The 72,089-nt window shown below is 37.0% G+C and overlaps 1 protein-coding gene across 1 annotated transcript; it reads left to right on the top strand.

Annotated features, from left to right (window-relative positions):
* The first annotated feature begins 34,846 nt into the window (after positions 1-34,846).
* LOC149823413 (putative pectate lyase 4) lies at positions 34,847-61,408 on the top strand. The gene is made up of 5 exons (XM_090020041.1): positions 34,847-35,258; positions 36,169-36,520; positions 57,759-57,969; positions 58,087-58,155; positions 60,972-61,408. Exons 1-5 carry the CDS (start codon positions 34,958-34,960, stop codon positions 61,200-61,202), a joined length of 1,164 nt encoding a protein of 387 aa, XP_089876167.1. The 5' UTR covers positions 34,847-34,957; the 3' UTR covers positions 61,203-61,408.
* The last annotated feature ends 10,681 nt before the right edge of the window (positions 61,409-72,089 follow it).

Here is a 72,089-nt window from a genome sequence, read left to right as displayed (position 1 = left end):
TCGTCAATCCGATATATATGGAGGTTATGTAAAGTACCAAAATATAATGAACATTGAGAATGAAAAAGACATAAACAAATGGTTTAATATTTATTATACGGAGCCTGATCCATCAGATATTGAAGATGAAAAGCAAACAAAGAAAGATGAGGAAGAACTAAAGACGAAGAAGAAGAAGGATGACGAAGAGAAGAAAAAGCAAAGGAAGGAGGACGAGAATGAAAACTACGCGCACTTATGAGGCAAAAAGATTTTTTTTCCTACCGACCATGCAAAATTAAATCTACATGCACATCATTCTTCATGTTATCTGTCATGATCGTCAGTTGCATCGCACTATACTATGCATCGAGTTATTGTTTACCATGCCAATAAAAAAATGACTTATCGTACATGTGTGTTGACGATAGCGATTCACGTGACAACAATTTAATGACAGCTACGATGCTACGAAGTGATTTCAATTTTAATCGCTAAATGAACAATGATTTGATTATGCAAATCGTCATCGTAATCGCGTAACAATGTAAATGTTATACGCACATGTTTCAATATCATAATACAAATATCATATAAATCGATACTAGCAAACACATAATATGTTACAAATCGATATACATATTGCATAATATATTACAAATCAATACATAAATTCAGCATAATAGCTTACAAATCGATATTAACAAACAAAACAATATCTTGCAAATTGATAGTATGTTACTACAACCGCGATTTGCATTATATTGTTATATTATTTTCTATATAAAAGCAAATCGTTGTGCCTTACATAGACGTCATTGCGTAAATCACATACAACACAACCGAAACCCAGGTCTCACAAAGCATTGTGTAACTTCGTAACTACAAACCCACATGATTTAAAATTGTATTCATATACAAAAAATATTAGTATTTAGTTACAATACATCATGACCAATGGTTTGGCTTAGATACAATACATGACCATCATCAAGAAAGAAAACAGATTTCATCACCAGTATGAAACCCACATCCAAAATAGTGATGTGCTTCTAATGCAATCCAAGTGCAAAAATGTGGAAAGTTATTTATGAGAGGACATTTTCATCAAACACATATCTATCTTTTAGAGACTCTCATTTTTACAGAAGAGATCACCAAAACATTTGTATCGTTCATCGTCGAGTTCATTTCCTGCTGCAAAGTGATTCTATGTACTGCTGCAGATACATCCTCTCCAAGCAAACGAGCTCATTAGTAATGACAGGTCTCTGCACCATTTCTCTTGGGCTGAGGCTGATAGAGACTCTAGCAATGGTGCACCTTGAGAATATGTTTCACAAACTTCAGCTCAGACACTGTCCCCTTGAAGAGCCGATGGAATACATCATAAATAGCTTTTACGTATTTATCATAAAGTATACCTTTAAGCGATTTACAGAATGACATCTTTGTCGACCACAAATCGATACAAAAATTCTTGTTGATAGCTTATAAATTGATATACAGAATCAGGATAGAAATCGATATTAAGAATCAAAACAATATCTTAAATCGATATCAAGAATCAACATAAAAATCGATATTAAGATTTAGAACAATATCTTAAATCGATTTGAAAATTCTTATTGATATCTTAAACATCGATATTTAAAATCTTAAATCGATATTAACAATCAAAACATTATCTTAAATCGATACGGAAAATCCTATTGATATCTTAAAAATTGTTATAATGTTTAATCGATTTGTCTTTGTTACGAAAATATTGTCATAGTATCACGCAAATCGATGATCAAATATCATACAAATAGATATGAAAATTATTGTTGACAGCTTATAAATCGATATATAGAATCAACGTATAAATTGAGGGTTTAGGTTTAGGGTTTAGGGTTAAGGTTTAGGGTTAGGGTATAGGGTATAGGGTTTAGGGTTAAAGGGTTTAGGGTTTAGGGTTAAAGGGTTTAGGGTTAGGGTTTTAGGTTTTAGGATTTAGGGTTTAGGGTTTAGTAATATATTAAGGGTTTAGGTTTTAGGGTTTAGTAATATATTAAGGGTTTAGGGTTTAGGATTTAAGGTTTAGGGTTTAGTAATATATTAAGGGTTTAGGGTTTAGGGTTTAGTAATATATAATGAGTTTACGATTAGGGTTTAGTAAGATATTAAGGGTTTAGGGTATAGGCCTATTTAGGATTAGGGTTTAGTAAGATATTAAGGGTATAGGGTTTGGGTTTAGGCATTAGGGTTTACAATTAACATTGTAGCGACATCAGGTGGCCATTTGCGTGTTTCAATCGTTGCTTATTTAGTGATTTCTATGAAAATCGCTTCAAAGCTTCATACCTGTAATTAAATAGTTGTTACGTGAATCGCTGTCATCAACAAGTATAAATCACTATTTCATCAAACGTGTAAATTGTTCCTGCTTTAAACATACAAATTGATGTAGAAATCATATCCTTCATAAGTACATATCGTTGTAACGTTTGAGCTGCAACAGTAAACATCGTTATACGATTTAGCAAACTTGAGTACAAATCTTGGTAACTTCATAAATCATAAATCTCTACTGCATTAAATCTACAAATTGTTATTGCTTTAAATGTATAAATAATAAATTATAATCTCAATGTTCATTATATTTTGGTACTTTACATGACCCTCATATATATTGGATTGGCGGATGATTGGCGACGAGTGAGGTGGGAGAAAGAGAATCTTTGGGCATAGGATGAGGGATGGGAGGCACAACATCGACAATAATGGATGGTGGTTATTGGAGGTTGAGGAGTTCAGAGGCACAGGAGGCGCCCTTGCTTCTCAGAGCACCCGCAGGCGACTTGTGCGGTGGCGTTGCGGTTGTCCTCTCCATTTTAGACATCATTATCGCCAGAAAGAGAGAGAGAGAGGGAGGTTGGAGAGCGATAAGAGAAAATGTGTCTAAAAAAGCCAGTGCGATATAGCTGTTATAAACAGAAAATAAAATATTGTGGATTTTCTCCCCTGCCAGTTTAAAATTTTAAATCGGAGTCATGTTCTCAACGGACAACACATAAATTTAACCACATCATTATATGTTACAATCGCCTACCCAAGTACAAATCGTAGTACGATTTAGCAAACTTAAGTACAAACCATGGTAACTTCATAAATCTTTACAATTTTGATACCTTAGGTAAATCACCGTTGCTCAAGGCATATACAATTAGTCAAAATCGTTCATTCACTTAGTATATGCAATGTATCGCAAATCACAATTGTAGTAACATATTACCGATTTGTGAGATATTGTTTTGTTTGTTAATATCGATTTGTAAGCTATTATGCTGAATTTTCGTATCGATTTGTGATATGTATAACGATTTATCAGATATTATGTGTTTTGTAGTGTCAATTTGTAAGCTATTATGAAGAATTATCGTATTGATTTTTAATATATTATGCAATATGTATATCAATTTGTAAAATATTATGTGTTTTCTAGTATCGATTTGTAAGATGTTATACAATGTATTATCCTATCGCGATCTACACAATGACGTCTATGTCAGTCACAATTGGATGAAAATCACAAATTTGCATAAGTACAAATCGCGATAAAAATGCATGAACAAATTGTTGTCTCATCTAGCCTTCAAATATACACATCGTTATATACATTGTTTAGGGTTTAGGTTTAATGTTTAGGGTTTAAGGTTTAGGGTTAGAGTTTAGTAACATATTAAGGGTTTAGGGTTTAGAGTATTCAGTTAGGTATAGTAATATATTATGTGATATGTTTACCGATTTGTATAAGATATGACACAATTTGTAATATATTTTGCCAGATGTACATTGATTTATAAGATTTTATGTGTTTTGTAGAATCAATTTATAAGCTATTAGGTTAAATTGTCGTATCAATTTGTAATATATATATATATATATCGAATCGTAAGATATGTGTTGTCTAGTATCGATTTCGTTCGCAAAGAAAGAGTTTTTGGATGAATCCATTTTCATGAATCGTGAGCGACAAAAATAGAATTGTTAATATTTTTTTGGATCACCATTCATTAAAATGGTTTAATCCAAAAAGCTATGGAACACAAAAATGGCATGTGAATCATGTTTAATAATGTATCATTTACATGTATAAATCATTGTAATATGTATCATTCACGTGTATAAATCATTGTCTCATCTACCCTACGGAGCTACAATTTTGATATCGTAGGTAAATCGCCTTTGCTCAGTGCATATACAATTAGTGAAAATCGTTGTCTCATCTAGACGTCACACATACAAATCGCTATACATAAATTGTAGTTGAATCGTTGCTTAAAAACCATACTTCGTAGTTGAAAAAATATCTGCCTAATCTTTGATATACTTCATGACAAATATGTTACAGTCGGTTAATTATCTAGTTAATTATCAGGACGTCTAATTGTATTTATGAAGTAACTGAGACAACAATATATCTTTGTTTGTCTATGTAAACGATATCCATATGTAATATCGCGATTTACTTATAATGGTTTGCAACTATCGCTTAAATCAATTTGTACTTTACTAAGTCTAAACATCGTGTCGATTTGTGTACACGTGCATAAAATCCTGCAAAATATAAAACCCTAATATAGATATATATAAAACCTGACCCGACCCGACCCGTTGTCTAGGTGTAAAACCCTAGTCTATTTAACATCTCTTCCTCTTTTCTGCGGCAATGCAGCTTCTTCTTCTTTTTCTTTTTTCTCCTTCACCTTTGTCTTCTTCTTCTTCTCCTTCTTCGACATTTTCGTCAAACGCATATCTATCTTTTAGAGACTCCCATTTTTATAGAAGAGGTACTCGAAACATCCATATCGTTCATCGTCGAGTTCATTTCATGCTGCAAAACGATTCTATGTGCAGCTGTGGATACATCCTCTCCAAGAAAATGAGCTCATTAGTAATGATAACTCACTGTACCATTTTCCTCGGGCTGAGGCTGATAGAGAAGAAGTACTCAAAGAGCTCATTACAAATCGATATTAACAAACAAAACAATATCTCACAAATCAACACTGGAAAATACATAGCATTTTATAAATCGATATACAACAATCCAGCATAATAATATTATAAATCAAGATTAACAAACAAAACAATATCTCTCAAATCGACACTAGAAAACACATAATATCTTACAAATCAATATACGGTAATTCATCATAATATATAATAAATCGATATTAACAAACAAAATAATATCTCACAAATCGACATTGGAAAACACATAACATCTTACAAATCGACATACGACAATTTAGCATAATATATTACAAATCAATATTAATAAACAAAATAATATCTCACAAATTGATACTGGAAAATACATAACATCTTACAAATCGATATACGAAAGTTCAACATAATATATTACAAATCAAGATTTTCAACCGAAACAATATCTCATAAATCGAATCTAAAAAATACATAATATCTTACAAATTGATATACGACAATTCAACACAATATATTACAAATCAATATTATCAAGCAAAACAATAACTTGCAAATCGATACTAGAAAACACATCATATCTTCCAAATCGATATACGACAATTCAACATAATATATTACAAAACGATATTAACAATCAAAATAATATCTCACAAATTGGTAGTATGTTACTCCAACCACGATTTGTGTTACATTGCATATACTGAGTGAATGAATGATACCAGATGGGGTAGAGGCCCTTGCTCGCATCTGTAACAAAGCATTCTTGTCAATAGGTCCCAGCGTCTTACAAATATCTTCAAGTTTCCGACCGTCGAAACGATAAAATCTACCTTTAATAACAAAACAATGCCTTAATGACACTCAAGACGACATACGTTCTTCAGTAATAGCATGATGACATGGAAAGGTACTCACCACGCTTAATGGCACTTGTTGGAATGTTTGTGCGTCATTGCTTTTTTCCATACTGTTTAACAAAAACGAAGAAGAGAAGAAGACTGTAAAAAAAGATGGTCGAAAAATCCCTCTATGACGCCCACCAATGATCGAACCAGCCGTTCGATTTATAGTTATCTCCACGAGATAGGAACGAACCCGAAAAAGTTTTCTATCTAACACAAGGCAGAAACGAGAAGGCAGCCATGTGTTGTAACACAAGCTAAAAACAAAGGTGAAACATGCAAATCTATTTACGGAGAGCAAAAGGACATTTTCATCCAACACATATCTATCTTACGGAAGGACATTTCAATCAAAAGCATATCTACCTTTTTTATATATTATTTTACTATAAAGTCATAGTGGGCAACATTGGCATATGAATTATCGTGGGGTCTCAAGATATTCCTCCATACACACTGAAACACGCGAATTTATGTTCCAAATAGAACACACAACACCCTCCCAAAAAGGATGGTCACCACTTAGATGGGTCCCACAAAAATTTTCAATGCAACTCACTTTTTAGATGGACGACATCAGTGGTTGAGGAATGGATGGCTGAGATTCATTCAAAACAAGAAGCTTTTGAAGGTTCTTGGATGCCGCTCATTTTGATGATGTATGGCATTCAGAGTACCTTGTACCCTTGACCTGATCTGCTTACGATCAAAATCGTTGTTTGTGAACAAAATATATATACCCTAACGACAACTGTCACCAAAAATAGAAAAAGGGAAAGAGGGGCTGCACCGGAAGATCGGCATGTCGGAGAGGTTGAACCCCTCGACAAAATCGTTATCCATCCAAGAGATGCTCAAAAGGCGCATCGCCGGAGGATGGCAAGTGGTCGCCGGTTTCTGTCAAATCATCAATGACGTGTAGACCCCTGTTCAGTGAAAATCACCAGAAAAGGTGAACGAAAGATAGTGAGACCACTGCTTTTCCTGTGGTCCCTATACAAACAAAAAAAAAAAAGAGGGTTCAGATGCCCTCTTCTCTCTTTTCTTTTTCGGCTGAAGAAGGAAGAAGCATCCACCCAAAACACTCCTGCCGGAGATCTCCTGCAACGACGAAGGGGCGGGGGCTAGGTTGTTGAGAGAGAAAAAAAACAAAGAGGAGAGAAAGGGACCTCCTCGAATTGATCACTGTTGGTGACCATTGGTGACATAGTCGTTAGTGACGTCGATGGTGATTGGGCACTGATGGTGGCCTGATCCAAGCATTTTCTTTATAGAAAAGCTTGGCCGACACTAAGATCGAACACGCCTTAACCGGATAAGTGGGCTCCTCCACTCCATCGGGTCGACGCCAAAAAATCTGCAGTGGCAGAGAATCGTCGGGCTATTACCAAAAAATCCGCAGTGGCTGAGGTCCGTCGGGCTGTTACTAGAAAATCTGTAGTGGCGAAGGACCGTCGAGTTGTTACCGAAAAAATCGCAGTGGCGGAGGTCCGTCAGGTTGTCGCCAAAAAAATCCACAGTGGCAGAGGTGGGAGGAGGTCAGCGCCAAAAGATTGTTTTAGGGCTATGTTTCTCAAGTGAGAAGAAGGGTCGGGACCCTTCTTCATTCATTTAAAAGAATATATATATACTTTTCCTAAGAGCTTCACCCCACAAGGTCAAAAAATGGTTTGAGTGATTCAACATCGCTCAAACCATTCCCTTAAGCGTATGGTTTCTTCTTTCAGCTACACAATTCTGGTAAGCACTACCAGGCATGGTATACTAAGGTACAATGTCTTTCTCCTTTATAAACCACGCTAATGGTCCTTCCTTTTGTCCCATCTCAGTGAAACGATCATAATATTTGCCACCTCTATCAGACCTGACAACCTTAATAACTTTATCGGTTTATTTCTCTACTTCTTTCTTGAAGTCCTTAAAAACTTAAATGACTTATGATTTTTCAAATAATAAGTAGAGATATATATACCATGAGTAATCGTCTATAAAGGTGATAAAATATTTTTCACCCGTATAACACAGTGAAAAAGGCCTGCAAACATCTGTATGCACTATCTCCAACTTTTCATTGTTGTGTTTGGCATCTTTCTTATACGTGTTAGACTGCTTAGCATTTATGCAATCAACACATGGCTCTATATTCGTGAAATCAAGGGATCCAAGGATTTTCTCTTTCGAGATATGTCATAACCTTTGATGCCAAAGCAGATAAGATTGATCATCCTTTAAATCACGTTTATTGTCAATCATTGTATTCTCAATAGAGTGAGATTTCTGAATTTGGAATTTGGTTCTTAATCGATACAAACCATCACTTATATGCAAAACCTATATTCATTGAATTTTTCATAATAATAAGCTTGGAATTTTCAAATTTAAATACAAAGCCAAACTTATCAAGTTTTGAAATTGAAATCAGGTTCCAACTATAGGATAAAACATAGAATGTATCGACCAAATCTAATATGAATCCTGACTCCAACACAATTCTGCAAGTCCCAATGTTCTTGATATGTAAACACATCCTATTTTCAGAAAAGATGCTTCTTTCATGCTCTATTGGTTCCCTCTTATTCAGAAATGCCTGCAAAGAGTTGACAATATGTATCGTGGTACCAGAATCAATCCACTAACTATGCAATGAAACTTGAATTAAATTGCACTCATGAAAAACAAATAACTCATTACCTTTATTTTTGAGTCACCTTCTTATACTTCAAACAGTCCACCTTCTTATGCCCCTTCTTCTTGCAGAAGAAACACTTTATAAAAGAGTCTCCTGACTAAGATTTAGGTTTCGCCTGAGAGTTTGAACTCTCTCCAATGGCTTTCTTATGATTCTTCTTCTTGAAGGAATTTTTCTTTGGCTTTGACCTTTGTTTATTCTTATAAGAGGCCATATGTGCACTTAGCACCCTCTCACCCTTCAATCTCTCATCTTCTTCAACACACTTGGCTAAGAGGTTATTAAAAGATCACTCATCATTATGTGTGTTGTAGGAGATTTTAAAGAGTCCATACTCAGTAGGTAACAGAGTTAAGATCAGATGGACCAAGAAAGAGTTAGAGATGGCGAACTTCATGTCATTCAGTTGAGATGCAATATTCCTCATTTCTAAAATGTGCTTTCGGATGTGACTATCGCCAGAATATTTCATAGACATTAATGTGGACATGAGCAAACTGGCCCTTGCCTTATTAGAAGTGACGAATTAAGCCTCAATGGCTCTCAAAAATTCCTTCACTGTCCTGCAGTGAGGAATGATGCCTCAAATATTCTTAGTTGCTCGATATTGTAAAAGCAATAGGCTAAGTCTGTTCGAGTGCTTCCACTTTTCAATGGCAACCTTCTGATCGACTATACTCTGCTTTATAAGAGTAGGAGGTTCGTCAATTCTAAGGGCCAGATCTAGATCCATATAGCCCAAAGTGAATAATATGATTTCTTTTCAATAAAAAAATTTGATCAATCTAAAATGAAGATATTGCTAAAATCGTCGATAAGGAAGAAACCTGATACAATAATGAACGAAAACAAAAAGACATTACTATTATTGCTCAGACTCGTGATGAAAAGGTAAAAGTGAGACCCTTTATTTTCACTTTTTTTTAGACAAGCATAGTTGAGTCATTATTGCTTCACTTTGGTGGAAACAACAATACTCATAGTTGCTCTGTCTCTTCAATTCTTAAAGAATTGACTTCAGTTGGTAAAACTAGCGGATCATATAACCAGAGGCAATTCAACACTGTACATTTGGGTACAAACATACTTCATGGGCTGGAATACACATCTACTATAACACCCTATGTGAATTTGGAACACAACGACCTACCTTTGGGTAGAATTAATGTTTCATAAACTCACACACAATCATAATAACGAATCTTAATACAGTCTAAAAAATCTTTAATCAATACAACTCAGATCACTTTGGTGATTACACTAAAAGAAAAATGTGTATTAGCGACGAACATTATATGTCGCTAAACACATTAGCAACAGATTTTATGATGGAATAGCAATGGATAGCGTCTGTCGCATAACCCTAGTCGCTAAACTGCGATAGAAATGATCTGTCGCTAATCTATCACTAAATAGTGACTGATTTGGTTATGCGATGGAATTTAATCCATCACTATTCTTTAACGAGGGATACATATCCATCGCTAATGTTCGTCACTAAATTGGCGATGACCATTAGCGACAATTTAAATTCCGTCGCAAACCAATGACTGCTTTAAATTGGCAACGGAGTAGCGACAGATCATATCCATCGCTAATTTAAAATATATATATATATATATATATATATATATATATATTATTTTTTAAATATTTTGAAACTCGAGAAAAAATTCTCGTTATACAATTCATATAACCTGCTTATTAAAAACAAAGTACACATAAAAAATATATATACAGGTGAAACAAATTTAACACAAGTTCTAAGTTAAACAAACTTTAACAACCAAATACAGTCCTTGCCAAGTTATAATTAGTTACAAGTAAGTCAAACAAATTAAACAGATAAATCTAATCCTCGCCAAGATTTTGGGCATCATCCTCTTTATTTTCTCAATCTACCCCTCCCTCCATGCCTCAATCAGCTCCTTTACGCTGATCATCTCCAGCATCCTACAAGAGAACCAAAATGTTAGTATTTATAAACAAAATATAATGAAATAAATTATATGCAATGCACCTAATCTAATGCAACAAAGTAAATGACTGAATGACACATAGACTAACAATAAACTGAAGGATATTAACAAAATTCAGATATGTGTTCTAAGGCATGGAAAAAAAATTATAGTGATTCAATCATGCAGATATGTGTGATTCATGCATGCATATATGGTTTATAAGGCTATCAAATAAATATGTTATGTATCACAATCATGCATATATGTGTTACAAGGCAGTCAAAAAACTTTCATAGTGATGAAATCATGCTTATATGTGTTCTAATCTTATAAAAAAACTTTCATAGTGATTTAATTATGCTCATATGTGTTCTAAAGCAGTCAAAAAACTTTCATATTGATTCAATCATGCATAAATGTGTTTAAAGAAAAATTTTATAGTAATTCAATCATGCATAAGTGTGTTCTAAGAAAAATTTTATAGTAATTCAATCATGCATAAGTGTGTTCTAAAGCAGTAAAAAAAACTTATAGTGATGAAAGCTTGTATGTGTTCTAAGGTTGCCAAAAAACTTTCATAGTGATTCAATCATGCATATATGTGTTCTAAGGTTGTAAAAAAACTTTCATATTGATTCAATCATGCATATATGTGTTCTAAGTTTGTCAAACAACTTTGATATTGATTCAATCATGCGTATATGTGTAACAAAACTTTCATATATGCTAATATCATGCTCATATATGTTGTAAGGCAGTCAAAAAACTTTCATAGTGATTCAATCATGCTCATATGTGTTCTAAGGCAGTAAAAAAACTTTATATGTGATTCAATCATGCGTATCATGTTCTAAAGCAGTCAAAAGAAATTATAGTGATTCAATCATGCATATATGTGTTATAAGGTATTAAAAAACTTTCATATATGCTAATATCAGGCTCATATGTGTTCTAAGGTTGTCATAGTGATGAAAGCATACTTGTATGTGTTCTAAGGTTGTCAAAAAACTTTCATAGTGATTCAATCATGCATATATTGTTATAAGGCACTAAGTAAATTTTATAGTGATGGAATCATGCATATATGTGTTTTAAGGTTGTAAAAAAACTTTCATAGTAATTCAATCATGCATATATGTGTTATAAGGGTGTCATAAAAATTGTATAGTGAATCAATCATGCATATATGTGTTATAAGGTGTCAAAAAATTTCATAGTGAGGCAATCATGCATATATGTATTCAATCATGCATATATTAGCTTGAAATCTAATGACGTGAAACAAATTACATGAATCTTTATACCTGACAGGCACCGAAGCTCATGTTGAATGCAGACGGAGTTTCTCTGTCCTGAAAAAAGTTGCACAACTCATTACATACAATGTTGAGAATGACTTCATTTAAAAAGTACGATATTTTGTCCTCAAGACGCTAACAGACACCATCCCAAGACATAGCAGGGTCAATCAGACGTTGGGAGTTGATGATGGTGGGAGAACTCTGAGAGTCATGGCTGCAAGAGGCAACGACTGTTGTGGTGTTCATGTTACTCCCAAACTCGAACACACGACCCTTTTTGGGTTCACCGATTGCAGTCACTCATGCTGCAGGATCAAAAGGCGGATGCTGAGTGGAGTCATTGCCATATCGTTGTACCATTTGTTGCTTATATGATTCTTACAAAGTAATGATTAAAATATGAATTAATAATTAAGAATTACAATATTTATGATAACGTAATTCATAGTAACTTGTATATTATAATATTTATTAATACAATAAATATATACTGATGTCGCTCTCGCCTTTTCTGATACAAAATCTCTCATGCTCTTACGTTTATGTGTTTCAACAAACACATCCTTGTAAGGCACAATGTCTCTTTTTTCTGCTTTCTGCAATGTTAAATGATAAAAAAATTGATTAATAAGTATGCAAAAATACTTACAAATTTGACAATATATATATATATATATATATTGATGAGTTACCATTTTCTTCTAGTAACTCCCAAAAGTTCTAGATTCACCTGTGTGTAGATGGGCATTGGACATCTTCTCTCAGTTTTGTGCAGCCTTTGTTGAGCGGTTTCAAAATTCATTGCTCGCCCACTTGTCGCACATGCCCTCCCAATAATCTCTTCTGATAGTAGAAGGCCCATGGCCCTTCCACTGCAGTGGATCATCTATCCCACCAGCTACTTTTTTTGATGCAGTCTTGATATTGTGCAGCATGTCGGCAAATCGGTTGGCAACCACCTTCTGCCACACTACCCTCATATCTTTCTCCTCGTTCGCAGTCGCGAAGCGATGGGAAGCCTACAAATACTTTCAGAAAGTTAGCACACATGAGCATAACAAAAAAATAAATATGAAACACATTAGTTATGATAAACGATTGCATACCATGAATCAGGACATTAATCTGTCCAACACCTCCGTCGGGTACTCTTTTCATTGAGCAACCGGTCCTGGAAGATGCTACAGTAGTTACTTCCTAATGTCTTGTATTACTTCTTGCTGCTCAAACCTCACACTGCACATGAATTGATACACATTAACAATCGACTGTCGATATACACTATTTATAAGATAAGTATTAGACAAGTGACAATGAAATACTTACGATCAACTATTGATATACACTATTTGAATGAGTTGTCGTGTGTCACACTGAGAAGACCCTACATCTGGCGTTGTCTCGTAATATGTATGAGTAGCTAGTGTTGGTGGGTCATGTGTAGGCAAAACATCACCTACAGAACAATGAATTAGAAATTCACATAATGCACATTTAAACTAATCCAGTATACAATTATTTAAATGATATACCTATCGAAGCAGCTCGTGAAGATGAAGGCTGAGACTGGCTACCACTGGGTGTTTGATGACTATGACCTCCACGAACTATATTCTAATAAATAAAAAATGTCATGCAATACATTCAAACATTGTAATACCTTCAAATCATTGCAATACATTCAAATCATTCACATCAAATATTATAATATATTAAAACATAAGATATGACATCACTTGCTAATCATGAATAACTTATCCTTAACTTGCAATAAAATTGGATCAGTTACACAACTCTATATCTTCATGAATACATAATCAAATCGAAAATAACTTCATGCAAGACATTCAAATATTGTAATACATTCAAATAATTCAAATACGTTACAATACATTTAAATCATAACTCTATACCTATCGAAGATACATAATCAAATAAAAAATAACTTCATGCAATACATTCAAATATTGCAATACCTTCAAATCATTCACATCAAATAGAAGTATGTATTAAAAGATGTATTTCACTAGCTTGAGAATGCTTCATCATCACTTGTTTGACTTTAATATTCTTCTTCTTCCTCCTGCTCATCTTCGTTATCTTCTTTTTCTTCTTCATTGGGCGCTCATCCACTTGGTATATCATTTGGATTACATTCTTCCATGCATGTGCCATCGGACAATGGAGATATGACATGCATACCATGTGCGACATCGTGACCATAAGAGAAGTCATACATATCATCTGATTAATAGTAATCACTCTCTTCAACAATCTTGTCTTCCTGTAACTGATCATACTCATGGTATAGTTTAGACTTCACCTTACAAACTGTCCACCATTCATTTCTATCTGACCTTCTTGCACTCAGATATGAAGTATAGTAAACTTGTTAAGCTTGCGAGGCTAATATGAATGATTCATATGTTCCAAACCTTGATTTATGATTCACTTCCACAATGCTTGAGGCTTTATCGACTCTTGTTGTTGTGGGATCAAACCAATGACACTTGAATAAAGTTACACTATTATTTGTACCTAAGTAAGTCAACTCTATTATTTCTTTTATAACACTGTAGTAGTCATGTTTATTTTCACCATAGTTGCTACCCTTGACGCACACGCCACTATTCATCATTGACTTGTTGACACCATAGTCTTTTGTATGGAATTGATAACCATTTACGATGTATCTGTTATAACATTGCACAACTTTGGTCGGACAATTTTGTAAATCACATATTCCTTAATCTTTAACATCACCACGACTAATTAAGTATCTTATTATTGTTTACACAAAAAAATATGTCATCGTCCTTACCAATTCTTTCAACTATGCTACAAACTTATTTTCATGTTCTTTCTATACTTTTGCATCAGTGAGATGTAAAAGTTTTCTTTGCAACTTCAGATCAAATCGCTTGCACTTAACAAATACTTATATTACCAAACCATGTACGCATGTATAGAACTTAGTGTTACATATTAAGTATACTTACTCGATGTATGGATCGATTGCTGAGCAATTAAAAAGGATATACATTTGTGCTACGTCTTGCTCTTGATCTTTCAAGAGTCTTGACCAGCAACTACCAAATGCATGCCCAAGTGGTTGAAATATCGACATCTTGTCAGCTATAGTAAATTGTTCTCCATCATCATTACGAGGTGGGCATGTGTAACATGTTAGAATATGAGGTTCAAAGTATATAGATGAGAAATTTGAAATCTCTTCTAAAGTGTACGCCTCACAAATAGAGCCCTCTACTCTTGCTTTATTACGAACTTTTTTTTTAAGGTCAAACATGCATCTGTCAACATTATACATCTTGTATTACAATAAATTTCTCAATAGCATTGAAGAGAAAAATATATATAAAAAAATATACCTTTCAAATGGGTACATCCACCGATATTGCACAGGACCACCAACCCTTAGTTCATATGATAAATGTATGATCACATATTCCATAATATCGAAAAATGCTGGCAGAAAAAGCTTCTCTAGTTGACAAATACTAGTAACGACAGAGTCCTCGAGATTCTTTACCTCAGATGCTACAACTTTTGATGTGCACAATGTTCTAAAAAATCTATTCAACTCGGACAATACCCCTCATATAGGTTTGTCTAACGTATCATGGAATGCTAGGGGTATCAACTGTTGCATAATGACATGACAATCATGGCTCTTCAACCCATATAATTGTCCCTCATCTATCTTCATAGCCCAAGCAATATTAGAGACGTATCCATCTAAAAATGTCAACTGTCTCAACCATTGACACCTGCTTTACTTGATCTGGTCCAAGCACGTACCTTGCCTTTGGTTTCAGTACTTTGCCATTGTAATTTTTGAGTTCCAATTCTGGTCTTTTACATATTACTTTTAAATCCATACGGGCCTTCGGATTATCCTTCATTTTCCTTTTCACATTCATTACCGTATTGAATACATTATCAAATATATTTTTCTCCACATGCATCACATCCAAATTATGTTGTATCAATAAGGTTGATCAATATGGTAGTTCCCAAAATATAGATTTCTTTGTCCAATTATGATTCTTCCCAAATCCAAGGAATAACATCAAACTACAGGCATCTGTCAGTGCACATGGAAAGTATTGCAATCTTCTTAAAATCTCTATGCCAGACAACCTTCTGGGTGGACCTTCCATTCCAGTTGTGCCTACTCAAAACACATTCCTTTGTCATTGAAACAGATGGTCGCTGGGTAAAAATCGACGGTGATAATCAAACCAGCACGACTTCTTTCCATGCATTAATCTAAAAGATTTTGTATCCTCCATGCAGTACGGACATACCAACCTCTCATGTGTGCTCCAACCAGATAACATACCATATGAAGGGAAGTGACTGATTGTCCATAGAACAGCAGTCTTTATATTAAAGTTTTATTTTTTGTGGACATCGTAGGTTTGAACACCGTCATCCCACAATATTTTCAGTTCATCAATCAATGACCTTAAATATACATCAAGATTTTGGTCGGTAGAAGTTGGACCAGGAATCAATAGAGATAAGAAAAGATTTTGACGCTTTATACACAAGCTTGGAGGAAGGTTGTATGGGGTGATAAATACCGGCCAACATGAGTATGGGGTTGATCTACCCCTAAATGGATTAAATCCATTTGTACATAAACCTAGTCTAACATTTCTCATTTCCATTACGAAGTTCTGATGAGTACGATCAAAGTGCCTCCAAGCTTCTGCGTCAACCGGATGCATGATCTTGTCTTCATCATGTCGAACTTTATTTGTATGCCATATCATTTGTTTAGCTGTCCTCGAAGACATATATAGTCGTTGCAATCTAGGGATGAGAGGAAAGTAGTGAAGTAACTTGTATGACACTTCTTTTGACCTCGTGCTACCGTTTTTCCTTGTCTTTGGCTTGAATCAAGAATGTTCACATGATGAACATGATCTGCTATTTTCTTGATCTTTAAAATACAACATGCAGTGATTTGGACAAGCATGTATCTTTTGATAACTCAAACCTAGAGCATTGACCATAACCTTCACACGGTAGAGATTTTCTAGCAATTTCTCATCTTTGAGCAACATACTCTTCACAATAGAGCACAGACGATCAAAACATGATTCACTCAAATTATACTTTAACTTCAAATTCAGTAGTTGAAGAACTGCAGATAAGATAACGTGACTCTCGCAACCATTCCACAGTGGCTCATCAACATCTTTAAATAAGTCATAAAATCTACTAGCTGCATCGTTTGTTGCTTCTTCTTCTATCCCAGTGGATGCATCACTATATCCCATAGCAGAACCCATTTCCGGTTCTGTGGCATCAAATATCAAATCTATATATGGATTATCGTGCACCACATCCACCCATGCATCAAAATTATTCCAAAATTCTTCACCATGAAGTGTCCAATTTTAATAACCAATAATAAAACCCTTCATGTATAGATGATGCCTAATGCCATGAAGTTCTACAAATCGATTGTTCTTACACATCGTGCAGTGACATCTGATCCGACTGGTGGGATCTACTGTACTGACACTTGCCGTTGCGAATTCAATAAAACTGTCAACACCATTCATATATTTATGTGACCGGTTTGCAACCATTTTATCCTATAATGTTACAGATATTATCATTACCAGTTAAAAGAGAATCTTAATAATGCTATGATGAAAAAATATCTAATCTATCTATTAATTCTTGTTTGGTGAATGTTTGTGAGTAATTTTTTGTTTCAATTAATGCGTAAATTTACTTCTCCTCTATACCGCAAACATGCTTAACATAAAAGGCAATTCTATGAACTATTATGCATGCATTTACAAACTAAATATTTTCGTACATAACACCATCACATCATATTTATACACATCATGAGGATATTTAGAAATATGAAATCGGATTCCATAAAATGATGCATTTATTTGAAGCATATTTTCATGATACAATTTCACATGAAAGGCATAATCAAATGAAAAATAACTTCATGCAGACACATCAAATATTGCAATACATTCAAATCATTCATATCAAAACAATGTCAAACATGTACCTGCAGCAAACACACTCCAATATCCCGCTAACTAATACCATGCCTAGCATGAAATCCGTACTCCAAAAATAAGAACACTTCTATTTTCATACATTAAAATCATGCTCAACATGATCTCCAAATTCCATCAAAGTAGTCATATATATTCACAACTAAGTGAGTGTGTGAACAGAAAAGCGTTGCATCCAAGAAATTAAATAACATGTGATGCGCTTGCATCACATACTCACCATGGGTATTTACCCTATTTGAATTGCTTGTACTTCTGTATTTTTTTCATATTTCTTTTTGCATTGCATTTTTAGCCGCATGCGATGCTTAGCACTAAGCATCGTGCAATTAGCTCAGCAACGTACCTGCAAAGCACAAATATACAAAACAATACAAGGAGTAGGCTTGACCCCTACCTGGCAAAAAAGGAAACAGGGAGGGGTCGGAGTCCCTCCCTCATATCTCGTAAGACAGGGAGGGGGCTCGGTCACTCCCTTTCATCCCGTAAGACAGGGAGACAGGGAGGGGGCACAACCCCTCCCTGGCAAAAAAATAACAGGGAGGAAGCTCGGCCCCTCCCTCGCGAAAAAAAAACACGGGAGGGGGCCGAGCCACTCCCTCGCATCCCGTAAAACAGGGAGACAGAGAGGGGGCTCGGCCCCTCCCTTACAAAAAAAAAGGAGAGGGGTATCGACCCCTCTTTGGCCAAAAAAAATAGGAAGGGGGAAAGGCCCCTCCCTGGCAAAAAAAAAAGTGGAGGGGCCGAGCCCCTCCAGTGCAATCCGTAAGACAGGGAGGGGGATCGGCCCCTCCCCGACGAAAAAAGCACAAGGAGGAGGCTTAGCCCCTCCCTAGTGAAAAAAATAGGGAGGGGGCTCAACCCCTCCCCGGCGAAAAAAGCATATGGAGGGGGCTCGACCCCTCCCTGGCAAAAAAAAAACAGGGAGGGGGCTTAACCCCTCCTTGGCGAAAAAAAAGGGGAGGGGCTGAGCCCCTCCGTGGCAAAACAAAGGGGGAGGGGTCGAGCCCCTCCAGCGCAAGCCGTAAGATAGAGAGGGGGCTTGGCCCCTGTTATCGTCGCGAAATTTTTCCCGTCTTCCCCTTTCTTGCGGAAGAGAAAAAGAGGAAAATGATTTTGCGCTTCAAACTTGACCGGATTTTGGAAAATATTTTGAAATACTCGACTCCGTTTTGAAATTTGCGGGAAAATCCATGGGATGGGGCTCGACCTGTCGGTACGAGGTTCGACCGTTCCTGCCGCCTTCAACAAGGGTAATCGAACCAAAGACCAAAATTATGCTTGACTTAGTTAAATCATCGAAATTATGTTCTATCCTAGATGCACAGAGAATTCAGGCATGTGCTATGAGATTTTGGAAAATGGGAGTAGGAAAAACATGATGTATGCTTGGAAAACATTTGGAGTTGGAAAAGCATTTCTCAGGAAAAAGATGATAGTCAATTTCTTAGGAAACTCAGATGAAAAGGGGTTTTGAAATCACGGGAAAGTTCATAAAGATGTGGGAAAATCATGAATAGTTGAAAATCCTGGGAAAATAGAAAGAATTCTTAAGAAAAGGTGATCATTTGAAAAGGAAAACACTTCTCAGGAAAACTTGGACTTTGGGAATTTTCTTAGGAAAATGATGGAAATTCATTGGAAAGCCCTTGTGGAAAAGGATAATTGAAACTTGGGAAATTAAAATCCTGGGAATTTTACCCTTGAAATACTTGGAAATCGATTTTGATCTTGGATAAAGATTGGAAAACTCTTTTGAAGCTCTTTAAGAAAATAACATTTTCCAGGGAAAACTGTGGAAAAACTTGTCTTTGGAAAACTGATTTTGAAAAATTTTCAGAGTTTCTTGAGAAATCAATTTTCTTGAAATGAAATTTTCTTAAAAAATCATGAGAAAATCTATGATTTCATGATGCAAATGATATGAATGTATGAATGCACTTTGGAAGATTTTCTAAGAAATTTGTTGGAAAAATGTGTATTAAGTCAAAGTAAATCCTTCACATATTCTGACTGTGGCCATGAATATGTTCAGAGTTTATTTGATTTAATGCACATGATTTTGAAAACTTTGGAAATATGATGTGCATTTTAAGATAGCCTAAGAGTGTAGGCTCAATGTGACTAGTAGAAAAATGATGGATCTGGGTCTCGTCCATATTCCGATTAGGGCCATAAATATGGATTCCACCGAGTCCATCAACTCCCTAAGAGTTGGTGCACGTGCCATTTGTGAACATCCATAGTGCTTTTGAAATAAAATGCATGAATCATAGAAACATGATATATTGCATAAATTCAAACTATATGATATGCATCCTAGTCTAAGCAGGAAATTAAAATCTTATTCCAAAATTTACATTATTACATCACTAAGTAAAATGAAATAAAAGAAATTTGCAGACTTCAGCTCCTTCTTTTGAATGTACCTGTCAAGCTTGAAATAAGGTTAGCTCAAATATGTGGGTTTTTCCAAGATTTTCCAATAATATTATGAAATTATTGGACTTAATTGGATATAAACCCTATTATCATGCTTCCTTGATATTTGAAATGATGTAAATGCAAAACATTCAGTGGAAAATAGTTTGAAATTCGAAATGGTGGTCAAAATGACCAAAATACCCCTAAAATCAAAGTGATACCTTTAAAATCAGGGTTTTTGAAGGAAATTTTGATAAAATTGAGATTTTGAAATTCAAATTGAATCAAATGATGATAAAATGCAGTAAGAGACATGATGACATGCTGCTAAACACATTAGGACTGTAAAATCAGAATTTGACATTTTGCAATTTATCCAAAATAACGAATTTCGCTTGTTTTTCACTTGGATCCGGGTCCTGCGGAACCCTGTTTTGGTATTATGGATAATCTGAACCTCAAATGGATTCCAAATTGCACCAAATTCGGTATGAAGCATCTACTTACTTTGATAAACAGCCTAGAATTCTAAAAATAATGAAATGATATGATTTAAATGCTAAAATGGTGGATTTTGCCTATAGATCCGAACCAAATGCAATGCTTAATATGATAATGCAAGATTTACACCATGAAAACTTCTGATATTTTGCAGACAGCTAAAGAACCTGAAATGGAACATTTTTATTTTTACAGCCTCTGGATTTGAGCCATGGTGAGTTCAGTAACAGGGATTTGGTTCTGATGGAGGTAAAATCAACCTAATCTAATATAAAATGCTACCAAAATAGAAAACTGCCATGGAAATTTCTGATATTTAACAGAGTTACTCATGACACCAACATAAACAACTTTCATGTTCATGACTTTGGCATTTGAAATCAACATAAACACGGATAAAAATATAACTTTTCATTCCTAAATTGACAGAACAGACAAATGTAGCAAAACAGAGGACTGAAAAGAAAAATCCGAAGCAGGTATCAACACTATTCTAAAAATCACAGGCTTTTAGATGCAAACAGAGGACATCTCGCACATAACTTTCACTTTTTACAGTTTTGGATTTGGAGCAACACACAAAGAGAACCCATCGATCTAAGTCGATCCAAAGTCTCAGAGGCCCAAATCAGGCTCTGACACGTGTCCCGCATTCTCGGATTTTTGTAAGACATAAAAAAAAAATCAGAAAAATCTGAGAAAATCAGATTAAAAACTAGACATTCGCTCGAGTTCATAACATCTTTAGTATTGAAAATCGGATATCCCATGAGGGAGATATCGATTTTACAAATCTGCAAATGATTTTCAGAACGCATCCCGGGTAACAAAACCCGACTTGCCATTTTGAATGTTTACTGCAGTAAACAAATTCAAATGCTTCCGAATTTTTGGCACAATTCTAGGGACACCTAGGGCGCATTCCTTAATTTTTTTGGGATTTTTAATAAAAAATAAATGCATGAAATGACGTGTGGACTGACTGACAAAAACAGAAAACTACTGAAAATGAGCAGAATTGAAATAAATGCTAAATTAATTCTAATTAATTCATGAAACGTGCTAAATTAATGAAATAGAATGCAAATTAAATCTAGCTAAATGCATGAATGTTAAAAATCATCAAGGAAGCATAATTGAATATTTTTATGTATGGCGTTTTATGAGAATAGCTCAATCCATCTCTCGGATGAACTCTTTCTTAAAATGACTCCTGAATCGAATCATGAAATCAAATCAAGAGGAAAAGAGGTGCACCTTGCTTCGTTAGGCAGCATTGAAGCTCTTGAAAGGGACAACTATCACGAGCTTCGTTCGTCCTTCGCTTCGGGCTTCGAATGATTCACCAAGATCGATCCACCGTGCCTTCTTCACTCAGCCAAAGGGGGCGTGAATTCCAAAGTGCAAAAATCGGATTCTCAAGAAGGCCAGGTCGAATTTTCAAGTTCACAAGAGTTCTCAAAAGATGGTCTCTCTATGCTGGGCATGGAGCCTTGTTTTTATAGATTTTCTGAAAAAAAATTGAATTTCAAACAGGCTCAATCTGAGCCCTCCATGTGGCACCATCTCAGGGGTGCTATTTTGATTTTTGAGAAAATAAAAAAATGGGAATTTTGTGGGTGACACACCTCAGCAGTGGAATTTGAAATTTTTCAAAAGCTTGCTTGATTCTCTCTGCAGGAAACTCCCAGATGGCGCCACCTCAGAGGGTGCTCTCTTGGAGTTTGAATTTCAAAATCACCTTTTGTAGGGAGTCCTCAGGTGGCGCCACCTCATGGTGGGCTACTTTTATTAAAAATAAAATAAAAATAAAAATGAAGCCAAGTGGGAGCTCTGGAATGGCGCCACCTCAAAAGGTGTTTGACACATGTCATAAGAACAGAGCAGTGGGCTCAGAAGGTGCCACCTCAGAGGAGTTTGAATTCTACTTTTTCTGATGAAAGGAGATCTGGACATGTGGCAGTCCAGGATGGTTCCATACCTGACAAGTGTCAGCTTGCTGGAGAAGGTTCTTCAGATGGCGCCACATCAGAGGAGAATTTGAATTTCAAATGGAGGTTGGCCCTGGAGGAATGGAGGGTGGACATGTGGCGCCACCTCAGGGTGGCTCCTACAATGCCATGTGGCAAGAGGGAGGAAAAGGAGGGAAATGGACACATGGCACCATCTCACACAAAATAGAAAAGGTGAAGTTCAGGATTTTCGCCACCTAGCCTGGAGTTTGAATATTTGAATTCTAGCTTTCTCTGAAGGAGGCAAAAAGTGACATGTGTCACTTGCTTTTTCTGAGAAAAGCAGGGAGTGACATGTGTCTTCTACTTTTTCTAAAGGAAGCTGGAGATGACATGTGTCATCTACTTTTCTGAGAAAAATAGGAGGGAGACATGTGTCCTCTGCTTTTTCTGAAAGGAGCAAAGATTGACACGTGTCGCTTGCTTTTCCTGAGGAAAGGAGAGAGTGACATGTGTCACTTGCAGGAGACATAATTCAAATGGTGTCACCTCAGGGGAGACAAGTTCTACTTTTTCTGAACAGGACAACACATGACACGTGGCATCTCATGGTGACCTAGGAATGACACATGGCACAGGGTGAAGATGGTAGACATTTACACGTGGCATAAAATGAAGAGGATGACTAATGACATGTGGCGGCATCTTAAGGTGGACCCACACTGACACGTGTCAAAGGATGGCAGAAGAGAGAAGGTGACATGTGGCGCCAACTCTAGGTGAATCCTATGCTGACACATGGCAGGTAAATGGGAGGAGAGAGAAAAGACAAGTGGCGCCAATCCAAGAGACAAGGCTCCTATATTTTTGGGTTTTTTCAAAATTCAAAATTTCAAAAGAAAAGCTTGTGTGACACCACCTCAGTGTGGGTCCCACATTGCTTCTTTATTGAAATAAGGATAAAACAATAACTTCTTTTTGGAATTTTCATAAAATCTGGACTAATGGGTAAAACAGGAATTTTTGGAAAGAGTTGACCCCTGTAGGGCGATTTTGTAAAAAAATGATAGTTGAAATAGCTGACAAAAGGCAAAATCTGAGTTAAACTTTATTGAGAATTATCCAGATTGTTTTCCTCAGGAAATATTTTGAAATTCAGAGTCCTGGGGGTAAAATGGGAAGAATTGATAATTTTAAAGACCCAGGGTTTTGAAATCAATTTTGAAAATAGTTAAAATTCGAATCTGGATTGAAAATTTTGAAATCAAGAGTTCTGGACCTCGAAATGACATGCTGTGCAGTGCAGTGATATGAGATGCTCATGCAATGATATGCAATGTCATGTCTTATGCAATATAATCTTGAACCAAGACTTGGAGATGCCTGTCTCTTGTCAGGAGTAAAGTTTTGAACATCTGAGCTAAAAATAGAGAAATTTTGAGAGTTGCAGATGAAATTTAGACTTTTGCAAGGTCCGGGCTCAGAAAATGACCATTTTGCCCTCCGACGATTTCAAAGGCTGAATGATGATGTTTGGTGAAAATGTCGGGGAGGTGAGTGAAAATTTGGGGTGTTTATAGCCCTTCCCCGGTAAAAAAATCACAGGGAGGGGGCTCAGCCCCTCCCTGAAGAAGAAAGCACAGGGAGGGGGTCGAGCCCCTCCCTCGCATCCCGTAAGACAGAGAGGCTCGACCCCTCCCTGGCAAAAAATAAAACGAGGTCGGAGAGAGATGGTGTCAGGGAGGGGGTGGCTCACGAGAGCTCCAATACGGGTCGCCGGTTGCCGCAGGGGAAGTGAGAGGAGACACAAAGAGGGGGGGGTGTTGTCGGGGTGTCTGCCAGACATAGAGAGGAGGAGGTGGTTGGGGCGGTCACTGGAGGGTGGGAGGTGGGCGGGGCGGTCGCCGAAGGGTGGTAGGTGGGTGGGGCGAGCAGAGAGAGAGAGAGAGAGAGAGAGAGAGAGAGAGAGAGAGAGAGAGAGAGAGAGAGAGAGAGAGAGAGAGACTTACTTTCGTGCCCTAGATGGCATTTTACATCGAAAGATAGTGACCGATTCGCGATGGAACAATTCTGTCGCCAACACCGACGCTAATTAGCGGAGGAATAATATTCGTAGCTACTCTATCGTTAAGTTTCGACATATGTTGCAACAAAATAATATCCGTCGCTAATCTGTCGCTACCTAGCGACAAATATTATTCCATCGCAAATCCCATAACTAATTCCAATTTTACGGACAAATCATTTTCTCTCGCTAATCCGTCGTAAAATTATGACGGATTATTTCTATCGTAAATTTCCATCGCTAATTGATATTTTTATTGTAGTGTTACATGAATCGGTCAATCAAGATATTTTACCAAAAATATATTTGTATTATGGAGCATGCCTATGCGTAGATTTTAATGCATGTATATTCATGACAAAATACAAGTTCATGCTTCAACTAATATGTATAAACTAATTGTCATAAATTTAGTCATAATTCATGCTTAAAACATCATGCATAACTTAACCAACGTATAACACAAAAATTAATATGCATAAGTCATGCTTTCCATACAATAAACACTTTATAAAGCATGAAAAATGATAAAGGCATGCTCATATGGGTAAAACCCAGGGTCCTCAAGCAGGAACCAGTTTAAAAACACCCTGAACCGGTCTGAAACAACTCTGAATCGATCATCTAGGTGTCTGAACTGGTTCTGAACCTTATAAAGTAGTGCCAAGTATGAACACAAGTTCATAAAACCCTATAATTGTATGCCAAAATCCCTGTACCTACATATATTTATGAAAACAGGATCTTAGCATCTCGAAACCGCTGAAAATTTGGAAAGAACCGGTCAAAAATAGCTCTGAATTGGTTCTGAAAAGGGTGGTATCAGTTATTGATTCGGTTTAGGTTAAATAGTGTCTGGACCCTGCCGAAGCATGGGTCTGACCTGGTTCAAACAGGATCCGGGTCTGACCCTGTCCAAAAAGTACTCAGGTCGAATCTGATCCGAACTGAACCCGGGTTGGACCTGGTTCAAACTAGACCCAGGTTTGACCCTGTCTAAAATGGACCCAGATTTGACCCGGTCTGAACTGAATCCGGGTCTGACCCGGTCCTACCTTTACCCAAGTTTGACCCCGTCCAAAATGGACCAAGATCTTTCTGGATCAGACCCAGATCGAGAACCATTATGGGTCCGGGTCTGATCCAAGCAAAGTGACAGAGCTGATCCACCCAAAATGGGTTTGGATCAGGCTTGTCACCGGGTCAGAAAGTCAGACCCGATCCGGTTATAACAAAAACCCGAGGGTTTTTGTTTATAATTTCTGAGAAACCAAAACAGTTTCTCTCTATCTTCATCGCCCCACGACGACCCATGTCGCCTGCCGGTGATAGACGCCGACGGCTGGCCGAAAAGCTACCAGTGGCAGCAGCCCCTGACGGACTTCGATGACTATTCCCACCCCGCCCAACCATAGAGGGGAACAAGAAGGGGGCTCACGTGATGTCGAACAGATCACGACACTGGTAAAACGACCGCTGAAGACCGCCTCTTTCCAGTGACACACCCATGATATTCGTCAGTCGTCGGCGATGACCGATCCATCGGTAGACCCTGGCGCCTGCAAAAACCCCTGCAATCCGACGGTCATAGGGCAAAGCAGGTTATATGTTCCCCCCCAAACAGGGCAATTAGCTACATCTCATGTTCGGAGGTCCCAAAGACCACCACGTATGTAAGCATGTGCGTCTCGTATCCCCATGTTTGTCAGCATTAATTAGCATTGGAGTTTGATGCGATTGCAAAGACTTATGTACCCTCTCCTCCATTGGTGCAAAAAAAATGACGATTCTTGAAAAGGAGTGGTTGTAAAGACTTAAGTGCCCCGAAGATGATTATTTAAGACTCAGTCTCTGCACTGCAGGATTATCTGAGAAAGAAATCTCCCCTGGAGGAGGCCATGAACATCAACCCTCTCACTCTCTCTCTCTCCCTTCTCTTTCTGCTTCTATGCACATCCAACAGAAGATCTTACATTGCTCCATCAAGCACCGGCTGACCTGCACATTGACTCTTGTGGAGCCTGATTCAGAGTTTTTACCCTTACAGGAGGAGGGTTTGGGGGCTCCTCTCAGCGTGGGTAGCATCATTCAACTAAATGAGTTGTAGATCTTGATTCAAAGTTTTTATCCTTACAGAAGAAGGGTTTGGGGGCTCCTCCCAACGTGGGTAGCATCATTCAACTTGATTCGTTGTGGAGCCTGATTTAGAGTTTTTGCCCTTACAGGAGAGAGGTCTGGGGGCTCCTTCCAACGTGGGTAGCATCATTCAACTTGAAGAATTGTGGAGTCTGATTCAGAGTTTTTACCCTTACAGAAAGAAGGGTATGAGGGCTCCTCCCAGCGTGGGTAGCATCGTTCAACTTGATTCATTGTGGAGCTTGATTTAGAGTTTTTGCCCTTATAGGAGGAGAGTTTGGAGGTTCCTCCCAGCGTAGATAGCATCGTTCAACTTGATTCATTGTGGAGCTTGATTTAGAGTTTTTGCCCTTATAGGAGGAGGGTTTGGGGGCTCCTCCTAGCGTGGGTAGCATCGTTTAACTTGATTCGTTGTGTAGTCTGATTTAGAGTTTTTGCCCTTACAGGAGGGGGGTCCGGGGGATCCCCCCGGCACGGGTCCCGAGTGTCGTGGTCAAAAAATGCACAGGGTATCGTGGTGAGAAAGACATATTTTTGTGCCCTGAAGATGATTATTTAAGACCCAGTCTTTGCACTGCAGGATTATCTGAGAAAGAAATCTCCTCTGGAGGAGGCCATGAACATCAACCCTCTCACTCTCTCTCTCTCCCTTCTCTTTTTGCTTCTATGCACATCCAACAAAAGATCTTACATTGCTCCATCAAGCACCGGCTGACCTGCACATTGACTGTTGTGGAGCCTGATTGGAAGAAATCAATGGAAAATCCAACAAGGAGCATGCCAGAATCAAGATGTGGATGTCAAGCGAGAATGGTGTTGTGCAACTCTAATAACACAAAATAATAGGGGTCTGGTTTTTAGTTAAAATGAGGAATGAAATGACAATAGAAATCACTGGAAATTTACAAAAATAAACTAGACTCAATAATAAAGACACCACTTTTTACAGATTTGAAATATGATCTCCGGTTAGGGAGATATGGCCCTGACAAGTTTGTCCTAATTCGGGTAGCGATTTACAGCGATTTGCTTACTGAATAACACTACAAATCGCTATAGCGATTTACGGAAGACACTACAAATCGCTATAGTAATTTGCTGAAGACACTACAAATCGCTATAACGATTTACGGAAGACACTACAAATCGCTATAGTAATTTGCTGAAGACACTACAAATCGCTATAACGATTTACGGAAGACACTACAAATCGCTATAGTGATTTGCGATTTGTAGTGTCTTCCGCAAATCGCTATAGAGATTTGTAGTATTTCCGCAAATCACTATAGTGTTTCGTTGGAGACCCGAAAATACTACAAATTGTTGTACGAAAGCCAGATAATACTACAAATCGTTGTTGGAAGGCCCAAAAAATTTATGGTCCGGAGGGCGCTGTTCCCTGAGCCCCCCGCCAGGGGCGCCCCCCCCTGGACCCCCGCTCGCTGACCGCGCAGCGGGATCCGCGCCGGGGGGAAGCCCCCGGACCCCCCTTCTGTAAGGGCAGAAACTTTAAATCAGGCACAGAAGTAGAGAGAGAAGGGAGAGAGAGTGAAAGGGTTGATGTTCATGGCCTTCTCCAGGGGGAACTCTTTGCCTCCCTTGATTTCTTCTCTAGAGAGAGAGAGAGAGGGTTTTATAGTGTTTTACGGAGAAGGAAGAAGAAGAAGATGGCGATGGAGCAATATAGGATCGTCTGTTGGATGTGCACAAAAGTAGAGAGAGAAGGGAGAGAGAGTGAGAGTGTTGATGTTCATGGCCTTTTCCAGGGAGAACTCTTTGCCTCTCTTGATTTCTTCTCTAGAGAGAGAGAGAGAGGGTTTTACAGTGTTTTACGGAGAAGGAAGAAGAAGAAGATGGCGATGGAGCAATGTAGGATCGTCTGTTGGATGTGCACAGAAGTAGAGAGAGAAGGGATAGAGAGTGAGAGTGTTGATGTTCATGGCCTTTTCCAGGGAGAACTCTTTGCCTCCCTTGATTTCTTCTCTAGAGAGAGAGAGAGAGAAAGGGTTTTACAGTGTTTTACGGAGAAGGAAGAAGAAGAAGATGGTGATGGAGCAATGTAGGATCGTCTGTTGGATGTGCACAAAAGTAGAGAGAGAAGGGAGAGAGAGTGAGAGGGTTGATGTTCATGGCCTTCTCCAGGGATAACTCTTTGCCTTGATTTCTTCTCTAGAGAGAGAGAGGGTTTTACAATGTTTTACGGAGAAAGAAGAAGAAGACTTTGAAGAGTCAACATCAACATCGACTTTCTGGATTGAGGACATGTTTGTCTTTTTTTTGAACGGAGAAAGAAGAAGAAGACTTTAAAGAGTCAACATCATCCTCGACTTTTTGGATGAAAGACATGTTTGTCCTTTTTTTGAACTGTTTGTTTTTTCTTTTTTGAATTAAGGGCATTTTTGTTATTTTCTCAAACCATCACTTTATGAGAAGAATAGCAAGAAAGGGTACTTAAGTCTTTGCAATAACACCAGAGTCCGATGCAAAGTTATGTCAACATACACGGGAATACGAGCCTCATGTGCTTGTATACGTGGTGCTCATTCAAAGCCTCGAACACATACGTGGGATTCAGTGAATCATCGGGGGCGAACATACACCACCCTCTCGTCATAGGACAGAGAAAAGGGGGGGGGGTTGAATGCCACATGTCGCCGGACGTCGACATCCCGTGACAACCCCAACACCGACATCCTGCAACCCGACGATGCAGGTAAAATCGATCCTCTATTTTTTTTTATAAAACAGAAGGTCACCGGGACATTCGTCGCCATCAATGGCCAGCCGGAAGGTCGTCGGCGATTCCTCCCCCTCCCCCCCCCCCCCCCCCCCCCCCCCCCCCCGAGGTTTTTGAAGGTGTCGGTATTAGCACGGCAGTTGCAGGCACCTTCCGATAGGAAAAACCGCCGGCGATGGTGACCTGCATCTGCCCTGCCAGATCACCGACGATGACCCACACTGTCGAGGGACTTCGCCCACTAATGGTGTCAAATCAGGTCACCGTTATGTCCAACATCCAACTCATTGAGTTATAGAGCGACGCAGGCCAAAGCTTCCAGCTCACTGGAGTTGAAGACTTCACTAGAGGCGTTATTGTAACCGGTGCTCGCATTCTCAAAGTTAGCGGTTTTTGGCTGGGCAAGAGAGCCTGGTGGTTCTTGACAGATTGGTGGGCTTAGGGTGTGGAATCAAATTGTGGTTGCAGCATGGTGGGGATCGATGAAATCAATATTCTATTCCAGAGAGTTCCACTGCCCACCCAACGACTTCAGTCACCTTTTTCTTTGTGTGTGTATTTTTCTTTGGTGATCTCAATTGAAAGGAAGGGCAGCCAAAGGGGACTCGCTGATGGGGACCCTGCCAATCATGGCCATTTGAAGGTTCGAGAGGTGTGGGAGCCCTCCTTCTGTGAGGGGATCAACCATAGCTTTGAGGGTTTTCCCGGGGTTGGATTCCATCTGAAGCCGGTAAAAGAGAAGATCAAGACTTGCAAGTTCATTTTTTTTTGGAAAATAGGACACAAAATATTTTCATTTTTAATTAATAAAAAACTTATTTTTTGATATTTTAATGTTAAAAATGCATTTTTATTGAAATAAAACCTTAAAACAAAAAAAAATAAAATAATATTGAAATATCGTTTCCGCTTGTGTCACCAAAATGGCGTGTTCCAGTGACATAGATTGCGTACGGGTCAAATTCAAATCAGATTTTGAAAACTAATCCACCAAAAAGTTGAATCTAATTCCATATCAATAAAAAGTGTGTAATATTTTTTAAACAATTTACACTTATCTACTAAATATCTAGAGTCAATTTTCTTGTGGAAGTATGCACTTACTAATGAAAAAACCAAAAGATTGAGGGAACAGAATGTCCAATTTGATCCACATGGAGTCCATTAAAAGTAAACCCTGTATGGTTATTTTTTGTATTTCTTAGAGATAGCCAGATGGGGATGTAAAGGGGTTGTAGTTACCATTTTACTTGAAGCAGATCCAACCATATTGTCAGAATTGAGTATTAATATTGAAATTCAGATTTGAGTTAGAACAGATATGGACATATGATATCGTATTCATATTGAAATCAGATCTAACCAGCCTTCCCTTTTCTGCATAATAAGATACGAAATTCATCATTATTCCCACCAAATCTAGCATTAGAAATTCTCAAACCAGATTTGGATCAAGGATTTCACTTACAAATGTATGCTGCATTCATATCAAGCTTGACTTGACTCTCTCACCCAGTTGCATTATCGGTTATAGAGACTGCATGTCTTTAAGTCTTTCTAAAGTTAACTTGATTGTTATATAATAATGCACTTGTGCCCTTGTTCCAGCATCTCTCGTGCATATTAAGTGTAATGCTAGAATAAAAAAAAAGTTTTCTATGGGTCTAGATCATAGTGACAAATCTTGCTATAATATTGTGAGAAATTGCCTGAAAGTTTAAAACGGCAATTTCTCCCGAGGTTTTCAAAATATTACCAGATTTACGAAAAAACATAAATACCATGATTTAAATGCAATATTTACATTTTAAATGGCTATTTATCATGAACAAACCATGTATTTTTATTTTTAAATAATTTTTATCAATATTTTCTTATAAAAAATATTTTTTATATTTTTAAGTTAATTTTTTTGTTGCCAAGATTTTGCCGAAAAAAAACATGAGATTTTATGAAAAATTTTCAATTTCTCATGAGTTTTTGAAAAACGAGATTTTGCCATTTGTAACGTTTGTCACTATGGTCTAGACATGAGAAAATGTTTTCACACTACAAGAAATAAAGGTTTTACTTGCGCAAAAATAGCGCCAGTAAAAACCTGCGCCAGCAAAGGTGTCGCCCCTAATGCATTTCCTGACGCAACCTTGCACCAGTAATCAGTTAAGTTTTTTGGACTAAACATACATTCAAACCTTATTTGGACATGCTGATCCAAGAAGAAAAACCAGATCCGAATGAGAGATTTGATTGAACTCTTAAGTAATGTTAGAATGAACCACATTATTTTATCATAGATGATGAAAAGAAATTCCTGTGTTCGCATGTGCACATGTTGATGCTTTGCGCAAGCACATTATTATGGTATTACTTCATAACAAGGAGGTTCAATCCACAGGAGCATCCAGTGTTGATGGTCTCGGACCATGGGCGACCAGTTTGATAGTAAGCAGTATCAGATCATAAATGTTTGATGCAGGTAGCATCGAAGTGATCTAGGGAATTCGGTCACCCAATGGTGGAGTGATCAAGGGAGGTTCTCTATTTTAGAACAGGGAGATAGCCGATCTACACCTTTAGATTGTCCCTCTCAACCTGCTCTACGTGAACCATGAGTGGTGTGAAGTAGTTTTTTAGTTTTTTTTCAGAGAAACAGGCGAGGTGTTGATTGGAGCACTTATATCTCCGGTGCAGTGGGGTGACTAGCAACTAGGGGTGTCAACAGGTCGGATTTGACCCAGACCCAGACCCAGACCCAGACCCAGACCCAGACCCGACCCATATCATACCCTATGGGGTCAGGGTATGGTGATCAACAAGAAACTTCGATTAGAATCTGGGTCAGACTTGAAGGATCCCATTAATATATGGAGCCGTGTATGGTTTGTGAAATTTCATACAAGGCTTGGGCCTGACCTCAGTTCCGACCATAGTGACAAAAGTTAAAAACGACAAAATATCATTTTTCAAAAACTTGCGAGAATTTACATTTTTTCATAAATCTCGCATTTTTTGGCAAAATATCGGCAATAAAAAACTAAATTAAAAAATACAAAAAATAATTTTTAGAAGAAAATATTAATAAAATTATTTAAAAAATGCATGTTTTTTTCATGATAAATAGCCATTTAAAATGTAAATATCACATTTAATATTTATGTTTTTTCATAAATCTCATGATATTTATGTTTAAAATATAAAAACATAAATTGCAAGATTTATGTTTTTTCATAAATCTCTCGATATTTTGAAAATCTTGCAAGAAATTATCGTTTTAAACTTTCAGGCAATTTCTTGCGATATTATCGTGAGATTTTCATAAATCTCAGTTTCGACTAAGATCCACAATTTTTTAATATAAAAAAGATAAAAAAATATTATTTTACCGGGTATGGTCTGGGTCTGGTTTATGAAATCCTTATAGGATCCGGGTATGGTTTCTCTTATGGTGAACCTGATTAGACATGAGTTCAGACCAGAACCATCATCTCAAATCAGGTTTGTTTCCAAACCCGACCCGTTGACAGCCCTACTAGCAACATGAACAATCAGGGAGGTGAGAGACGAGCAAGGGTAGCAACGATGTCTTCTCTAAGGTGACAGGTTCGAATCTCATTGGGATATCCCCCAGCTTGCCTATCCAAGAAAAGAAAAGGAGGAATAATTAAATTCAATATTCCACCATATTGGTTTACTCAATTTTGACCTAAATTTAACTATAGAGGGTCATCATATTTATCTCAACTCTGACTTGAATTTACTTATATAATAACTAGATCCTACCATTTAAGCTGAACCTATTTTTGCTTGAGTTATGGCCCTAACGATTTGAATCCACAAAAAACTGCGTAAAGAATTTTGAAGTATTTTTATCATTTTTATATTCAGCAGTTTACATGATTATGCAACGCACATGCACAATACCAAGGAAAATTCAATATATAAAAACCATCTACAGGATTTTTTTGGTGATACAGCTGCATCTACAGCTGCCATATAATCAGTAACTAGATTTTTTTAGTGATACATCTACAATGCCATTTCATTACATCAGATGTAATAATTACTCCATGTGAAAAAACGATTCCATAAAGGTTCCTTTAGCAAAAATGTTCTTCAAGGAACACTCACAAATCTCACAAAGGAACCAAGAAAAAATGTTTTCTAAAGAATAGACTCACAAATCCCACAAAAGAGATACACAATAAGGCACATAATATAAAAAAATATAATTTTATTCAATGAAATAAGTGTGCAAGAGCTTATATATTTTTGTAAAATATAACTTTTCATTACACATATCTATAATCTAAGACATATATTTCATATATCAAAACACAACAATTTATGCATACTTCAAAAACTCCATTTAAAAATTACTAAACATATGAAAATCAAGAAGCTAACGATGCATACCGGATTTGCGAAATCCTTAAATTCATTCCATTCATTTAAAACAAATACTTGTACTTTAAAATAAATATTAATGTACCTTAGAATGAGTCTTAACAACCAAGAATACAATGCAGTTAAACACACATTCATGAAGAAGGTAGTGGATGTGCAACAAGGAGCAAAATGCTTCCTCTTGTATGTGCCAGATAAAAAATGCTAGTGTGAACTCGGTATGCATGCCATGCACTACTATGCAAGCTTCATCTTCATGTTAATTGATACGTGGTCTAACGAATTTGACAGGAGAAAAACTTCATGAAGTTAACCCAACTGTGAAGTTCATGATGCTTTCCATAAATTTTGTAATGCGCCAGTACAATAGACAAAAGTAAGCAATATGAATTGCAGATTAATGTATGAAACAAATTCTAGCTTGGATCCAATCTCATATTATTGAACACCACATGGATCCGAAATTGGGTCTACCTTCAAAAGCCAAAAAAGAGAAAAACTTGGCCAACAAAACCAAGGAGGTGTCACTTAAACCGCATTTGGGCTTGAAGACCTGGGGGAGCTACTGTGCCCCTTGTTAAAAAAAAGGACCCAGTGTACTGCCCCCATCTCTTAAAAGGGCGAACACCTCTTAAAGTGTTCGTCCCCGAACACAGAACGGCGTCCTTATGGTGGAATTCAGGGCAGCTACTCTCTCTCTCTTTCTCTTTTGGATGTCGGTTGATGAGAGTGAGATAAGAAGAAGATTTCCGTTGAGCCTAAATATGGGTGTGTAGAGGGCACCACCATCGGTAAAAATAGCCGTTGGTTTGGCAGTCGCAATTTACATAGATGGGCACCGTCTTCGGAAGCTGCTTCCGCTCCCACCCTCCCACCAACAGCCATCCTCCTCCTCCTCCTCCGACTGCCCCCAACTGTGGCGTTCCTCATCCTTTACCGTCTCAGATAGATACGGCGGTCGTCGGTGGCCCTCTACTTGAAAATCACCGCAACCATTCTGAGAAAGGGATGGCGCTGCCTTATTCTCGAGCCGATTCCTCCCTGAGGGCGCTCGCAGGCCAGGCTGAGGGTTTCGGCCGCTTTGCCATCGGTGGACTCAATGGATCCGTCTACCACGTCACCTCTCTCGAAGGCAATCCCCCCCCCCTCTCTCTCTCTCTCATAATTAGAGATCTGCTATTGTTCTATTTAGGATTTGGAGTTGATTTGGCAGCTGGGTTTTCTCCTGATTGTTCCTTTTTTTCATCATCTTTTTTGAGTTAGATGGTCTCAATAGGGTTTTCTTTTTTTAGTTCATTTTGGGGGTTTAGAGTGTGATTGACGAAGATGGGGAGTCACCTCTGTCTGTTGTTCCATCTTCTTCATATGTAAAAGGAATAAAAATGCCCCTCGGAAATGTTAAACTTTGCTTACCCAATACAAGGTAGGGTATGCATGCCTTTAACTGAAACACCCTGCTTGGTTGTAATAATTTTCTTTAAAAACCATTTTAACCGACTCCCTTCATCTTAGCGTAGCACATTGTTGTTATTGAAAAGACTCAATGTATCTTTGCTGGGCCCTTGTGCTGATCGTAAGCTTGAAACAGCTTGATAGAGGCACCATGAATTGGAATTGTCTCTTAAAAGCAATTCTTACACACCCCATATGGATCACTATGATGTACTGCAGAAGGATTAACAAACACTTTTTCCTCTAGGATATGACTAGCCTCTGGTTTTATGTTGCAACTTAATATCAATTGAGCATGGTGCCCTCTGTTACTACATGGATTTCGACAGTGTCCGTTGCTGGGTAACCCTTATGTAATACATCACTGCGACTCGTACTGCTTTACATGCAGCATTTGAAAATGATGCCTCTATTGGATACGATACACTCTCGGCTCTAGCAACATGCCTGAATTCATTTCCTTGACAATAAAATGCATGTTTCTCAAGAATGTTGTAATATTTGAAGTTACTTGTAGCTTTGTGTAGTTTTGTTTCTACAGAGAAAATGTTGTTTGAAAATTGCACATGTTTGTTGTTTTATTTATGTAGATGATGGCTTCGGATCACTTCGCGATGCATGCAGGAGAAAGGAACCATTGTGGATTGTATTTGAAGTTTCTGGTGTAATTCACCTGTCATCTTACTTGAGAGTGTCATCCTACAAAACCATTGACGGCCGTGGCCAAAGGATAAAGCTTACAGGCAAGGGTCTGCAATTAAAGGAATGTGAACATGTCATTGTATGCAATCTGGAGTTTGAAGGTGGAAGAGGACATGATGTTGATGGTATCCAGATTAAGCCCAAATCGAGGCACATATGGATTGATCGTTGTAGTTTACGTGACTATGATGATGGATTAATTGATATTACACGAGAGAGTACAGATATTACTGTATCAAGGTGAGTGATTTGCTTTTAATAGTAGACTGCTTCTGCAACTAATTGACAACATCTTCATATTTTTCCTCTTTTGCCATGTCATGGAAGTGTCCTTTCATGGTCATGGAAGCACCTCGTAAGAGTGGGTTCCTGCTTCCATAATACCAGTATAATCCTTTTATAAATAAATGTTCATCTAAATATACAGTCTTGTAAATGGCCATGCTAATGGATTCCATTTTCCATTGCTCAAGAGAATTGATTTTTTTTCAATTATTTTATTCTGCATTACAACCAAACTATTCAATTCTGCATTATTACTATTGCTTTATTTGGGAGCCGTAGTTGGGAGTGGTGATAGGGATTCACCAAATCACAAGCATCTGTGTTGATTGGAGTTACCGTTTTGGAAGGGGAGACAGAGATGGGAGTGGTGTTGGGAAGGGAGTATTTCAAAAACATCCTCATGAGTATGTTGTTGCCAAATTCACCGCTCTCAACAACGGTTCCCAAACAGAGCCTAAAAGACTGAAATCTTTATGTTAATTTAGAGTTCTTCAAAGCAAATAAATGGTGCATCTAATAAAGAATACAAACATTTTGGTATTTGCTCTCGCACATGGAGGCTACTTCCTTTTTCTTCATTTACAATCTAGAAAGATAGGTATTTTGTGTGTATAGTACACAAATAGAAGTTGTAAGCTGTAATGAAAAAGGAAAAAAAATACAAGTGGGTGCCTCTTATGGGCTTACAAAAACACAAGAACATACATAAACAAGGACCACTTATGGGCCAATACAAGAGCACATGCACACAAGCCACTTAGGGTTTAGAAACACAAGTAAAAAACATAAATGTTATTGAGAGCTAATATGCTTAAGAAAAACATAATACAAGAGGGGGATAACTCCCCTTTATATAGACAATAGTGGGCTCAAGAGCCATTGGGAACACCCCCCAACGGCTCTTAAACTAAGGACAATAATGCCCTTAGCTTGAAATAAAAAGACAAAAATAAATAAAAAGAAAAAGAAAATGAGAAGGACTAAAGTGCCCCTAATGGACACAACCTATTACAACTATATAATATATATATACATATTTATATTATATATATGTACATACAAATTATATAGGTATATATAGCTATATACGTATATACCAATGTATACAACTTTAACATAAGCCAAATGGGAACATACTATAGATTATATTTTTCTCTCACCAACTTGAAATGGGATTCTTGTGGTGTTCTTGTGATACTTATCATAAAGTTTGTGTGCCACCTCTAGTAAATAGGTGCTTAGAGATTTTTTTATTTTTTAAACTGAATATCCTGGAGGGAAGAACAGCTTTATGTAGTTGCCTATAGGGTGTATTTACTATGTGCATGAAATTTTATTGACATCTAAATTAGTACAGCCTTAAAAACTTTGGCAAGTGCCATGGCAACCAGAACCAAACGGGTAAAAGAATCGATGTCTGAAATGGAATCAGGGAAATGATTATTAATTAGAAGCAAATCATGAATCATTTATGAAGTCTTGTGGAAGCATGTAAGAAGTGATAAAGGGAACATCTTGAAAGCAATATGAAAGTGGACAAGGAAACAAGTAGGAAGCAATCTGAAAGTGGTAGAAAGTAACACGAAATCAATATAAACCTTCTTATAACTGAAAGATAAATACACTAATAGAAAACAAATAAGAAGAAATAAAAGCAAGGCGGAAACAAATGGAAAATGATTGGAAAGTGAACAAGAAGCATGACTCCCACTATACAGGAAGCATGTTTCCTTACGCTTCCCAAAAGAAGGGGAAGCATGGTATTTTTTGCTTCCTAGAAAGTGCACTTTGGAGCATTCTTATGTGCTTCTGGTATCCATGGCAAATACTTTAGTAATTTTCAAATTTGTGTTGCTACAACAACAACTACGCCTTCATCCCAAAACAATTGGGGTCGGCGATATAAACCAAAAAAGAAAATCATTCTGGGTCCTCCACATGAATCCTTCTCCTCCAATCATTTCTATCCAATGCCATGTCCTCGGTGAGGTTCAAAGCATTCATATCCTTTCCTATCATCTCCATCCAAGTCTTCTTAGGCCTACCTCGACCTCTTTTGACTAATATATTTTTCCATTTGTCCATCCTTCTAACTGGAGCATCATTAGGTCTTCGCCGAATATGTCCAAACCACCGTAAACGATTTTCTCTCATCTTATTTTCAATGGATGCAATGCCTACCTTCTTACGTATCTCCTCGTTTCGAATCTTATCTTTTATTGTATTTCCACACATCCATCGAAGCATATGCATCTCACCTACACTCATTTTTTGACTATGATGTCTCTTGGCTGCCCAGCATTCCGTACCATATAATAAAGCGGGCCTAATTGTCGTCCTATAAAACTTTCCCTTCAACCGCAATGGCATTCTACGATCTCACAACACTCCAGTTGCACTTTTCCATTTCATCCACCCAACCTTTATCCTATGGTTTACATCTCCATCAATTTCTCCATCATTTCGAATGATAGATCCCAAATATTTGAAACAGTGATCCACCGATATTTCTTGCTCGTCAAGCTTCACTACACTCTCATCACTACTGCGTTGCTTACTAAACCGACATTCCATATATTTTGTCTTACTCTTACTCAATGTAAAACCTCTTGCTTCCAATGTCTGTCTCCATAATTCTAACTTAGCATTAACCCCAGCTCTAGACTCGTCAATCAAAACAATATCATCAACAAACAACATACACCACGACACATTTTCTTGAATTGATTTCGTAAGCTCATCCATCACTATAGCAAATAGGAAAGGGATTAATGTAGATCCTTGATGTAACCCAACTGTTATAGGAAAATTGTTTGTCACCCCTCCACCAGTGCGGACATTGGTTACCACTCCTTCGTACATATCTTTAATTATACTAATGTACTTGAGAGAAACACCTTTCTTCATCATTGTCTACCAGAGAACATCCCTAGGTACTCTATCGTATGCCTTCTCTAAATCAATAAAAACCATATGCAAATCTTTGTTCCTCTCTCTCTCTCTCTATATCTCTCAATAATTTGTCTAAGAAGATGTATAGCTTCCATAGTTGATCTTCCAGGTGAAATGAAATGGGGATCTTCGAAACACGAGCTTAGATTAACAAGGGCAAGTGTCAAGAATGACACTAAAGCATAACCCTTAAAAAGGGTATAACTGGAAACAAAATAAAAATAAGAATGTTTCTTTATTGATATGAAAAACCAATTGCTTAAGAAGCATTGGAATAAAATACAAGAGGGGCTGCACCCCTTTATATACACAGCTGAAAGAGGACTCAATAGAGCTGTTGGGCACAGTCCAACAGCTCTATTTAGAGCTATTGGAATGTGTCAGTCCAACAGCTCTATTGCTAGTCAAGTCTGGACAGGACTTGACTAGCAACAGTCATTCTAGTTCAAACTGAACTAGATGACATAAAGACAAAAAATAAAAATAAAGGAAAAAAATTACAGAAAAGAAAGAAATAAAAAATGTATTTATATATATATATAATAATAATATAATATTATTATATATACATATATGTACAATTTTACATTTTAACACTCCCCCTCAAACTTACGGTACAATGAGCGAAAGTTTGTCTAAGAGAAAGTGAAATCGGGGAGCAGCGAGAGGCTTTGTAAAGAAGTCTGCTAACTGATATTCTGAAGTGACATATGGCAGATCAATTATCCCGTGTAGATATTCCTCTCTGACGTAGTGACAATCCATTTCGATGTGTTTGGTGCGTTCGTGGAATGTTCTGTTACTGACAATGTAGATCGCACTTTTGTTGTCACAACACATTTGTGAAGCCTTTGTTGCTTCAGCTCCCATGTCAGCAAGCAGTCGTCGGAGCCAAACTACTTCCATGGTCGTGGTTGCCATGGCTCTGTATTCAGCTTCGGTGGATGAGAGAGATACCTTCTGCTGCTTTTTACACCTCCACGAGATTAATGATTCCCCTAAAAAGACACAAAAGCCAGTGGTTGAGTGTCTGTTATTGGGATCACCTCCCCAATCAGTATCAGTATATGCAATTAAATCAAGAGAAGAGGAGGAAGATAAGAAAAGTCCTCGTGAAAGAGAGGACTTGATGTATCTGATAATACGCATGACTGCTCCCATATGAACAGAAGTAGGAGCATGTTGAAATTGACTTGCTGTATGAACAACATGTGCTATATCTGGTCTGGTAATGGATAGATAGGAAAGTGCCCCGACAAGCTATCTGTAAGGAGTAGGGTCTGTAAGAAGTTCTCCATCATCAATCTTCATTTTAATATTAACAACTTCTGGAGTGTCAACTTTCTTATCATCAGTAATACCAGACCTGAAAACAATATCAAAAGCAAATTTAGTCTGAGATAATAAATATCCTCTAGGAGAATAAGCAACTTCAATGCCTAAAAAATATCTCAACAAGCCCAAATCAGTCATTTCAAAATGAGATTTAAGAAGTGTTTTGATTGTTTCAACTCCCTGTTTATCGCTTCCGGTGATGATCATATCATCCACATAGAGAAGAAGCACAATGATCCCTGCATCAGAATTCTTAATAAACAAAGCAGTGTCAGTTAAACAGAATTGAAAACCAATATCAATCATAACACGACTAAACCTATCATACCAAGCTTTTGGTGCTTGTTTAAGTCCATAAAGAGTTTTTTCTAAGCGAAGGACTTTACTCTTAGGAATACTTAGACCAGGAGGAGGTTCCATATATACTTCTTCAACTAGCTTTCCATTTAAAAAAGCATTTTTGACATCCATTTGAAAAATAGACCATTTTTTGATAGAAGCTAAGGCAATTAAGGTTCAGACAGTAGTCATACGAGCCACCGGAGCAAAGGTTTCTTCATAATCAATCCCATATTCTTGGGCATAACCTTTGGCTACTAAACGGGCTTTATATCTTTCAAGAGTACCATCACTCTTGGTTTTAATTTTATAAACCCATCGACATCCTATAGTTTTCTTCCCTGGAGGAAGATCTTGAATATTCCATGTAGAAGCCTTTTCAAGTGCATCTAATTCAGCTTTCATGGCTTCTATCCATTTAATATCATTTTTTGCTTGAAAATATGTGGATGGTTCTTCATATGAGTGAATTAATGCAATAACTGCCTTATATGTGGGTGAGAAAGACTCATATGATACAAACTTTCCTGGAGGCCTCGAGATTCGGGATGATTGTCTAGTTGGAATGTTAGAATATTTCTCAAGTGCACATGGAGGATTAGACTCTTGTCGCCTGGAATATTGAATACTAGTATCTCTATGAACTTCTTCATTTTCAACATTAAGATCAATAATTCTTTGATCATCATCAAAGTTACAGTCAAGGTCATATTCATCAGATGTTGATGTTAGATCTAGCAAAAAGGAGTACTCAGTGACGTCTTTTAATTTTCTAAAATCAAAGAAGCTCTCCTTTTCAAGAAAGGAAACATTTCTAGACACATATAGTTTGTTATTTTTGAAGTCAAAACATCTATAACCTTTCTGGTTTTCAGCATATCCTAAAAAGGCACAGGGAATCGCACGAGGGGAAAGTTTATCATTTTTGTCAGTAAATATGAAACATTTGCACCCAAATATTCTTAGTCTAGAGTAGTCTGGAGAAATGTTCATAAGTTTTTCAATGGGAGTGATATTTTGTAACGAAGAAGATGGCATCCTATTAATGAGATAGGTGGCAGTTAAGGCAGCTTCTGCCCAAAAGTCTTTCGGGACTTGATTTGCTATTAATAAAGTCCTAGTGGTTTCTATAATATAGCGATGTTTTCGTTCTGCCAATCCATTTTGTTGAGGTGTATAAGGACAAGATCTTTGATGTGTGATGCCATGCAATTTAAGATAATTTTGAAAATCTGTGGATAAAAACTCTCCCCCTAAATCTGTGCGAAAAATAGTAATATCATTTTGAAACTTGTTTTTAACCATATTATGAAAAGTTTGAAAGTATGAAAATACTTCAGACTTATGTTTGAGAAAGTACATCCACGTATGTCGGGAGAAATCATCGACAAAAATAACATAGTAAACAAATCCTCTAGAAATTACTGGTGCAGGACCCCAAACATCCGAGTGTATTAATTCAAGTGGTCTTGAAGAGAAAGAGGTTCTGTTCTGAAATGGTAATCTTTTCATTTTGCCGAGAATACAATCTTTACAATCAAAAGATTCAGAGTTACAAAATTTCCCTAGATTTGGAAAATGTTGGATTTTGGCTATATGTGGGTGACCAAGTCTCTTATGCCACAGTTCCAACTCTATTTTTTGAATATTATAACAAAAAGCTTTCTTCGGCATTTCCAAAAAATCCATGTAATAGAGTCTTCCTTCTCTATGGCCTTCCCCAATCAGCTTGCCTGACTGGCGATCCTGTACCCAACAACCATGAGAAGAAAAAGAAATATTATACCCATAATCAGAAATTTGAGATACAGATAAAAGATTTAAATTTAATTTGGGAACATGTCTAATTTCTGGAATAAAAAAATTTTTTGTTTTATAATTTTTTTTCAAAATTTCCTATTCCTTCTATTTCAAGAGAAGTCCCATCAGCAGTCAAGACCTTTGACACACTTGTTTTATTTTTAACACATTTGGATAGACTTTGATTATTTGGGGTCATATGAAAAGATGCGCAAGAGTCAAGAAGCCAAGAAATTTTACCTAGATCAGAAAAAGATGAGGCTGCTGCGCCGGTTGAAGCTTCAGATGAGGAAGAGGCACCTTTGATGAGAGGCTGAAGAATCTCCATTAGTTGGGCCAAGGAAACTGGTGCATCCTGATCTTTAGGCTCCGATCCAGCAATTGCAGCTCTTTTTTCTCTCAGCTCCTTAAGTTTGAGACATTGTGGCCTGTAGTGTCCCGGTTCATGACAGTGATGACAAATAACTTTCTTCTTATCATAGTCACCATTTTGTCGGTTAAAGTGAGGAGGCCTATATGATCGAACATGATTCCCTTGTCTAGACACGGCTAAAACGGAATCATCTTCAATTTTTAAAAAACCTTTCCGGAGACGATTTTCTTCCATTGTTAACTCTTCAATAGTTTCAACAATAGAAGGAATTTTTCCCCGGTGAAGTAGGGCCGATTTAGTGGTTTCAAATTCCGGCCTTAATCCAGTGATAAACTGGTAAAAATGTTCAGCATCGAGTTGTTTCTGACGAAGCTCGATGTCTTCGGCACAATGCCACTTTGGTTCTAAAAGGGAAAGTTCTTCCCAAAGTTCGGACAACCCATTGTAATATTCACGAATAGTTTTGTCTCCTTGTGTCATCATTCGAACTTTTTCTTGGAGGTTGCACACGTGTGCAATATCTTTAAGGGAATACATATTCTTAAGGTATTCCCATGCCTTATCGGCATGATCAAATTTGGCAAGACTTGAGCATTTTTTAATGTCAACGCTATTGATAAGCCATGACATTATCTTCGCATGAGATATTCTCCATTCTTTCCATTTCTTCTCGTATGAGGCAATAGCCTTGATTTTCTCTTCTTCCGATAGAGGGACCTCTTTATCTCCCTCCTTTTTAGTAAGAGATAGTTTAGGTTCCGAATCGGAACCATCCACAATCCTCCATAAGCCTTTTCCCCATACATGGTGCTTCATGATTGAAGCCCATGTTACATAGTTCGTATCGCTTAGTTTCATAGGCATGATTGTGACTTTATCATTGTCATCCATCGATTACAAGGAGAGAAAGAATAGGGATAGAAGAGAAACAAGAAGGAAAATGAAAAAGAAAAAAAAAAAAAAAAAAAACAATACAACAAGATGTGAAATCTTCTCCAATGAAGTGATAAAACACTTCTCTTCAAGTGGCGAACACTTTTGCAAACGGGCACGGAAACCGAGGCAGCTTTTCCTCAAGATTTAGTACTTCCGCGGCTCTGATACCATGAAATGAAATGGGGATCTTCGAAACACGAGCTTAGATTAACAAGGGCAAGTGTCAAGAATGACACTAAAGCATAACCCTTAAAAAGGGTATAACTGGAAACAAAATAAAAATAAAAATGTTTCTTTATTGATATGAAAAACCAATTGCTTAAGAAGCATTGGAATAAAATACAAGAGGGGCTGCACCCCTTTATATACACAGCTGAAAGAGGACTCAATAGAGCTGTTGGGCACAGTCCAACAGCTCTATTTAGAGCTGTTGGAATGTGTCAGTTCAACAGCTCTATTGCTAGTCAAGTCTGGACAGGACTTGACTAGCAACAGTCATTCTAGTTCAAACTGAACTAGATGACATAAAGACAAAAAATAAAAATAAAGGAAAAAAATTACAGAAAAGAAAGAAATAAAAAATGTATTTATATATATATATAATAATATAATATTATTATATATACATATATGTACAATTTTACATTTTAACACCAGGCATAAAACCAAATTGATTTTCCGATATCATGATAACCTTCCTCAACCTATGCTCAATCACCCTCTCCCAAAGTTTCATAGTATGACTCATGAGTTTTATACCACGATAGTTTGTGCAATCTCGTATGTCACCCTTATTCTTATATAGAGGCATCAAAGTACTCTTCCTCCACTCCTTAGGCATCTTATTTGTCCGCCAAATCTTGTTAAAAAGATTTGTCAACCATTCTCACCCAAGCATTTCCAAGCCTCGATAGGTATACCATCTGGTCGAACTGACTTTCTTGATTTCATTTTCTTTAAAGCCTCTGCAATTTCTTTCTTTTGAATCTTGCGCATGAAGTCACAATTCATCTTATGAAAAGGAATGAAAAAGTCTTCAAGATCCTGAGCATGACTTCCATTAAAAAGCTTATCAAAATAATCTTTCCATCTCTCCTTAATCTCCTCATCTTTGACTAAAACCCTTTGAGTTTCATCTTTGAAGCATCTAACCATACTCAGATCCCTCGATTTCTTATCTCTCATCTTTGCAAGCCTATAAATATCTTTCTCTCCCTCTTTGGTATCCAACTTGTCATAAACCTCCTTATATACCTTATCCCTCGCGTTCCGAACTACTTTCTTAGCTGCCTTCTTTGCTATCATATACTTTTCCAAATTCTCATTATCATGACTTTTACTTAGATTTCTATAACACTCTCTTTTAACCTTAATAGCTAATTTGACATCCTCGTTCCACCATGATGTATCCTTACCTAGCAGTGCACCGCCTTTAGACTCACCCAATACCTCCTTAGCCACCTTTCTCATGCAACCCGCTATCTTATTCCACATTGATTCTTAATCCTCCTCGAGACACCAATCAGCTTCCTTAACTACCTGCTCTACAAACATTCCTTGTTTAGCTCATTTCAGTGCTCACCACTTAATTCTAGGATCTATCTTATGTCTATCCCTTTTGCGGCATTTTCTAATTTTAAGATCTAAAATTAAGACTCTATGTTGTATAGCTACACTTTCTCCTGGTATAACCTTACAATCGATGCAACAACCCCTATCTCTCTTTTTAAGTAGGAAAAAATCTATCTGACTCGTATTAACCCCACTTTTAAATGTTACTAGGTGAGACTCCCTCTTCCTAAACCAAGTGTTGGCTAAGATCATATCATAGGACAAACCAAAATCTAAAATTCTTTCTCCACTTTCGTTTCTTTTTCGTATACCATAGCCTCCATGGATACTCTCAAATCCATCCCTACTAAGGTCACCGCCGATGAAAATCTTATCTCCATGACTACTTCGTTTAAATCTTCCCAAAATTGACGCTTAATGAAATCTTCTAAACCTACTTGAGGTACATAAACACTAATAATATTAATGATATCCGTACCTAATACTAATTTAATAAGTAAAATCCTATCCCCCTTCCTACGGACCTCAACTACATTATCTATAAACTCACGACTAATAGCAATCCCTACTCCATTCCTATTCCTATTTATTTCTGTATACCAAATCTTATATCCCCAAGGGTCTATCACTTTTGCCTTCTCACCTACCTATTTGGTCTCTTGTAAACATAAAATATCAATCTTTCTCCTACACATAACATCTACTAACTCTACCAACTTACCAGTTAAAGACCCTATGTTCTAAGTGGCTAACCTAATTTTATGGTCTTGAACTATCGTCTTTACCTTCACCCGTCCAACAAAGTGAGGGAACCCTTGCCTATTTGACACCACACTCGGGCACCGGTGTGACCCGACGCTCCTGGGCGATGACCTAGCAACCCTTGGCCATTTACCACTGCCTCCCGGCCTATAGAGTACAATGCGTCACATTTGTGTTGCTAAAATAGTTTGTTTGTTGCAAGAATCTTTTCATTCTAATAGTAATTGTTGTGAAATCCATCTCAATTTTAAGTAATATCCTAGGAAAAATTCAATTGAATACCTTGGTATCAAAAACATTGGATGGACTCAAATGGGAAGAGGATGGATTTGTGCCAGATAAGTATTGGGAAAGATAAGAGATGGGATGAAAGCAAGGACAAACAAAATGATGACAGTAGTAGAGAAGAAGCTTCAAGTTACTTAGTTTTTTAATCAATGAAAGATTGCAGATTTAGATTCTTTTAGTAGCCAATCCGTGACAATGAAATTTAAGATCATATAAGATCTTACTCAGTCAAGGTGGCCCGTCATATCAGTCAAGTGTTAGGGACAATAACCAGCCTGACATGAGCGAGAAAACCCAAATTCAACAATCTGAGTTTTAATGAATAAGCAGGTTAGGATTCTGGTTAATGAAGGGATACACATGTGTGCATGCTCGAACACACACACGCACACACACAAATGCGCATGGTGGGACCTGATGCAAACCAGGGAGACATGCACTTGGAATGAAACAGTTAGGGTGCAGCCATGACAGCCGCAGCCGCATGGGTCAGTGTTCGGACAGGTCAGCGGGGCAATAACACGGTTGCAGGGTCAGTTAGCACCGTCAGCGAGTAGTGACATGGCAGTGTAACTGCCGCGCCACTTCAGACATCCAGATGCATTGAATGGGCGTGTCTTGCAGGGGGACCACTTGAGCTTGGCGGTAATATTGGTTGGAAAACTGGGTGGCTTTCTAACTGCTACCAGTGGTATTCATTTTGGTGGGTTTACTTTTCTTGTAGCCTATAAATACGCGTGAGCTGAGCTCTTGTATCATCTTTTGAATAATTGAAATTGAATTGTGTTGAAAGATTTCTCTCTCGTGCCTTGCAGCATTGGATCTCTTTTTGGAGAGTAGAAGGCGTTTGATAAGCCAAACCCTTGGGCTATTTGGTTCACCTTCAGGTTGATCGAATTGGATTCGAGCACGATCAGGTGATTGCCTTGATCAGCTCATCACACAACCGACGAAGTGGAATGTATCGGCTAAGTGTGTTGAATTTGGCGCAACTTCAATGTGCAATCCATTATGGTGGAGTGTATCGGCTAAGTGTGTTGAATCCGACACAACTTCAACATGCAATCCATTGCAGTTTATAAATCCTCAACATAGTTGTAAAGATGTCAAGATTGCAGTGTTCATGCCCAGAAACGGTAGTTGAGTGTCGATCATTGGGATCTCCTTTCTAATCTGCGTAAGTATAAGCAGTTAACTCTAAGAAGGAAGAAGCAGGCAAAAAAAGTTCTCTAAAAATGAAAGTTTTAATATATCTAATAATGCGTAAAACAACTCTCATATGAACAGTGGTAGGGGTATGCTGAAATTGACTTGCTGTGTGGATGACATGCGCAATGTCGGGCCTTGTAATAGAGAGATAAGTTAATGCCCCGACAGATTGTTTGTAAGGTGTTAGATTTTCAAGTGGCTCTCTATCGTCAATCTTCATTTTGATGTTCACTACTTCAGGAGTGTCAACCTGTTTTTCATTTGAGATACCAGACCTGTCAACAATATCTAAAAAAATTTAGACTGAGTTAGCAAATAGCCTCTAGAGGAGTACACAACTTCTATGCCAAGAAAGAATTTTAAAAAACCCAAATCACTCATTTCAAAGTGAGTTTTGAGAAACTTTTTAATATTGTTAACTCCTTGTTTATCACTTCCAGCGATGATAATGTCGTCAATATAGAGGAGAATAATAATAATACCTGTATCAGAATTCTTAACAAACAAAGTTGTGTCAGTAAGAAAAAATTGAAAACTAAAATTAAGTATAACTTGGCTTCCATTGAGAAATGCATTTTTGACCTGTATCAGAATTCTTAACAAACAAAGTTGTGTCAGTAAGAAAAAATTGAAAACTAAAATTAAGCATAACTTGGCTTCCATTGAGAAATGCATTTTTGACATCCATTTGATAAATATGCAATTTCTTTACAGAAGCAAGAGATATTAGGATCCTAACTGTGGTCATCCTAGCGATCGGGGCAAAAGTTTCTTCATAGTCTATTCCATATTATTGAGAATAGCCTTTGGCAACTAATCGGGCTTTAAACCTCTCAAGAGTGCTATCACTCTTTGTTTTAACTTTGTACACCCATCGGCATCCAATAGGTTTTGTCAGATGAAATGTCTTGAATAGTCCAGGTATTTGCCTTTTCTAAGGCTTCTAATTCTGTTGCCATAGCTTTAACCCATTTAGGCTGTTCTTTAGTTGTAGCACAGTTAGAGGGCTCTTCGTAAGAGTGTATTAAGGCAATATAGGCTTGATACTTTGGTGAAAACGACTTATAAGACACAAATTTTCAAGGAACTTTTGAGACTCTAGATGACTTTCTAGTTGACATTTGGTCCTGTTCTTTGATATATTTTTCAAAAGCACATGATTTTTCTAAATTTTTCCGCCTAGAATATTGAATACAATTTTTTAGTACCACCAACTGATTCTGGACTTATTATATTATTTTGATCATCTTGACTTTCATCAATGTCACCTTCATTAATTTTTGAAACTAAGTCCAATAAGAAAAAATACTCATCTATTTCCGTAGGACTCTCACTTTCAAAAGAACTTTCCTTTTTTAAGAAGGATACATTTATCGATATATATAATTTTTTAGTTTTAAGATCAAAACACCTGTAGCCTTTTTTATGACTCGCATACCCTAAAAGGGCATAGGGAATAACTCGTGAAAAAGAGTTTATCATTTTTATCTGTAAAAACAAAACATTTACGCCCAAAAACCCTCAACTTAAAATAATATGGAATTTGCTTAAAAAGTTTTTCAATACGAGAAATATTGTTTAGTGAGGAAGATGACATCCTGTTAATAAGGTAAACTGCAGTTAAAGTAGCTTCGGCCCAAAAAGTTTTTGGTACTTGATGCGTAATGAGTAAAGTTCTTGTTATTTCTATAATATGCCTATGTTTCCTTTTCGCTAAACCATTTTGTTGAGGAGTATAGGGGCATGATTTTTGATGTGTAATACCGTATAAGTTCAAATAATCTTTGAATTCTTTTGATAAAAACCCTCCCTTTGAATTAGTGCGAAATATTAAAATATCATTCTTAAATTTATTTTTAACTAGATTATAAAATATTTGAAAATGTGAGAAAACTTCAGATTTATGTTTAAGAAAATAGATCCAAGTATGTCGTGTAAAGTCATCTACGAAAATTACATAATACATGAAACCACATTTTGATACAATAGGTGCGGGTCCCAAAACATCTGAATGTACTAACTCAAGTAGTCGAGAAGAAACAAAGGTTCTTTCTTGAAAATGTAGTCTTTTCATTTTTTCAAGAATACATTTTTCACGTGTAAAGGCTTCAAATTTACAAAACTTTTCCATGTTTGAAAAAACTGAATCTTGGATATATTAGGATGACCAAGTCTCTTGTGCCATAGATCCAAGTCTATTTTTTGAACATTACAATATAATGTATTCTTGGGTATTTTCAAAAAATCCATGTAATACAAGCTTCCTTCTATGACCTTCCTCAATCAACTTCTCTTACTAGTGATCCTGCACTCGACAATCATGAGAAGAGAAGGAAACATTATACCCATAGGCAGTTAATTGAGAGACAAATAAAAGATTTAGGTTGAGTTTAGGAATATATCTAATTTGTGGAATACAAAATCCTTTTGAGTTTTGAGAAATATTTTTAAAATTTTCTATTCATTTGATTTCAAGAGATGTTTCATCTATGGTAAAAACTTGAGTTATGACATTTGGATAGCATATTTATGTTTGGTGTCATATGAAAAGAAGCATCTGAGTCAAGGAGCCAAAGAGATTTACCGGAATCAGAAATGCCAACGAAAGAAACAACGACTTCGGTGGATGAGGATACTCTTTTGAGAAGTGGTTGAAGTGCCTCCACCAATTGTGCTAGAGACATGCTTCCAATAGATGACTCACTTGATTCCTGCGGAGATTTGACCGTAGCGACCTTCTTTTTATAAGATTTCTTCAATTTTGGACAGTAAGTCTTTACATGTTTCAGTTCTCGGCAATAGTAACAAATGACTTTTCTCTTTCCAAATTCATTTTCTTGTTTTTCATCATTTGTCCTCTCAAAGTTTAGAGGTTTGTATGTACGAACATGATTTTCTGGTCTATATACGGCTAGAACCGAGTCCTCATCACTCTTAGAGATTCTTTTCTTGAGCCTATTCTCTTTCATACTTAACTGTTATATTGTGTCTTCCATGCAAGGAACCTTTCCTCGATGAAGAAGAACATATTTAGTTGATTCAAACTCTGATCTTAACCCATTAATAAATTGAAAGAAGTGTTCCACGTTCATTTGATTTTGGTGGAGTTTTATGTCTTGTGGACAATGCCACTTTGGTTTAAGGAGAGCCAATTCTTCTCATAACTCGGACAAGCTATTATAATATTATCTAATACTCTTGTCCCCTTGAACCATATTGCGAACTTTGTCTTTAAGGATGCACACATGCGCAATATCTTTAAGATAATACATTCTCTTAAGGTAATCCCAAGCATCATTAGCATGTTCAAACTTTGCAAGGCTTGAACATTTTTTGATGTCAACACTACTTATGAGCCAAAACATAATCTTGGCATGTCCTATCCTCTATTCTTTTCACTTTTTTCGTAAGTGGTAATGACTTTGTTTTTCTCAAACTCTATGAGAGGTATTTCTTTCTTTCCTACCACTTTCGTAAAAATTAGTTTAGGTTCCAAATCGGTTCCATCAACTAATCCCCACAACCCCTTTCCCCATATGAGGTGCTTCATTATTAAAGTCTATGTAATATAGTTAGAATCATTAAGCTTGATGGGTTTAATGGTGACATTATCATTGTCATCCATTTTACAAGGTTTTTGGGAAAGAAAAAAGTAAAGAGAGAATAAAGATAGAGAAGGAGAAAAAAAGAGGATAATAAGTACTCCACCACCGATCGTGAGTACAAGTTCTCCTCCAAGCTCTTTACATGATCACGAAAGGAACGTTTCTTGATGTACCGAAAACAAACTTAGCTTGATCACCAAGCTCTGATAGCATGTAAGAAGACGAGTTCTTGAATTATCACCAAAAGAAGCTTCAAATGGCTTCAACCAAAATACCGAAAAATAGAACACACATAAGAACCACAAGGGTTCATACAATAATACCCAAAAGGGAGGTATTCAATAAAGAGAGAAAAATAATTTATTGAATGGGTAAAACACCCTTACAAAAAGTCATCATATACAAGGGGGTATTACCCCATATTTATAATACATAAGAAGGAAGCCAAGAAGGAGCCGTTGGACTCCCAACGGCTCTAAATAGAGCCGTTGGGGGTCCAATGACTCTAAAGTACAAATTGCTTTTTGACTTGGTCAAAAAGCAATAGGTCTAAGAATGTCCAAAAATAAAAATAAGAAACTAACCTAATTACAATCTAACTAGAATACACAACTAGACTAAAAGACTAAATGAATTACAAATAATATTACATTTTTAACCGGTCTACCTGCATTCCATAGAAAACAAAGGGCCCCTAAATCCTTCATGTGGAATTTTCCATGAAGGATAGATTTCAATTTGTTGATCCTGACATCACTGTTACCTGTAATAATTATATCATCCACATATATCAAAACAATAGTAATGCCAGACTTGTCACATTACACAAATAAAGAATAATCACAGTGACTTCGCTCAAATCCAAGAGATCACACCACCGTAGTGAATATATCAAACCAGTCTCGAGAAACTTGTTGAAGTCCATATATAGCCTTTTTTAACTCAAGGACGGTGGACAGAGTATCGCCTTCAGAATAGCCATGTGCGCGTGTTCCATATACACCTCTTCATACAAATCACCATGCAAAAAGGTGTTTTTAACATCCAATTGAAACAAATCCCATTTATTTGAGACTGCCAAAAATAAGACAATTCAAATTGTTCTCATTCGAACAACTGGGCCGAATGTTTCATCAAAATCCAACTCATGTTTTTGAGTGTAGCCCTTAGCTACTAACCTAGCTTTAAAATGTTCAATGCTGCCATCAAATTTTCATTTAACCTTATATATCCAACGACATCCAACTACATTCTTATCAACAGGTCCGGGAACTATTTCCCATGTATGACACTGATGAAGATCTATAATCTTGTTGTTCATAGCTTCTATCCAATGTGGGTTTTGGCTAAGCTTCTGCAAAGGACTTTGACTCTTAGATATTATCAGGAGCAACAACATAAATTTGAAAATCCAATGAAAAAGATTCATAACTAATCCATCTTTCAGTAGGATGTCTAATTCTGCTGGACATGCAAGTAGAGGGACCCCGTGGTTGAATCATACCATTGTTGGTTAAGCTAACTAGTGCCTGAACTATATCAAGATCAGTAGATGGATTGTGCTGAACTGCATCATCATCAAAGGCATGTGAATCCTGATTGGCAATATATTTTGTTTTCTGCTGCACGACAGCTGGTTCACTTTGTATTAGAGGCTGCATGTCTTTCCTTCTAGTATATACACATGCTTGAAGAATTGAAAGGATGGTAGCACAACTGGCTGAACACTATCGACTGAAGACGTGCCAGCTGAACTTGACAATTCAGTTGCAGCAGTACTATTTCCAGCACACTGTACTCTTTGTGTTGAAGGCCCGAGAGACTGCCGCCACACATATCTTCATGAAATATGACATGACGTGAAACAATTTTATTAGCAGCATGATCAAATCTCCTGTAACCCGTATTCTTATCATACCCAATGAATTGGCTCATGGTGGCCTTGAGAGATAACTTGTTTCTCAACGTACCGTCAATATGAACAAAGCACCGACAACCATATGCCCGTAACCAAGAATAATCAAGATGTGTTCCATACAACAAAAAATAGGAAGATTCTCTCCAAGAGTGGATAGGGGCATTCTATTTATTAAGTAAATTGCTATAGGAAATACCTCTCACTACAAACCAGCTTTTAGATTTGCATCATACATTATTGTTAGGGTTGTTTCCACAATATGATGGTGTTTGCGTTCAACAACTCTATTTTGTTGGGAAGTCTTGGGATAACTCAACTCACGCTGAATACCGTTATCGTGTAAACATTATGTGAATTGATTTGATATATACACGCCACCACCATCACTCTGTAAGGCTATTTTTTTTATAAAATTGAGCTTCGACATACGATTTGAATCTACGAAAAATACGAACTTGGTCTTTGGATTTTAAATATACCCAAGTGAAGCGAGTAAAGTCATCTATAAAAATCACGTAATATTTGAATTTTGACAAAGACAACGTGGAAGGACCCCAAACATTAGAGTGAATAGGCTCAAATGGAAATGAAGCTCCTTTATCACACCTGAAAAAAGAAGTTAATGATGTTAAATTGTACATATATTTATACTTATAAAGAAAGAGACATAAGCACAATAGCTACGTAGGAGACATAAACACAATAGCTACTTAGGAGCTTAAAAGAATAGTAAAAAATATAATCTTTATTCAAGATGAAATGCACACAAAAATGCATATGTTCAAAATTATTAAAACATGCATTTAGATACATGATGACAAACAATAATTATCCCATTAATAGTAATCATGTAGACTATTCATGGCATATACCTAGGAATATAATGCAAGAATTCCTTAAATCAACATTATACATAAGCCATCAATCTTGAGAATAATTTTTATTTAATAAGATATTTTTCAAAAAAAGACAGTATTGCTAAAACATACATGGAATAATACATTCACATAATGATAAAAGGACCTTATAAAATCATGGAAGATACCCATGTTATCACTAAAGACAATACTGTGCGAAAAATTTCTAAGATTCATAATCTTAAGTTCATTAAAAAAAATCATGCTTGGTCACATAATTAAAATTGTTAAGGAAACATCATGATACACTAAAAATCTCAAGGATAGGCCATGTATACACATATATGAGCATAAGAACAAGCATACACATATGTTAAGAGACATTCAAGAGAGAATTACAACATAAAAATTAGTATTTACAAGAAATCACATACTTTTGTAAAATGTAATTTTTCAATGTACATATTCATAATCTAAAACAGATACTTTATATATAAAAAAACAACAAATTCTAATTTCAAAACAAAATATTTTAATATAATCTTTTAAAATACCTATCATACATATGAAACCAAAAGGACCAAAGACATACCGGAATGTGAAGACCTTGAATCCATACCATACGAATATTTTTTAAGAACGTGATGTCTCGCTCTGATACCATGTCATGAAAATGACATGAATCCCAATGCACTCCGAAATGGATATCAAGAACCAAAAATACAATGTATTTGAATACATACTCACCATAGTAGTAACAATGAGATACAAGAATTATAAAATGAATAATTTCATTAAGTATGAAATTGAAATAATATAAAAAGGAAAAAATTACAAACAACCTCACTAGAAACATTAAAAAACACAAAAGCGTATAATCTACCCATCACTCTCTCACCTTACAATGACACCCACCCACCCATATATAGACACAAAATAAGGAGAAGGGAGAGATTAAAGGAGAGAAGAGGGACAATGAGTTTCCCTTCTAGCTGTTTGAGAGGGTCCAACGGCTTGAAATCGATCCATATATATATATATATATATATATATATATATATATATATATATATAAATACATTCATCTCAACATTGCTGCCCTAGAGTCTATGAACCAGCCTTGAGAGGAAGTACTCAGATGATGTCTTGACATGTGAGGAATGCATATTCGCAGCCCACGGACTTCTAGTAAGATTATGACTGTTGAAGATTAAGTTGTCTTAAACCTGCACTAAGAGCCTCTAAATCATGAGTCAGTCACTGAAGGAGGATATGTATTGGTGGAAGTTTGAATAAAATTAGCTGGAACGTGTGGAGTAGAACCAGCCAATGGTGGAGCAGCAGCTGCTAGTGCTCGAAAACGAGGAGGTATTGGTACCGTGGGTGGCCGGTATGTCATAACATACTGCCAATAGAAATTAGAACACGTGTGATCCTTCTAACCACACATCTGACATATAACATTTGCTTGGCTAGGCGAAGAAGGTGGGTAAAATACCTGTCTCACGCTCACCAAAGTTGCGTCCACGACCACGTCCTCTCCCCTTGGAAGGGGTAAAACCTGTAAAACCTTGGGCAACAACCATAACCTCGTGATTTGACTCATCCTTTCGAAGACCAGACGATATACCAAACATAGCCTCATGCTCTAATAAGATGGTCCTCGGTCTATCAAAAGGTGGACGTGGTAGTGTGCTGGTATGAACAATGATGCACATATTATATTCTGCTTCAAGCCCCCGTTTTCGTGCATACATCGTCTGACAAGGGGGATCCTATGACAGCAAGCTGATCCAGAAGGGTTTTAATCTTATTGAGTTATTCCACAACAGGTTAATCACCTCTTTTCATATCAGCAAACTTAGCCTTCAGCTGTTAAACCTTCGGGGTAGAAATTTCTTTATACAACTGATGCAAAATGTCCCACAACTCCTTTGCGGGAATTCCTGATGGAATATGCAAAAAGACTTTGCGGGAAAGAGTGGCTGTAATAAATTCCATAGCCGATTGATCATTCTTTCTCCACGCAACAAATTCTGGATTTCTGACCATAGTATTTGAGACCTTCTCTTTACTTTCATCCTGCAATGAAGTTGATTGGAAAACAAATTCCAAAGGTACAGGAATGGAATTGGAAGAATCAAGTTTCTCAATAACTAAATGACTGAGAAAGAAGGCATTAATGGTGGCCATTAGGACCAACAAGAAGAAAGGTAGAGGAAAATAAAGAGAAACAAGGACATGACTGCAAGAAAGTAAAGGAGAAGAAAGCAAATGCACTGGACAGAAAACTGAATCGTCCTTTTTTCTTTTTTTTGAAAGAGAAATAGGAGACGTCCCTCTCAGGAAATACAGATTTGACCTAACAAGATAAATAGAAACAAAGAGAACAATGAATCATTTTTTTTTTGGAATATTTGGAGGAATAGCAAGAGAGAAAAAGGGATCGTCAGATCTGATTTGACGTGAACTCTTTCCTGACGTGACGTAAAAGATTTCAAGGTTATGATCAGATTTGAGATTAGATCTGATCAAAGAGAAAGAAAAGAGATTGAAAATGTCAGATCTGATTTGTTTTTTTTGTAGATCCAATAAGAGAGAAAGAAATATTCTTAGACCTGTAATGATTTCAGATCAGATTTGAAAACTTTAAGCAGAAATGCAGCAAATAAAGAATAAGGAAAGTTGAATTTTGAAAAGAAAGAAGGTTCTGTTTTTTTTTTGAGACGATAGGATAAGGAAAAGGTTTGATCTAACAGAAAGAATAGATTTTTTTTTTGTGTGTGAGAACAAGAAAACAAATTCTGATGAAGAGGAAAAAGTTGCAGCCAAGGTCTGATGGGACTTACCTCTTTTGGGCTCTGATACCATGTGAAGATGACCCCTTGAAAGCACATCCAGGTGACGTCTCATCTTTTATATTAATATATATATATATATATATATATGAGAAATTACAATGTTGTCCTTATGTTGGAAGAACAAATACATCTCTACGCACAATCGGTGTTAGATCCGGATCTAATCCAGATCCAATCCTAGTATATTCTTAACATGAGTTACGTAAACGTATGTACTTGTATCTTCGTGACATAGATTGTGTTCATCAGAGATTATCAACTGGATGTAATATCTGCTCCTACACTTATTTTTGTGAATCTTGCGTGCAATGCTGTTCTTTTGTTTGGTAATTCCTGGATTTTTTTGGTCACGTGCCAAAATTTCTCACATTTGCAACTGCTAACAGATGTCACTTTTCACAACATGACAAGACAATGCTTATTGGAGCAGATCCCAGTCACACTGGTGATAGGTGTATTAGGGTGACAATTCATCATTGCTTTTTCGATGGGACTCGACAGAGACATCCTCGTGTTAGATTTGGAAAAGTTCATCTATACAATAACTACACTCGGAACTGGGGCATCTATGCAGTTTGTGCAAGCGTTGAATCGCAGGTGTGAAAAATGTAGCGGTTATGGTGCATTTTTTTATCCTTTTCCTTTAGCACTCACTTTTTACTTCCATATATGTTGATCTGGAATTTGGTTAAATAGATTTCTTTTATGGTGCAGATACTCTCCCAATGTAATATTTATGAAGCAGGAGAGAAGAAATCAGCTTTTAGGTATCTAACAGAGAAGGTATACTGTTCAGTAATGTGTATTTTCTTTTTTCTCATCTTCATTCTGGAAATGTTCTGTTTAAGTGATGTTTTGTCATCACATATTGTACAGGTGTAGAATTGTGTTATTTCACAGCAAATTTAAGTCTAGAGAGTTGATGGAATCAAATACGAATTCCACATATTATTCACACGGTTTTGTGGGCTCAAAAAGTACAGAAATTAAATCTAAAATTTTTCCTTTGGATTACCAAATTATTGATATCTTAAAGAGATAAGTGTACTTTCTTAACAATATAGATTGGGGAGTCAATATAATCATTGACAGACTTTGTTTCCCGAAACTCTTACCAGCCATCTGCTTACATGTTTGACAGATTGGCATGGATACCAACACTGAGATCCTTTTGACACTTTTGGATACTTTTTTTAGTTTTCTGTCTACACTTTTGAATGCTTAATCAGATGGCTACATATGCAAACATCCAGATGACACTTTTTTGTAATTCTAGTTTTAGGATTTTCTTTTTATTTCATAGTTAATGTTATGGTGTGTGATGAATGTAGCACGATGTTTATTCTTTTGGATAAGTTTCATTGACATTGTACTGTGGATGCTTAAAATTTCCTGGAGATCATCCAAAATTCCAAATATTCAATTAGTTTTGTGCTTTATTCTGAAACTTCCTTGGGCTATTAAAACTTCACTTTAGATTGGAGTTCATATTTGGAACACTATTTTGCTAAGCTTTCGTTCCTATCAGACCATAGAGATAGTTTCATTGCATTTGTAACAGTGCTGTTTGATTTTGGGTGTTCCAGGACTGTTTTTCCTGGTTGTTCAAATCACATGATTGCATCTGGAAAGAGGACAAGGATAGAGTGTCAAGGCTGTGATATTGCTGGGACTGTCTGAGTTGCATGTTCATGCACTGACCCCTTAGCTTATGACTTGCATGTTGTCAAGTGTGGAGAGGCTATTTGAGATAGCATGAAGGTTGTGTTAAGGGAACAACTTGCTTGAATAGTTTTTTTCAGTAGAGAGAGGCTACTTCCCTATCTTTGAATGTGCTCGAGTTATCCTAGAAAGTAGAAAACTGAGGTCAATATTAGCATGGACACACCTTGATTAGGTGAAATCATTTGGGCATATGACCACAGATTACATGGTTATTCTAGGATCTATTATTTATAGTAATCTAAGATTCTGAAGAACCTTTCTTTACCTTGCAGGCAAATTCCTCTTTGTCCCTATTAAGAATTGCTGTGGGTGTATCTCTTTACCACTCTTGATGAAATGATTTTTCTCTTCAGAAAAATAAAAATCCGAAGAAATTGAGAAGATAAGCTAAAGAAGAGCAGTTGTAGGTTCAGCTTGCTACAGTGAGTCCTAGTGTTCTTTTGGTTGGGGTGTGAAAATGCAGATGAAAAGTACATGATTTAATATATACCCATTTTTGTTGAAGCAAGATGGTTGCAAATTCAAGTATATTATCATGTGGTTTTGGAAGGAAATGTTTTCTGAGGACTGAGGAAGGCCAATATGGGATATGCTTCCATAGGATGAAAAGTAACAAATAGTAACCTAGTAGAAAAGACAAATCACCTCTTGGAAGATGCACAAGGTATGAAATAGAAGGCAAAGAAATGGGGTATATCCATGTGCTCTCCTGTTCTTAAGAACTATATGGGGTGATATGAATTTTCCCCCACTGACAACATCAAAGCTGTTCCCACCCTGAGAGTATAGTACATTCCATCTGGTTATGGTTTCAACATTAAGTTTCAAAGTTGGAAAAGAATACTTTACTACCAAATCAGAAGAAGATAATATTCTGTGGGCAGAAAAAGGATATTCGTTACGTTGTTACCACTGTCAGGAACATGCGAAAAGGCTGTGTTATTGGAAAAAACTTGGTGAAAATGTGACATAATTTCCCTTGAGAGTACCTCCTGGTCTTCATTCCAGATGAACTACTACTAAACATTGAACTCATTGCTTGCCACCTGTGGGCAGAAAAGGATATTTGTTATGTTAGGTTACCACTGTCAGGAACATGCGAAAAGGCTGTGTTATTGGAAAAAACTTTTTGAAAATGTGACATAATTTCCCTTGAGGGTACCTCCTGGTCTTCATTCTAGAATCTAGATGAACTACTACTAAACATTGAACTCATTGCTTGTCTGTGGGCAGAAAAAGGATATTTGTTACGTTAGGTTACCACTGTCAGGAACATGCAAAAAGGCTGTGTTATTGGAAAAAACTTGGTGAAAATATGGCATAATTTCCCTTGAGGGTCTTCATTCTAGATGAACTACTACTAAACATTGAACTCATTGCTTGCCAGTCTCCTTTTGTTTTTGTTTTCCCTGCTATTCCTATTGTAACTGAAATTTTGTACTCTAATTCAGTTGTTTCATTGCTGACTTATTTATATTGACAGTAGTGCTGGATTTACTCCAACAGCCTTGTCTTTGGCTTTCTTTTGATTTGAAATAGACTTTTCCCTATAATTTTTTCCTGTTTCCAATAGTCTGAGAGAGGCCTCGAAATCAACATTTTTTGTTCAGTGTGGTGAATGTTTGAATGAGGGTGGCTTGAGTCGCTACCGGATTGTGGCAGCATAAGGTTCAGTTTTGCTTTTGGGCAACCCAGAAACAAGGAAAAAATGTGGACTAACTTAAGTCAAACTTATTAACTTTTGGCCTGTTTGATTCTTGTTGTGCATGCCAATCTAATGGTTCCAAGACGTTAGTCAGACTTTATTGCGTGAGAATCAATGTCTACTTTCTGATTTTGCTTGTCAGTAATAAGCAGTCTTGTTGGTTGAGCAGGCAGCAGACAAGGAAGAGGCAGCAACTGGTTGCTTAAAATCTGAAGGGGATCTGTTTCTGAGTGGTACTCAAGCTGATTTGCTACCAAATATTGATGAGACTACTTTCTTCAAGCCTAGTGATATGTATCCAACATGGACCAGGGAAGGGCCGAGGGAAGAACTGAAAGATGTCATTAGATTGTGTGCAGGATGGCAGCCTGTGGCACAACCCCCAGATACCGCAGCATAAAGATCTGAAGGCTTCAAGAAACGACTGTGTTATCTGTCTTCTTTTCAACGTAAAGGATGTGCAACACATGCTATAGCAGTTTTTACAGGAACCGGTATTGTAAATTCTAAACAAGCTTGCCATAGCCCAAGCTAAGACCTCGTGTTATATATTGTATTTCTTATATCATATTTCGAATGTAAGATCATCTGTTATTGTTCAATAAAGTCTCAGAATTTTAATTTTAAGTGGCGACTTACAATTTGACTCTTCCGGTTATGCGGCTGATACCAGCTGCTGCACATGTGCATCGTCGTCGACCTTATCGTACCGTCTGTTCTGCAGAGTTGCGTAAGATTCCCCTTGCCTGATAGCTGATCTTGGTAAAAACAACTGGTTCTGAAGGATTAACCCTTATGGCTGTTGGTAATAAAATTTTAAGGGTAAAAGGTCAGAAAGTTGTATGGCCACCTTTGACTTAGTGTTTGTGATTTGATCATATAATATTTTTAAAAGCACATATAATGTAGGGAAAACATGATAAATTTAAAATGTATCCTGATTTGAAAATATCATGTTTTATAAAGAGATAATCTCAAATATTTCCTATTATTTAAAATACCATGTTTTATTGCAATATTTCAAGTGACAAAACAACATTTGAATTAATTTTCTATTAGTTATGTCTAGTTATAGGTTTTGCAAATATTTTTAGTTTTTTTAGATGTTGATATTTTCCATGATTTTCTTGGCAATAGTCAGTTTTTCCAAAATACCATGAGATTTTCCCAAGAATGAGATTTGTCACATTGGCTTGGAATGCAGCCGTTGTCACCTCGGGTGGAGAGCATATGGATTACGTTGTTAAGGTAAAACGCCATCAGAAGACGTGACACCTGTCCTATATGGTTCTCGGCGTATCTGTGGATCCCACAACACAGAACAGGTTGGTCTCTCCAAATGTGAGTTCCAGCCTGATCCACCCCACCCCCATTGTCATCAGTTACAGGTAGTAAAGATCCAAATCCAGTTTGGATTTGACATACAAGATCAGGAATTGTTGGATTTGTGTCCGGAACCAGGTAAGCAGATATGGTCAGATCTGGGTTAGAATTAGGTCTAACCTTCCACAACTTAAAAGGAAACAATTGCATCTATCTGTTTTCATGATATCTGGTATTGCAGGTACCTAAAGCAGATCCAGATCCATGATTCTAAAATAAGATTTGGGGTATGTTACAGATCTTAAATCTGACCTGACCCAGCTCACCATAGTGAGATACAGTATTGACTCGAGCATGATCGGACCCATGTGTGACCTACTTGCTTTCCTCGGTGTGATTTTTGGCTGTGTATCCAACCGATCCTTTTTAAATAAGGGATTTACATATTTCTGGGTTTGATTAGCTGATCAGATCAGGTTTGATTGCAAGTTTTTATGTCCAAGCATGATCTGAATCCATTGTAAATATATATTAGATTAAGAAAAATAGGTTAAACAACTAACTAGATCTGGGTGTGGTATGGGTTTTCTTCTTCCATATCTGAATCCAACTCTAAATCCAATTAGTATGCCTACATACAAACTGAGTTCTTTAAATGGGACAGCAGATCAGATTATATTGTATATAACCGGTTACTGGGTTATATTCAATCCCCACACACATCTCACTTGAGAACCGTGCATCTCACTTGGGAACCATCAGAGTGGGGCCCATACTGATGGTTATATACAATGCTACCAAGAAATAGGTTATATCCAGTATGACATGATCTACTATCCTCGAAATGAAACAAGTTGCTTGCAAAGCAGCTTGAGGCTTGACCAGGCTAGGTTTGCTTCACGAATTCGGGTGTTCGCCGGATTCATGAAAGATACGAATTTGCCGGAAAAAACTTGGCTTTGGCTCGGAAAATTGTTTGAAGGTTTGATACGCCACAAGTGCATAAATGATAGCTGAACTCATTGTTAACTAAGGCCACAATCTTGGTGTGAAATGTGTTTGGGATCTTTCTGCAGTTGGTTTACAACTGTCACGGGCTGAAAGCGAAGGCCCTCGCGACTCTCCCCGATGCTCCCGAACACCAAAGGCTGGCCTCTTGAGTGTGCCGTGAATGCACACAAGTAGTCACTCGATGGGTGTGCGGGCACAATAACACAAGCACAAGAACATACAATCAGATGAAGAGAAAGAAGGCAAAAAGCAAGAATAAAAGAAGGCAAGAATGCAAAATCTTCTTATAGTAAAAGTTAACATGTACAAAGGGTTCTATATCACTTAGTACACAGGGATCTTACGGAAAAGTCTATTACAACACTTATAAAGGGCAAAGAGGTATTATATCAAATAAAACAAAGTAAAAAACTTGGTGATCTAGAACACGCTCTCTCACCTAAGTTGGCGCCGTCCTCAGCATCAATCAGGCATAGTACTACTCCACGAGCTAGTGATGCTTCCTCATATTGGATACTTTCCCCCAAGTCTTCTATAGTTCTTTCCACTGCACTAAATACTTATTCACTTCATCAATGTAGTTGTTGGAGTGGTATCACTTCTGGTTTTTTGCTCATTATGTTGGTTGTTGAAGGTATATGTTGTGGGATGAGATCATATTGAGGTATGCTTCACTATGGATCCTTGTCTTCATGAAATGACTTCAGGTTGTTCACATAAAATATTAGATGCACCTGCAAATTTGCTAGTAAGTACAACTTGTATGTCAAGTTTTCAATGCACCTTGTGATGGTGAAGGGGCTGCCCTATTTGTGAATGAGGCCTTGGTGGTGTCTCCAAAAAACAGTTGTATGTTCGGAGAAGAGATTCACAAACACCTTATCTCTAATGTGAAACTCTGTTGGGCAACGCTTGTCATCCATCCATTTTTTTATGCGCTTTACTGCATTGTTTAGATATGCCTTTGCCAAATTCGCCTAGTCTTACTAGTTCTTGATAAACTAATATTTATAAGGCATTTTTTCACGTCCTCGAGTAGCAAGAGAGTGGAGTCTATGGTTGTTGTCCAGTGGTGTGGAGCAAATCATCTTCCAACCAGAACCTTAAGGTTTTTCCTTCATTTACTAAAGTGACAAGTTGTTGAGCCATGAGATCATTCTTCAAACTTGTTTGAGAAGATCACTCATTGGTTGGCTAGTACTGCATTCTCATTTGTGCAACACTGCAAGTTTCGCCTTTCGACTCACTGCATCAACAACGATGTTGGTCCTTATTGGCTTGTACTTAAGGACCATATAAAATTCTGCTAGAAACTCCTATCAGTGGGCTTGTCTCAAGCTCAGCTTCTTCTAGGTTTAGAAGTAACTTATCACAACATTATCAATTGTTAGTTTGCACAATGAATTGTGCCCTCCAAGAGATAATGCCTCCACATACGAAGACAATGCACGATAGCCAATATCTTACGCTCATGCACTATGTAACATAGCTCGACATCATTCAACTTTCAACTTTCAAAAGTAATGGGATGTCCTTCTTGTAGTAACACCCCTTCAATCGCAAAGTTAGACACATTAGTCTGCACTTCGAATGACTTCTGACAATCAGGCAACTTTTGCATATGTTCTTTCGTCAAGGTACGATTTCAGCTTCTCGAATGCCTCTTGACAAACATCATTCCAAAACCATGGTTTGTCTTTCTTCAGCAGATCAGTGAGCGTGGTGGCGATTAGTGAATATCCTTAAATAAATAGGCAATAGTAATTGGTGAGCCCCAAAAAATAATGCAACTCAAAAACCTTAGCTGACAACTCCCACTCTTGAATGATTTTGACCTTCTGGTGATCCAACTTTAATATGCCTCCTCCCATGACATAGCCAATGAAGTGTACCTCATTTTGGCCAAACAGATACTTCTCCTGCTTGGCGTACAACTCATTATTCTTCATAGTTTAAAACACAATCTAAAGGTGTTGAGCATGCTCTTCCATCGAGTTGTTACACACAACTATGTTGTTCAAGTAAATCATGATGAACTTGTCAAAGAATGGGTAAAATATCTTGTTTATTAGGGTAGAAAAGGTTATAGAAGTGTTCTTTAAGCCTAATGAAATCATAAGGATCTCAAATGCCCCATAGTATGTCACGCAAGTAGTCTTGACTTTATCTCCTTCAATATTTCTTACCTTCCAATAACCTAATCTCAAGTATAACTTTGAGAAGATTCAAGCCTGTACAAGTTTATCAAATAAGTCTGTGATCAAAAGAAGTAAATACTTGTTCTTCACTATCAATTTGTTTGATACTTAATAGTTAACACATAAAGTGCTTCAACCCATTATGCTTTACTTGAAACAACACATGCACTGCAAATGGTGCTTTGGATGGTCGAATAAACCCAGCTTCAAGCATGTTATCCAGTTGCTTCCATAGTTCCACTAGCTCAACAGTAACCATGCGGTAAGGTACCATTGTGTGTGGTCATGCACCCGACCCCAACTCAATCTAATGATCTACCTCATTCTATAGAGGTAGCTTATTAGGCAATTTGATGGAAATCACATCACTGAACTCTGTCAATACATACACTAAGGCCCCTGGAATATTAGGAATATCTCCTAATTCTTTCACTTCTAAGATAGTCACAAAAAGTCTTGTCACCTTTCTTAAATTGAAGCACGAATATCAAACCCCACAAAGCTTCTACAATGACATGCCCTTCTTTGAACGACATTTCCAACTCTGGGCTCACAGTTATCTGCATTCTCTTGATCGCGATTCCTATTGGGACACTTATTCACTCTGTGATCACCGTGACAGTGATAACGGTCACAATAAAGATAGTTTCACCCTTTGCAACTGTTATTCTAGTGTCGATTGTTGTTCTGTTCATCCTGCCAACCACGATTCTGTTGGTTATCACCCTGTCAACTTTCATTGTTAGCATTATCCCATTGATGATTCCTTATGTTATCCCTCATGCTGTTGTTGTTGTTAGGGTCATTTCTGAATGATCTGCCTTAAAATGTCATGTTGTGTCTATCAATTTTAGTGAATCGCTCGGTAGCCACAAGTATCGAAGCAAGATTCAGAGGGTCTTGCAGACTAAGCTTCGTAACAACCCACCCTTATTGTCCATGCATGAAGTGATACTTATAATATTCATCAATCATATCCTCGATGTCTAACATCAACAAGGTAAAAGCCTTGACACAATCATTAATTGATTTGGTTTGCATCAATGACATCAACTTGTTACAATCCATTATTTCCTCATTCCTTGGCAAGAAGTGGTTGCACAATTCTTGCTTCAGATCATCCTACAAATCAATCACAATGAGACCACACCCAACATTACCTAGGCGGCATCTCCACTACAGCATCACATCATCTGCTATTACACCCATTAGATTTTTCAATGTCAAAGGCTAGGAAGAATGACTAGAAGGTAGGTCCAAATTTGTAATGGACAAAAATTGCATTTTGAGTCTGACATACTCAAGAGGATTGAACCTACAGTTTTTGGGTTATGGGACCTATGGATCACGTGTCTAGGGTACTGAACCCTGACATGGTTGGGAAGAAGTCCGTAGTTACAACTAAGGCGAAACAATGAGAAACATTGTCAAACGACTAATCCAGTAGGTGTAGTTTGAGCTCGATAAGCGGTTTGGCTGAGGTTTTTGGTCTAGAACTGATAGGACCAAGTTCAAGGGTTTTATGATGACCTAGGGACGTGTGTAAATGTCTGATATATGTTCTAGGGCTTAGGAATATCATGTTGGGTCACAAAAGAGGCTGGTGAGGTCAAACGGGCCAACTACACATTTTCCTAAATCAGTAAGGTGCAATTTTTGTCTTTTGACTCTAGACTTATCTAAGGTTGAGAATAGTAACCCATAAAAAAGGTATCACAGGCCAATCCTCTGTTTGTACATTTGTGCTTTGCAGATGAGTACCTGAGCTAATTGCGCTATGCTTAGTGCTAAGCATCACATGGGCTAAAAATGTCATGCAAAAAAAAAGAAAAAGAAAAATGCAAAGGAAAAAGCATGCAAATCGGGTAAATACTCATGGTAAGTGATGCAGGTACATCACAGGTTATTTAATTTCTTGGATGCAACACTTTTCTGTTTACATACTCACTTAGTTGTGGATATCTGAGACTGCTTTGATGGAGTTCGAAGATCATGCTAAGATGATTTGAATGTATGAAAATAGAAGTGCTCTTATTTTTGGAGTTTGGATTTCATGCTAGTCATGGTAGTAGTTAGCGGGATATTGGAGTGTGTTTGCTGCAAGTACATGTTTGACATTGTTTTGATATGAATGGTTTGAATGTATTGCAATGTTTGATGTGATTGTATCCACGTTTGCATGAAGTTATTTTCAATTTGATTATGCCTTTCATGTGAAATTGTATCATAAAAACATGTTTCAAATGAATGTATTGTGTTGATGACTGTAATTTCATCATTCTAAATATCCTTGTGATGAGTGTAAATATGATGTGATGGTTTTGCACATAAAAATATTAAGTTATCAACGTTTGCATCATAGTTCTTGTGATTGAATGACATTATATATATATATATATATATATATATATATATATATATATATATATATATCAAATCATTACATCCACCATAAATGCATGATAAATTAGATATTTTCTTTATCATAGCATTTTTATGATTCTCTTTTAACTGGTTAGGATAATATCTGTAACATCATAGGACAAAATGGCTGCAAACCGTGAATGAATGTACCGTAGAATAGTTGACAATGAGGTATCACTTGAATATATGGATGGTATTGACAACTTTATTAAATTTGCAACGACAAGTGCTAATACAGTGGATCCCACTGGTCGGATCAGGTGCCCCTGCATGATGTGTAAGAACAATCGATTTGTAAAACCTCATGGTGTTAGACATCACCTATACAGAAAGGGTTTTGTGAGTTATTATCAGAATTGGACGCTTCATGGTGAAGAATTTTGGAATAGTTTTAACGCACGAGTGGATGTGGTGCATAATAATTCATATGTGGATTTGATATTTGATGTCGTAGGACCAGAACTGGGTTATGCTATGGGTCCTAGTGATGTACCAACTTGGGTAGAGGAAGAAACAACAAATGATGCAACTAGTAGATTTTATGACTTACTTAGAGATGCTGATGAGCCACTTTGAAATGGTTGCGAGAGTCACACTATCTGTCTGCAATTCTTCAACTACTGAATTTAAAGTTCGAGTATAATTTGAGTCAATCGTGTTTTGATCGTCTGTGTTCTATTGTGAAGAGTATGTTACCCAAAGATAAGAAATTACCACAAAATTTCTATCGTGCGAAAGTTATGGTCAACACTCTAGGTATGGGGTATCAAAAGATAGATGCTTATCTGAATCACTGCATATTATATTTTAAATATTAAGAAAATAGCAGATCATGTCTGTCATGTGGGCATCCTCGGTTCAAGCCAAAGACAAAAGGCAATGGTAGCACGAGGTCAAAAGAAGTGTCATACAAGTCGCTCTGCTACTTCTCTCTCACCCCTAGATTATAACAATTGTATATGTCTTTGAGGACAGCTAAACACATGAGATGACATGTAAATAATGTTTGACATGATGAAGACAAGATCGCACATCCTGTTGACGTAGAAACTTAGAAGCACTTTGATCATACTCATCAAACCTTCGCAATGGAAGTGAGAAATGTTAGGCTCGATTTATGTACAGATGAATTTAATTCATTTGGGGGTAGATCAACTCCATACTTGTGTTGGCCAGTATTTGTCACCTTATACAACCTTCCTCCAAGCTTGTGCAATGTTACAATGGGTACATCATAAATGGTTATTGATTCCATACAAAAGACTATGGTGTAAACACGTCAACAATAAATAGTGGCATTTGTGTCAAGGGTAGCAGCTACGGTGAAAATGAACACGACTACTACAGTGTTATAAAAGAAATAATGAAGTTGACTTACTTAGGCATAAATAACAGGGTAACTTTATTCAAGTGTCATTAGTTTGATCCAACAATAACAAGAGTCGACAAAGCCTCAGGTATTGTGGAGGTGAATCATAAATCAAGGTTTGGAACATATGAACCATTCATATTAGCCTCGTAAGCTCAACAAGTTTACTATACTTCATATCCAAATACAAGAAAGTCAGATAGAAATGAATGGTGGGCAATTTGCAAGATGAAGTCTAAACTATACCTCGAGTATAATCAGTTACAGAAAGATAAGATTATTGAAGAGGGTGATTATTATCAATCAGATGATATGAATGACTTCTCTTATGGTCACAATGTCATACATGGTATGCATGTCACATCTCCATTGTCCGATGGCACATGTATAGAAGAATGTGATCCAAATGATATACCAAGTGGATGGGCGCCCAAAGAAGAAGAAGACGAAGAGGACGAAGAGGAGGAGGAGGAAGAAGAAGAATATGAAAGTCAAACAAGTGATGAAGAAGCATACTCGCGCTAATGAAATACATCTTGTAATACATATCACATCACTTTCTCATATGCTCTTATGTTTGTATTTGGAGACTATGCTATTCGTGGTTGTAGTTAGCGGGATATTAGAGTGTGTTTGCTGCAGGTATATGTTTGACATTGTTTTGATATGAATGATTTGAATGTATTGCAATGTTTGATGTGACTGTATGCATGCTTGCATGAAGTTATTTTTTATTTGATTATGTATCCATGAAGATATAGAGTTGTATAACAGATCCAAATAAAATTTTTATTTGTTAAAAAATGGTTCGTGGAGGTCACAGTGGTCGAGCACCCAGTGGTAGCCAGTCTAAGCCTTCATCTTCATGGGCTGCTTCGATAGGTATATCATTTAACTAATTCTATACTTGATTAGTTTAAATGTGTATTATGTGAATTTCTAACTCATTTTTCTATAGATGATGTTTCTCCTGCACATGACCCACCTACACCAGCAATTCATACATGTCACGAGACAACGCCGAATGCAGGGTCTTCTCAGTCTGACACACGATGACTCATTCAAATAGTGTATATTGATAGTCGACCGTAAGTATTTCATTTTTACTTATCCAATACTTATCTTATAAATAGTGTATATCAATAGTCGATTGTTAATGTGTATCAATTTATGTGCAGCGCGAGGTTTGAGCCATAAGAAGTAATACGAGAAATTAGGCAGTCACTAGTTCAACATCTTCCAAGACCGGTCGCTCAATAAAAAGAATACCCGAAGGAGGTGTTGGACAGATTGTGATCCTAATTCATGGTATACAACCGTTTATCATAGCTAATGTGTTTTATATTTAATTTTTTGTTATAGTCATGTATACTAACTTTCTGAAATTATTTGTAGGCTTCGACTCACTTCACGACTCAGAAGGAGGAGCATAACGCGATGCGGGTGTGGCAAAAGTTGACTGTCAGTCGAACTGGTGACATGCTGCACAATATGAAGACTGCAGCAATAAAAGCATCTGGTGGGATAGATGATCCACTGCAGTAGAAGGGCCATGACCCTCCTACTATAAGATCAGATTATTGGGATGTTATATGCGACAAGTGGACGGGCCATGCATTTTGAAACCGCTTAGCAAAGGCTACACAAAATCGAGCGAAGATGCCCATCTACACATAGGTGGATCTAGGACTTTTGGCAGCCACCTGAAGAAAATGGTAATTCATCAATATATATATATATATATATATATATATATATATATATATATATATATATATATATATATATATATATATATATATATATATATAGTCAAATTTATAAGTGTTATTGCATACTTTTTAATTGATTTTTTTAACATTTAACTTCGCATGAAGCAGAAAAGGAGGCATTGTGTCTTACAAGGATGTGTTTGTTGAAACACATAAACGTAAGAGCACAGGAGAGTTTGTATCAGAGAAGGCGAGAACGACAATGGTACGTATTTATTATATTAATAAATATTGTAATAGATAAGTTACCATGAACATTGTAATTCTTAATTATTAATCCATACTGTAATCATTACTTTGTAGGAGTCATACGAGCATCAGATGATAGAGCGATATGGCAATGACTCCACTCAGCATCCGCCTTTTGATCCTGCAGCATGGGTGACTGCAACCGGTGAACCAAAAAAGGGTCGTGTGTTCGGGTTTGGAAGTAATATGAATACTACACCAGTTGTTGCCTCCTTTAGCCAGGGCTCTCAGAGTTCTCCCACCAACATCAACTCTCAGCGTTCGATTGACCATGCTAATTCTTTGGATGGTATCTGCCAGCTTGTTAAGGATACAGTGTGTGACTATTTACATGAAGCCATTTCTGACGTTGTCTGTAATGAGTTGTGCAACTTTTTTTGGGACAGGAACTTCGTCTGCAGGTGCCTGTCATGTATGAAAGTTTTATGTCATTTGTTTTATGTCGTTAGATTTCAAGCTAGTATATGCATGATTTGATCACATATGAGCATGATTTTATCATTATGAAAGTTTTTTTACTGCCTTATAACACATATATGCATGATTGGATCACTATGAAAGTTTTTTGACAACCTTAGAACACATATGCACATGATTTCATCATTATGAAAGTTTTTTTACTGCCTTAAAACACATATATGCATGCTTGAATCACTATGAAAGTTTTTTGACAACCTTAGAACACATATATGCATGAATTCATCACTATGAAAGTTTTTTTGACAACCTTAGAACACATATATTCATGATTTCATTACTATGAAATTGTTTGACTACCTTATAACACATATATAAGTATGATTGAATCACTATGAGAGTTTTTGGACAACCTTAGAACACATATAAGCATGATTTCATCACTGTGAAAGTTTTTTAACTACCTTATAACACATATATACATGATTGAATCACTATGAAAGTTTTTTGACAACCTTGAACAC

Source organism: Nuphar pumila, chromosome 10 (assembly GCF_984573655.1).
Source record: "Nuphar pumila chromosome 10, dmNupPumi1.hap1.1, whole genome shotgun sequence".
Classification (NCBI taxonomy): domain Eukaryota; kingdom Viridiplantae; phylum Streptophyta; class Magnoliopsida; order Nymphaeales; family Nymphaeaceae; genus Nuphar; species Nuphar pumila.
Note: the sequence above shows the minus strand (reverse complement) of the source record. Positions and strands in the feature narration are given on the sequence as shown.

Bases quoted from the DNA above. Each gene is read 5' to 3' on its own strand.
- LOC149823413 (XM_090020041.1), top strand. From the start codon at position 34,958: ATGGGCACCGTCTTCGGAAGCTGCTTCCGCTCCCACCCTCCCACCAAC. The intron at 57,970-58,086 runs GTGTGAAAAATG...TTTATGGTGCAG, and splicing joins GTGCAAGCGTTGAATCGCAG to ATACTCTCCCAATGTAATAT. The intron at 58,156-60,971 runs GTATACTGTTCA...TTGGTTGAGCAG, and splicing joins TTAGGTATCTAACAGAGAAG to GCAGCAGACAAGGAAGAGGC.